The sequence below is a fragment of the Strix uralensis genome, chromosome 3 (assembly GCF_047716275.1).
Source record: "Strix uralensis isolate ZFMK-TIS-50842 chromosome 3, bStrUra1, whole genome shotgun sequence".
NCBI classification, from domain to species: domain Eukaryota; kingdom Metazoa; phylum Chordata; class Aves; order Strigiformes; family Strigidae; genus Strix; species Strix uralensis.
The window spans coordinates 119,444,416-119,513,558 of NC_133974.1; positions in this window are offsets into that span (position 1 = coordinate 119,444,416).

Genomic DNA, 69,143 nt, shown 5'->3' on the forward strand with positions numbered 1-69,143 from the left:
AACAAGTGTTACTGTTTTCTGCACAAAAGCGATTCTGCCAAGCAATGTGAACACTTCTGCTTCCCAGGCACAGAGAAGGTGCTAGCAGGGAATTCTCTGCCTGCCTTTCCCCAGTGCTCTGCAAGCTCTCCAGGACAACATAAAATCTGGGGCTCTGTGCTTTCTTTCGTTCTGAACAAGTGTTAGTGTTTTCTGTACAAAAGCGATTCTGCGAAGCAATGTGAACACTTCTGCTTCTCAGGCACAGAGAAGGTGCTAGCAGGGAATTCTCTGCCTGCCTTTCCCCAGTGCTCTGCAAGCTCTCCAGGACAACATAAAATCTGGGGCTCTGTGCTTTCTTTCCTTCTGAACAAGTGTTACTGTTTTCTGCACAAAAGCGATTCTGCCAAGCAATGTGAACACTTCTGCTTCCCAGGCACAGAGAAGGTGCTAGCAGGGAATTCTCTGCCTGCCTTTCCCCAGTGCTCTGCAAGCTCTCCAGGACAACATAAAATCTGGGGCTCTGTGCTTTCTTTCGTTCTGAACAAGTGTTACTGTTTTCTGCACAAAAGCGATTCTGCCAAGCAATGTGAACACTTCTGCTTCCCAGGCACAGAGAAGGTGCTAGCAGGGAATTCTCTGCCTGCCTTTCCCCAGTGCTCTGCAAGCTCTCCAGGACAACATAAAATCTGGGGCTCTGTGCTTTCTTTCGTTCTGAACAAGTGTTACTGTTTTCTGCACAAAAGCGATTCTGCCAAGCAATGTGAACACTTCTGCTTCCCAGGCACAGAGAAGGTGCTAGCAGGGAATTCTCTGCCTGCCTTTCCCCAGTGCTCTGCAAGCTCTCCAGGACAACATAAAATCTGGGGCTCTGTGCTTTCTTTCGTTCTGAATAAGTGTTAGTGTTTTCTGTACAAAAGCGATTTTGCGAAGCAATGTGAACACTTCTGCTTCCCAGGCACAAAGAAGGTGCTAGCAGGGAATTCTCTGCCTGCCTTTCCCCAGTGCTCTGCAAGCTCTCCAGGACAACATAAAATCTGGGGCTCTGTGCTTTCTTTCCTTCTGAACAAGTGTTACTGTTTTCTGCACAAAAGCGATTCTGCCAAGCAATGTGAACACTTCTGCTTCCCAGGCACCGAGAAGGTGCTAGCAGGGAATTCTCTGCCTGCCCTTCCCCATTGCCTGCAAGCTCTCCAGGACAACATAAAATCTGGGGCTCTGTGCTTTCTTTCGTTCTGAACAAGTGTTAGTGTTGTCTGCACAAAAGCGATTCTGCGAAGCAATGTGAACACTTCTGCTTCCCAGGCACAGAGAAGGTGCTAGCAGGGAATTCTCTGCCTGCCTTTCCCCAGTGCTCTGCAAGCTCTCCAGGACAACATAAAATCTGGGGCTCTGTGCTTTCTTTCGTTCTGAAGAAGTGTTACTGTTTTCTGCACAAAAGCGATTCTGTGAAGCAATGTGAACACTTCTGCTTCCCAGGCACAGAGAAGGTGCTAGCAGGGAATTCTCTGCCTGCCTTTCCCCAGTGCTCTGCAAGCTCTCCAGGACAACATAAAATCTGGGGCTCTGTGCTTTCTTTCGTTCTGAACAAGTGTTAGTGTTTTCTGCACAAAAGCGATTCTGCCAAGCAATGTGAACAGGCACAGAGAAGGTGCTAGCAGGGAATTCTCTGCCTGCCTTTCCCCAGTGCTCTGCAAGCTCTCCAGGACAACAGCAAATCTGGGGCTCTGTGCTTTCTTTCCTTCTGAACAAGTGTTACTGTTTTCTGCACAAAAGCGATTCTGCCAAGCAATGTGAACACTTCTGCTTCCCAGGCACAGAGAAGGTGCTAGCAGGGAATTCTCTGCCTGCCTTTCCCCAGTGCTCTGCAAGCTCTCCAGGACAACATAAAATCTGGGGCTCTGTGCTTTCTTTCGTTCTGAACAAGTGTTAGTGTTTTCTGTACAAAAGCGATTCTGCGAAGCAATGTGAACACTTCTGCTTCTCAGGCACAGAGAAGGTGCTAGCAGGGAATTCTCTGCCTGCCTTTCCCCAGTGCTCTGCAAGCTCTCCAGGACAACATAAAATCTGGGGCTCTGTGCTTTCTTTCCTTCTGAACAAGTGTTACTGTTTTCTGCACAAAAGCGATTCTGCCAAGCAATGTGAACACTTCTGCTTCCCAGGCACAGAGAAGGTGCTAGCAGGGAATTCTCTGCCTGCCTTTCCCCAGTGCTCTGCAAGCTCTCCAGGACAACATAAAATCTGGGGCTCTGTGCTTTCTTTCCTTCTGAACAAGTGTTACTGTTTTCTGCACAAAAGCGATTCTGCCAAGCAATGTGAACACTTCTGCTTCCCAGGCACAGAGAAGGTGCTAGCAGGGAATTCTCTGCCTGCCTTTCCCCAGTGCTCTGCAAGCTCTCCAGGACAACATAAAATCTGGGGCTCTGTGCTTTCTTTCGTTCTGAACAAGTGTTACTGTTTTCTGCACAAAAGCGATTCTGCCAAGCAATGTGAACACTTCTGCTTCCCAGGCACAGAGAAGGTGCTAGCAGGGAATTCTCTGCCTGGCTTTCCCCAGTGCTCTGCAAGCTTTCCAGGACAACATAAAATCTGGGGCTCTGTGCTTTCTTTCGTTCTGAATAAGTGTTAGTGTTTTCTGTACAAAAGCGATTCTGCGAAGCAATGTGAACACTTCTGCTTCCCAGGCACAGAGAAGGTGCTAGCAGGGAATTCTCTGCCTGCCTTTCCCCAGTGCTCTGCAAGCTCTCCAGGACAACATAAAATGTGGGGCTCTGTGCTTTCTTTCGTTCTGAACAAGTGTTACTGTTTTCTGCACAAAAGCGATTCTGCCAAGCAATGTGAACACTTCTGCTTCCCAGGCACAGAGAAGGTGCTAGCAGGGAATTCTCTGCCTGCCTTTCCCCAGTGCTCTGCAAGCTCTCCAGGACAACATAAAATCTGGGGCTCTGTGCTTTCTTTCGTTCTGAACAAGTGTTACTGTTTTCTGCACAAAAGCGATTCTGCGAAGCAATGTGAACACTTCTGCTTCCCAGGCACAGAGAAGGTGCTAGCAGGGAATTCTCTGCCTGCCTTTCCCCAGTGCTCTGCAAGCTCTCCAGGACAACATAAAATGTGGGGCTCTGTGCTTTCTTTTGTTCTGAAGAAGTGTTACTGTTTTCTGCACAAAAGCGATTCTGCGAAGCAATGTGAACACTTCTGCTTCCCAGGCACAGAGAAGGTGCTAGCAGGGAATTCTCTGCCTGCCCTTCCCCATTGCTCTGCAAGCTCTCCAGGACAACATAAAATCTGGGGCTCTGTGCTTTCTTTCGTTCTGAACAAGTGTTAGTGTTGTCTGCACAAAAGCGATTCTGCGAAGCAATGTGAACACTTCTGCTTCCCAGGCACAGAGAAGGTGCTAGCAGGGAATTCTCTGCCTGCCTTTCCCCAGTGCTCTGCAAGCTCTCCAGGACAACATAAAATCTGGGGCTCTGTGCTTTCTTTCGCTCTGAACAAGTGTTACTGTTTTCTGCACAAAAGCGATTCTGCCAAGCAATGTGAACACTTCTGCTTCCCAGGCACAGAGAAGGTGCTAGCAGGGAATTCTCTGCCTGCCGTTCCCCAGTGCTCTGCAAGCTTTCCTGGACAACATAAAATCTGGGGCTCTGTGCTTTCTTTCGTTCTGAACAAGTGTTAGTGTTTTCTGCACAAAAGCGATTCTGCCAAGCAATGTGAACAGGCACAGAGAAGGTGCTAGCAGGGAATTCTCTGCCTGCCTTTCCCCAGTGCTCTGAAAGCTCTCCAGGACAACATAAAATCTGGGGCTCTGTGCTTTCTTTCGTTCTGAACAAGTGTTAGTGTTTTCTGCACAAAAGCGATTCTGCCAAGCAATGTGAACACTTCTGCTTCCCAGGCACAGAGAAGGTGCTAGCAGGGAATTCTCTGCCTGCCGTTCCCCAGTGCTCTGCACACTTTCCTGGACAACATAAAATGTGGGGCTCTGTGCTTTCTTTCGTTCTGAACAAGTGTTACTGTTTTCTGCACAAAAGCGATTCTGCCAAGCAATGTGAACAGGCACCGAGAAGGTGCTAGCAGGGAATTCTCTGCCTGCCTTTCCCCAGTGCTCTGCAAGCTCTCCAGGACAACATAAAATGTGGGGCTCTGTGCTTTCTTTCGTTCTGAACAAGTGTTACTGTTTTCTGCACAAAAGCGATTCTGCCAAGCAATGTGAACACTTCTGCTTCCCAGGCACAGAGAAGGTGCTAGCAGGGAATTCTCTGCCTGCCTTTCCCCAGTGCTCTGCAAGCTCTCCAGGACAACATAAAATCTGGGGCTCTGTGCTTTCTTTCCTTCTGAACAAGTGTTACTGTTTTCTGCACAAAAGCGATTCTGCGAAGCAATGTGAACACTTCTGCTTCCCAGGCACAGAGAAGGTGCTAGCAGGGAATTCTCTGCCTGCCTTTCCCCAGTGCTCTGCAAGCTCTCCAGGACAACATAAAATGTGGGGCTCTGTGCTTTCTTTCGTTCTGAACAAGTGTTACTGTTTTCTGCACAAAAGCGATTCTGCGAAGCAATGTGAACACTTCTGCTTCCCAGGCACAGAGAAGGTGCTAGCAGGGAATTCTCTGCCTGCCTTTCCCCAGTGCTCTGCAAGCTCTCCAGGACAACATAAAATGTGGGGCTCTGTGCTTTCTTTTGTTCTGAAGAAGTGTTACTGTTTTCTGCACAAAAGCGATTCTGCGAAGCAATGTGAACACTTCTGCTTCCCAGGCACAGAGAAGGTGCTAGCAGGGAATTCTCTGCCTGCCCTTCCCCATTGCTCTGCAAGCTCTCCAGGACAACATAAAATCTGGGGCTCTGTGCTTTCTTTCGTTCTGAACAAGTGTTAGTGTTGTCTGCACAAAAGCGATTCTGCGAAGCAATGTGAACACTTCTGCTTCCCAGGCACAGAGAAGGTGCTAGCAGGGAATTCTCTGCCTGCCTTTCCCCAGTGCTCTGCAAGCTCTCCAGGACAACATAAAATCTGGGGCTCTGTGCTTTCTTTCGCTCTGAACAAGTGTTACTGTTTTCTGCACAAAAGCGATTCTGCCAAGCAATGTGAACACTTCTGCTTCCCAGGCACAGAGAAGGTGCTAGCAGGGAATTCTCTGCCTGCCGTTCCCCAGTGCTCTGCAAGCTTTCCTGGACAACATAAAATCTGGGGCTCTGTGCTTTCTTTCGTTCTGAACAAGTGTTAGTGTTTTCTGCACAAAAGCGATTCTGCCAAGCAATGTGAACAGGCACAGAGAAGGTGCTAGCAGGGAATTCTCTGCCTGCCTTTCCCCAGTGCTCTGAAAGCTCTCCAGGACAACATAAAATCTGGGGCTCTGTGCTTTCTTTCGTTCTGAACAAGTGTTAGTGTTTTCTGCACAAAAGCGATTCTGCCAAGCAATGTGAACACTTCTGCTTCCCAGGCACAGAGAAGGTGCTAGCAGGGAATTCTCTGCCTGCCGTTCCCCAGTGCTCTGCACACTTTCCTGGACAACATAAAATGTGGGGCTCTGTGCTTTCTTTCGTTCTGAACAAGTGTTACTGTTTTCTGCACAAAAGCGATTCTGCCAAGCAATGTGAACAGGCACCGAGAAGGTGCTAGCAGGGAATTCTCTGCCTGCCTTTCCCCAGTGCTCTGCAAGCTCTCCAGGACAACATAAAATGTGGGGCTCTGTGCTTTCTTTCGTTCTGAACAAGTGTTACTGTTTTCTGCACAAAAGCGATTCTGCCAAGCAATGTGAACACTTCTGCTTCCCAGGCACAGAGAAGGTGCTAGCAGGGAATTCTCTGCCTGCCTTTCCCCAGTGCTCTGCAAGCTCTCCAGGACAACATAAAATCTGGGGCTCTGTGCTTTCTTTCCTTCTGAACAAGTGTTACTGTTTTCTGCACAAAAGCGATTCTGCGAAGCAATGTGAACACTTCTGCTTCCCAGGCACAGAGAAGGTGCTAGCAGGGAATTCTCTGCCTGCCTTTCCCCAGTGCTCTGCAAGCTCTCCAGGACAACATAAAATGTGGGGCTCTGTGCTTTCTTTCGTTCTGAACAAGTGTTACTGTTTTCTGCACAAAAGCGATTCTGCCAAGCAATGTGAACACTTCTGCTTCCCAGGCACAGAGAAGGTGCTAGCAGGGAATTCTCTGCCTGCCTTTCCCCAGTGCACTGCAAGCTCTCCAGGACAACATAAAATCTGGGGCTCTGTGCTTTCTTTCCTTCTGAACAAGTGTTACTGTTTTCTGCACAAAAGCGATTCTGCCAAGCAATGTGAACAGGCACAGAGAAGGTGCTAGCAGGGAATTCTCTGCCTGCCTTTCCCCAGTGCTCTGCAAGCTCTCCAGGACAACAGCAAATCTGGGGCTCTGTGCTTTCTTTCCTTCTGAACAAGTGTTACTGTTTTCTGCACAAAAGCGATTCTGCCAAGCAATGTGAACACTTCTGCTTCCCAGGCACAGAGAAGGTGCTAGCAGGGAATTCTCTGCCTGCCTTTCCCCAGTGCTCTGCAAGCTCTCCAGGACAACATAAAATCTGGGGCTCTGTGCTTTCTTTCGTTCTGAACAAGTGTTAGTGTTTTCTGTACAAAAGCGATTCTGCGAAGCAATGTGAACACTTCTGCTTCTCAGGCACAGAGAAGGTGCTAGCAGGGAATTCTCTGCCTGCCTTTCCCCAGTGCTCTGCAAGCTCTCCAGGACAACATAAAATCTGGGGCTCTGTGCTTTCTTTCCTTCTGAACAAGTGTTACTGTTTTCTGCACAAAAGCGATTCTGCCAAGCAATGTGAACACTTCTGCTTCCCAGGCACAGAGAAGGTGCTAGCAGGGAATTCTCTGCCTGCCTTTCCCCAGTGCTCTGCAAGCTCTCCAGGACAACATAAAATCTGGGGCTCTGTGCTTTCTTTTGTTCTGAAGAAGTGTTACTGTTTTCTGTACAAAAGCGATTCTGCGAAGCAATGTGAACACTTCTGCTTCCCAGGCACAGAGAAGGTGCTAGCAGGGAATTCTCTGCCTGCCTTTCCCCAGTGCTCTGCAAGCTCTCCAGGACAACATAAAATCTGGGGCTCTGTGCTTTCTTTCGTTCTGAACAAGTGTTAGTGTTTTCTGCACAAAAGCGATTCTGCCAAGCAATGTCAACACTTCTCATTCCCGCGCAGAGAGAAGGTGCTAGCAGGGAATTCTCTCCTTGCCATTCCCCAGTGCTCTGCAATCTCTCCAGGACAACATAAAATCTGGGGCTCTGTGCTTTCTTTCGTTCTGAACAAGTGTTAGTGTTTTCTGCACAAAAGCGATTCTGCGAAGCAATGTGAACACTTCTGCTTCCCAGGCACAGAGAAGGTGCTAGCAGGGAATTCTCTGCCTGCCTTTCCCCAGTGCTCTGCAAGCTCTCCAGGACAACATAAAATCTGGGGCTCTGTGCTTTCTTTCGTTCTGAACAAGTGTTACTGTTTTCTGCACAAAAGCGATTCTGCGAAGCAATGTGAACACTTCTTCTTCCCAGGCACAGAGAAGGTGCTAGCAGGGAATTCTCTGCCTGCCTTTCCCCAGTGCTCTGCAAGCTCTCCAGGACAACAGCAAATCTGGGGCTCTGTGCTTTCTTTCGTTCTGAACAAGTGTTAGTGTTTTCTGCACAAAAGCGATTCTGCGAAGCAATGTGAACACTTCTTCTTCCCAGGCACCGAGAAGGTGCTAGCAGGGAATTCTCTGCCTGCCTTTCCCCAGTGCTCTGCAAGCTCTCCAGGACAACATAAAATCTGGGGCTCTGTGCTTTCTTTCGTTCTGAACAAGTGTTAGTGTTTTCTGCACAAAAGCGATTCTGCGAGGAAATGTGAACACTTTGCCTTCCTGCGCACAGAGAAGGTGCTAGCAGGGAATTCTCTGCCTGCTTTCCCCAGTGCTCTGCAAGCTCTCCAGGGTAACAGCAAATCTGGGGCTCTGTGCTTTCTTTCGTCCTGAATAAGTGTTAGTGTTTTCTGCACAAAAGCGATTCTGCGAAGCAATGTGAACACTTCTTCTTCCCAGGCACCGAGAAGGTGCTAGCAGGGAATTCTCTGCCTGCCTTTCCCCAGTGCTCTGCAAGCTCTCCAGGACAACAGCAAATCTGGGGCTCTGTGCTTTCTTTCGTTCTGAAAAAGTGTTAGTGTTTTCTGCACAAAAGCGATTCTGCGAAGCAATGTGAACACTTCTTCTTCCCAGGCACAGAGAAGTTGCTAGCAGGGAATTCTCTGCCTGCCTTTCCCCAGTGCTCTGCAATCTCTCCAGGACAACATAAAATCTGGGGCTCTGTGCTTTCTTTCGTTCTGAACAAGTGTTAGTGTTTTCTGCACAAAAGCGATTCTGCGAAGCAATGTGAACACTTCTGCTTCCCAGGCACAGAGAAGGTGCTAGCAGGGAATTCTCTGCCTGCCTTTCCCCAGTGCTCTGCAAGCTCTCCAGGACAACATAAAATCTGGGGCTCTGTGCTTTCTTTCGTTCTGAACAAGTGTTACTGTTTTCTGCACAAAAGCGATTCTGCGAAGCAATGTGAACACTTCTTCTTCCCAGGCACAGAGAAGGTGCTAGCAGGGAATTCTCTGCCTGCCTTTCCCCAGTGCTCTGCAAGCTCTCCAGGACAACAGCAAATCTGGGGCTCTGTGCTTTCTTTCGTTCTGAACAAGTGTTAGTGTTTTCTGCACAAAAGCGATTCTGCGAAGCAATGTGAACACTTCTTCTTCCCAGGCACCGAGAAGGTGCTAGCAGGGAATTCTCTGCCTGCCTTTCCCCAGTGCTCTGCAAGCTCTCCAGGACAACATAAAATCTGGGGCTCTGTGCTTTCTTTCGTTCTGAACAAGTGTTAGTGTTTTCTGCACAAAAGCGATTCTGCGAGGAAATGTGAACACTTTGCCTTCCTGCGCACAGAGAAGGTGCTAGCAGGGAATTCTCTGCCTGCTTTCCCCAGTGCTCTGCAAGCTCTCCAGGGTAACAGCAAATCTGGGGCTCTGTGCTTTCTTTCGTCCTGAATAAGTGTTAGTGTTTTCTGCACAAAAGCGATTCTGCGAAGCAATGTGAACACTTCTGCTTCCCAGGCACAGAGAAGGTGCTAGCAGGGAATTCTCTGCCTGCCTTTCCCCAGTGCTCTGCAAGCTCTCCAGGACAACAGCAAATCTGGGGCTCTGTGCTTTCTTTCGTTCTGAAAAAGTGTTAGTGTTTTCTGCACAAAAGCGATTCTGCGAAGCAATGTGAACACTTCTTCTTCCCAGGCACAGAGAAGGTGCTAGCAGGGAATTCTCTGCCTGCCTTTCCCCAGTGCTCTGCAATCTCTCCAGGACAACATAAAATCTGGGGCTCTGTGCTTTCTTTCGTTCTGAACAAGTGTTAGTGTTTTCTGCACAAAAGCGATTCTGCGAAGCAATGTGAACACTTCTGCTTCCCAGGCACAGAGAAGGTGCTAGCAGGGAATTCTCTGCCTGCCTTTCCCCAGTGCTCTGCAAGCTCTCCAGGGTAACAGCAAATCTGGGGCTCTGTGCTTTCTTTCGTCCTGAACAAGCTTTTGTGTTCTCTGAAGCGACGCAAATGCGATTCTGCGAAGCAATGTGAACACTTCTCATTCCCGCGCAGAGAGAAGGTGCTAGCAGGGAATTCTCTGCCTGCCTTTCCCCAGTGCTCTGCAAGCTCTCCAGGACAACAGCAAATCTGGGGCTCTGTGCTTTCTTTCGTTCTGAACAAGTGTTAGTGTTTTCTGCACAAAAGCGATTCTGCGAAGCAATGTGAACACTTCTGCTTCCCAGGCACAGAGAAGGTGCTAGCAGGGAATTCTCTGCCTGCCTTTCCCCAGTGCTCTGCAAGCTCTCCAGGACAACATAAAATCTGGGGCTCTGTGCTTTCTTTCGTTCTGAACAAGTGTTAGTGTTTTCTGCACAAAAGCGATTCTGCGAGGAAATGTGAACACTTTGCCTTCCCGCGCACAGAGAAGGTGCTAGCAGGGAATTCTCTGCCTGCCTTTCCCCAGTGCTCTGCAAGCTCTCCAGGGTAACAGCAAATCTGGGGCTCTGTTCTTTCTTTCGTCCTGAACAAGCTTTTGTGTTCTCTGAAGCGACGCAAATGCGATTCTGCGAAGCAATGTGAACACTTCTCATTCCCGCGCAGAGAGAAGGTGCTAGCAGGGAATTCTCTGCATGCCTTTCCCCAGTGCTCTGCAAGCTCTCCAGGACAACATAAAATCTGGGGCTCTGTGCTTTCTTTCGTTCTGAACAAGTGTTAGTGTTTTCTGCACAAAAGCGATTCTGCGAAGCAATGTGAACACTTCTTCTTCCCAGGCACCGAGAAGGTGCTAGCAGGGAATTCTCTGCCTGCCTTTCCCCAGTGCTCTGCAAGCTCTCCAGGACAACATAAAATCTGGGGCTCTGTGCTTTCTTTCGTTCTGAACAAGTGTTAGTGTTTTCTGCACAAAAGCGATTCTGCGAAGCAATGTGAACACTTCTGCTTCCCAGGCACAGAGAAGGTGCTAGCAGGGAATTCTCTGCCTGCCTTTCCCCAGTGCTCTGCAAGCTCTCCAGGACAACATAAAATCTGGGGCTCTGTGCTTTCTTTCCTTCTGAACAAGTGTTACTGTTTTCTGCACAAAAGCGATTCTGCCAAGCAATGTGAACACTTCTGCTTCCCAGGCACAGAGAAGGTGCTAGCAGGGAATTCTCTGCCTGCCTTTCCCCAGTGCTCTGCAAGCTCTCCAGGACAACAGCAAATCTGGGGCTCTGTGCTTTCTTTCGTTCTGAACAAGTGTTAGTGTTTTCTGCACAAAAGCGATTCTGCGAAGCAATGTCAACACTTCTCATTCCCGCGCAGAGAGAAGGTGCTAGCAGGGAATTCTCTCCTTGCCATTCCCCAGTGCTCTGCAATCTCTCCAGGACAACATAAAATCTGGGGCTCTGTGCTTTCTTTCGTTCTGAACAAGTGTTAGTGTTTTCTGCACAAAAGCGATTCTGCGAAGCAATGTGAACACTTCTGCTTCCCAGGCACAGAGAAGGTGCTAGCAGGGAATTCTCTGCCTGCCTTTCCCCAGTGCTCTGCAAGCTCTCCAGGACAACATAAAATCTGGGGCTCTGTGCTTTCTTTCGTTCTGAACAAGTGTTAGTGTTTTCTGCACAAAAGCGATTCTGCGAAGCAATGTGAACACTTCTTCTTCCCAGGCACAGAGAAGGTGCTAGCAGGGAATTCTCTGCCTGCCTTTCCCCAGTGCTCTGCAAGCTCTCCAGGACAACAGCAAATCTGGGGCTCTGTGCTTTCTTTCGTTCTGAACAAGTGTTAGTGTTTTCTGCACAAAAGCGATTCTGCGAAGCAATGTGAACACTTCTTCTTCCCAGGCACAGAGAAGGTGCTAGCAGGGAATTCTCTGCCTGCCTTTCCCCAGTGCTCTGCAAGCTCTCCAGGACAACATAAAATCTGGGGCTCTGTGCTTTCTTTCGTTCTGAACAAGTGTTAGTGTTTTCTGCACAAAAGCGATTCTGCGAGGAAATGTGAACACTTTGCCTTCCCGCGCACAGAGAAGGTGCTAGCAGGGAATTCTCTGCCTGCCTTTCCCCAGTGCTCTGCAAGCTCTCCAGGGTAACAGCAAATCTGGGGCTCTGTGCTTTCTTTCGTCCTGAACAAGCTTTTGTGTTCTCTGAAGCGACGCAAATGCGATTCTGCGAAGCAATGTGAACACTTCTCATTCCCGCGCAGAGAGAAGGTGCTAGCAGGGAATTCTCTGCATGCCTTTCCCTAGTGCTCTGCAAGCTCTCCAGGACAACATAAAATCTGGGGCTCTGTGCTTTCTTTCGTTCTGAACAAGTGTTAGTGTTTTCTGCACAAAAGCGATTCTGCGAAGCAATGTGAACACTTCTTCTTCCCAGGCACCGAGAAGGTGCTAGCAGGGAATTCTCTGCCTGCCTTTCCCCAGTGCTCTGCAAGCTCTCCAGGACAACATAAAATCTGGGGCTCTGTGCTTTCTTTCGTTCTGAACAAGTGTTAGTGTTTTCTGCACAAAAGCGATTCTGCGAGGAAATGTGAACACTTTGCCTTCCCGCGCACAGAGAAGGTGCTAGCAGGGAATTCTCTGCCTGCTTTCCCCAGTGCTCTGCAAGCTCTCCAGGGTAACAGCAAATCTGCGTCTCTGTGCTTTCTTTCGTCCTGAACAAGTGTTAGTGTTTTCTGCACAAAAGCGATTCTGCGAAGCAATGTGAACACTTCTCATTCCCGTGCAGAGAGAAGGTGCTAGCAGGGAATTTTCTGCCTGCCTTTCCCCAGTGCTCTGCAAGCTCTCCAGGACAACATAAAATCTGGGTCTCTGTGCTTTCTTTCGTTCTGAACAAGTGTTAGTGTTTTCTGCACAAAAGCGATTCTGCGAAGCAATGTGAACACTTCTGCTTCCCAGGCACAGAGAAGGTGCTAGCAGGGAATTCTCTGCCTGCCTTTCCCCAGTGCTCTGCAAGCTCTCCAGGACAACATAAAATCTGGGGCTCTGTGCTTTCTTTCGTTCTGAACAAGTGTTAGTGTTTTCTGCACAAAAGCGATTCTGCGAAGCAATGTGAACACTTCTGCTTCCCAGGCACAGAGAAGGTGCTAGCAGGGAATTCTCTGCCTGCCTTTCCCCAGTGCTCTGCAAGCTCTCCAGGACAACAGCAAATCTGGGGCTCTGTGCTTTCTTTCGTTCTGAAAAAGTGTTAGTGTTTTCTGCACAAAAGCGATTCTGCGAAGCAATGTGAACACTTCTTCTTCCCAGGCACAGAGAAGGTGCTAGCAGGGAATTCTCTGCCTGCCTTTCCCCAGTGCTCTGCAAGCTCTCCAGGACAACATAAAATCTGGGGCTCTGTGCTTTCTTTCGTTCTGAACAAGTGTTAGTGTTTTCTGCACAAAAGCGATTCTGCGAGGAAATGTGAACACTTTGCCTTCCCGCGCACAGAGAAGGTGCTAGCAGGGAATTCTCTGCCTGCCTTTCCCCAGTGCTCTGCAAGCTCTCCAGGGTAACAGCAAATCTGGGGCTCTGTGCTTTCTTTCGTCCTGAACAAGCTTTTGTGTTCTCTGAAGCGACGCAAATGCGATTCTGCGAAGCAATGTGAACACTTCTCATTCCCGCGCAGAGAGAAGGTGCTAGCAGGGAATTCTCTGCATGCCTTTCCCCAGTGCTCTGCAAGCTCTCCAGGACAACATAAAATCTGGGGCTCTGTGCTTTCTTTCGTTCTGAACAAGTGTTAGTGTTTTCTGCACAAAAGCGATTCTGCGAAGCAATGTGAACACTTCTTCTTCCCAGGCACCGAGAAGGTGCTAGCAGGGAATTCTCTGCCTGCCTTTCCCCAGTGCTCTGCAAGCTCTCCAGGACAACATAAAATCTGGGGCTCTGTGCTTTCTTTCGTTCTGAACAAGTGTTAGTGTTTTCTGCACAAAAGCGATTCTGCGAAGCAATGTGAACACTTCTGCTTCCCAGGCACAGAGAAGGTGCTAGCAGGGAATTCTCTGCCTGCCTTTCCCCAGTGCTCTGCAAGCTCTCCAGGACAACAGCAAATCTGGGGCTCTGTGCTTTCTTTCCTTCTGAACAAGTGTTACTGTTTTCTGCACAAAAGCGATTCTGCGAAGCAATGTCAACACTTCTCATTCCCGCGCAGAGAGAAGGTGCTAGCAGGGAATTCTCTCCTTGCCTTTCCCCAGTGCTCTGCAAGCTCTCCAGGACAACAGCAAATCTGGGGCTCTGTGCTTTCTTTCGTTCTGAACAAGTGTTAGTGTTTTCTGCACAAAAGCGATTCTCGAAGCAATGTGAACACTTCTTCTTCCCAGGCACCGAGAAGGTGCTAGCAGGGAATTCTCTGCCTGCCTTTCCCCAGTGCTCTGCAAGCTCTCCAGGGTAACAGCAAATCTGGGGCTCTGTGCTTTCTTTCGTCCTGAACAAGCTTTTGTGTTCTCTGCAGCGACGCAAATGCGATTCTGCGAAAAAATGTGAACACTTCTCATTCCCGCGCAGAGAGAAGGTGCTAGCAGGGAATTCTCTGCATGCCTTTCCCCAGTGCTCTGCAAGCTCTCCAGGACAACATAAAATCTGGGGCTCTGTGCTTTCTTTCGTTCTGAACAAGTGTTAGTGTTTTCTGCACAAAAGCGATTCTGCGAAGCAATGTGAACACTTCTCATTCCCGCGCAGAGAGAAGGTGCTAGCAGGGAATTCTCTGCCTGCCTTTCCCCAGTGCTCTGCAAGCTCTCCAGGACAACATAAAATCTGGGTCTCTGTGCTTTCTTTCGTTCTGAACAAGTGTTAGTGTTTTCTGCACAAAAGCGATTCTGCGAAGCAATGTGAACACTTCTGCTTCCCAGGCACAGAGAAGGTGCTAGCAGGGAATTCTCTGCCTGCCTTTCCCCAGTGCTCTGCAAGCTCTCCAGCACAACAGCAAATCTGGGGCTCTATGCTTTCTTTCGTTCTGAACAAGTGTTAGTGTTTTCTGCACAAAAGCGATTCTGCGAAGCAATGTGAACACTTCTTCTTCCCAGGCACAGAGAAGGTGCTAGCAGGGAATTCTCTGCCTGCCTTTCCCCAGTGCTCTGCAAGCTCTCCAGGACAACATAAAATCTGGGGCTCTGTGCTTTCTTTCGTTCTGAACAAGTGTTAGTGTTTTCTGCACAAAAGCGATTCTGCGAGGAAATGTGAACACTTTGCCTTCCCGCGCACACAGAAGGTGCTAGCAGGGAATTCTCTGCCTGCCTTTCCCCAGTGCTCTGCAAGCTCTCCAGGGTAACAGCAAATCTGGGGCTCTGTGCTTTCTTTCGTCCTGAACAAGCTTTTGTGTTCTCTGAAGCGACGCAAATGCGATTCTGCGAAGCAATGTGAACACTTCTCATTCCCGCGCAGAGAGAAGGTGCTAGCAGGGAATTCTCTGCCTGCCTTTCCCCAGTGCTCTGCAAGCTCTCCAGGACAACAGCAAATCTGGGGCTCTGTGCTTTCTTTCGTTCTGAACAAGTGTTAGTGTTTTCTGCACAAAAGCGATTCTGCGAAGCAATGTGAACACTTCTGCTTCCCAGGCACCGAGAAGGTGCTAGCAGGGAATTCTCTGCCTGCCTTTCCCCAGTGCTCTGCAAGCTCTCCAGGACAACAGCAAATCTGGGGCTCTGTGCTTTCTTTCCTTCTGAACAAGTGTTAGTGTTTTCTGCACAAAAGCGATTCTGCGAAGCAATGTGAACACTTCTGCTTCCCAGGCACAGAGAAGGTGCTAGCAGGGAATTCTCTGCCTGCCTTTCCCCAGTGCTCTGCAAGCTCTCCAGGACAACATAAAATCTGGGGCTCTGTGCTTTCTTTCGTTCTGAACAAGTGTTAGTGTTTTCTGCACAAAAGCGATTCTGCGAGGAAATGTGAACACTTTGCCTTCCCGCGCACAGAGAAGGTGCTAGCAGGGAATTCTCTGCCTGCCTTTCCCCAGTGCTCTGCAAGCTCTCCAGGGTAACAGCAAATCTGGGGCTCTGTGCTTTCTTTCGTCCTGAACAAGCTTTTGTGTTCTCTGAAGCGACGCAAATGCGATTCTGCGAAGCAATGTGAACACTTCTCATTCCCGCGCAGAGAGAAGGTGCTAGCAGGGAATTCTCTGCATGCCTTTCCCCAGTGCTCTGCAAGCTCTCCAGGACAACATAAAATCTGGGGCTCTGTGCTTTCTTTCGTTCTGAACAAGTGTTAGTGTTTTCTGCACAAAAGCGATTCTGCGAAGCAATGTGAACACTTCTTCTTCCCAGGCACCGAGAAGGTGCTAGCAGGGAATTCTCTGCCTGCCTTTCCCCAGTGCTCTGCAAGCTCTCCAGGACAACATAAAATCTGGGGCTCTGTGCTTTCTTTCGTTCTGAACAAGTGTTAGTGTTTTCTGCACAAAAGCGATTCTGCGAAGCAATGTGAACACTTCTGCTTCCCGCGCACAGAGAAGGTGCTAGCAGGGAATTCTCTGCCTGCCTTTCCCCAGTGCTCTGCAAGCTCTCCAGGACAACAGCAAATCTGGGGCTCTGTGCTTTCTTTCCTTCTGAACAAGTGTTACTGTTTTCTGCACAAAAGCGATTCTGCGAAGCAATGTCAACACTTCTCATTCCCGCGCAGAGAGAAGGTGCTAGCAGGGAATTCTCTCCTTGCCATTCCCCAGTGCTCTGCAATATCTCCAGGACAACAGCAAATCTGGGGCTCTGTGCTTTCTTTCGTTCTGAACAAGTGTTAGTGTTTTCTGCACAAAAGCGATTCTCGAAGCAATGTGAACACTTCTTCTTCCCAGGCACCGAGAAGGTGCTAGCAGGGAATTCTCTGCCTGCCTTTCCCCAGTGCTCTGCAAGCTCTCCAGGACAACATAAAATCTGGGTCTCTGTGCTTTCTTTCGTTCTGAACAAGTGTTAGTGTTTTCTGCACAAAAGCGATTCTGCGAAGCAATGTGAACACTTCTGCTTCCCAGGCACAGAGAAGGTGCTAGCAGGGAATTCTCTGCCTGCCTTTCCCCAGTGCTCTGCAAGCTCTCCAGCACAACAGCAAATCTGGGGCTCTATGCTTTCTTTCGTTCTGAACAAGTGTTAGTGTTTTCTGCACAAAAGCGATTCTGCGAAGCAATGTGAACACTTCTTCTTCCCAGGCACAGAGAAGGTGCTAGCAGGGAATTCTCTGCCTGCCTTTCCCCAGTGCTCTGCAAGCTCTCCAGGACAACATAAAATCTGGGGCTCTGTGCTTTCTTTCGTTCTGAACAAGTGTTAGTGTTTTCTGCACAAAAGCGATTCTGCGAGGAAATGTGAACACTTTGCCTTCCCGCGCACAGAGAAGGTGCTAGCAGGGAATTCTCTGCCTGCCTTTCCCCAGTGCTCTGCAAGCTCTCCAGGGTAACAGCAAATCTGGGGCTCTGTGCTTTCTTTCGTCCTGAACAAGCTTTTGTGTTCTCTGAAGCGACGCAAATGCGATTCTGCGAAGCAATGTGAACACTTCTCATTCCCGCGCAGAGAGAAGGTGCTAGCAGGGAATTCTCTGCATGCCTTTCCCCAGTGCTCTGCAAGCTCTCCAGGACAACATAAAATCTGGGGCTCTGTGCTTTCTTTCGTTCTGAACAAGTGTAAGTGTTTTCTGCACAAAAGCGATTCTGCGAAGCAATGTGAACACTTCTTCTTCCCAGGCACAGAGAAGGTGCTAGCAGGGAATTCTCTGCCTGCCTTTCCCCAGTGCTCTGCAAGCTCTCCAGGACAACATAAAATCTGGGTCTCTGTGCTTTCTTTCGTTCTGAACAAGTGTTAGTGTTTTCTGCACAAAAGCGATTCTGCGAGGAAATGTGAACACTTTGCCTTCCCGCGCACACAGAAGGTGCTAGCAGGGAATTCTCTGCCTGCCTTTCCCCAGTGCTCTGCAAGCTCTCCAGGGTAACAGCAAATCTGGGGCTCTGTGCTTTCTTTCGTCCTGAACAAGCTTTTGTGTTCTCTGAAGCGACGCAAATGCGATTCTGCGAAGCAATGTGAACACTTCTCATTCCCGCGCAGAGAGAAGGTGCTAGCAGGGAATTCTCTGCCTGCCTTTCCCCAGTGCTCTGCAAGCTCTCCAGGACAACATAAAATCTGGGGCTCTGTGCTTTCTTTCGTTCTGAACAAGTGTTAGTGTTTTCTGCACAAAAGCGATTCTGCGAAGCAATGTGAACACTTCTGCTTCCCAGGCACCGAGAAGGTGCTAGCAGGGAATTCTCTGCCTGCCTTTCCCCAGTGCTCTGCAAGCTCTCCAGGACAACATAAAATCTGGGGCTCTGTGCTTTCTTTCGTTCTGAACAAGTGTTAGTGTTTTCTGCACAAAAGCGATTCTGCGAAGCAATGTGAACACTTCTTCTTCCCAGGCACCGAGAAGGTGCTAGCAGGGAATTCTCTGCCTGCCTTTCCCCAGTGCTCTGCAAGCTCTCCAGGACAACATAAAATCTGGGGCTCTGTGCTTTCTTTCGTTCTGAACAAGTGTTAGTGTTTTCTGCACAAAAGCGATTCTGCGAAGCAATGTGAACACTTCTGCTTCCCGCGCACAGAGAAGGTGCTAGCAGGGAATTCTCTGCCTGCCTTTCCCCAGTGCTCTGCAAGCTCTCCAGGACAACAGCAAATCTGGGGCTCTGTGCTTTCTTTCCTTCTGAACAAGTGTTACTGTTTTCTGCACAAAAGCGATTCTGCGAAGCAATGTCAACACTTCTCATTCCCGCGCAGAGAGAAGGTGCTAGCAGGGAATTCTCTCCTTGCCATTCCCCAGTGCTCTGCAATATCTCCAGGACAACAGCAAATCTGGGGCTCTGTGCTTTCTTTCGTTCTGAACAAGTGTTAGTGTTTTCTGCACAAAAGCGATTCTCGAAGCAATGTGAACACTTCTTCTTCCCAGGCACCGAGAAGGTGCTAGCAGGGAATTCTCTGCCTGCCTTTCCCCAGTGCTCTGCAAGCTCTCCAGGACAACATAAAATCTGGGTCTCTGTGCTTTCTTTCGTTCTGAACAAGTGTTAGTGTTTTCTGCACAAAAGCGATTCTGCGAAGCAATGTGAACACTTCTGCTTCCCAGGCACAGAGAAGGTGCTAGCAGGGAATTCTCTGCCTGCCTTTCCCCAGTGCTCTGCAAGCTCTCCAGCACAACAGCAAATCTGGGGCTCTATGCTTTCTTTCGTTCTGAACAAGTGTTAGTGTTTTCTGCACAAAAGCGATTCTGCGAAGCAATGTGAACACTTCTTCTTCCCAGGCACAGAGAAGGTGCTAGCAGGGAATTCTCTGCCTGCCTTTCCCCAGTGCTCTGCAAGCTCTCCAGGACAACATAAAATCTGGGGCTCTGTGCTTTCTTTCGTTCTGAACAAGTGTTAGTGTTTTCTGCACAAAAGCGATTCTGCGAGGAAATGTGAACACTTTGCCTTCCCGCGCACAGAGAAGGTGCTAGCAGGGAATTCTCTGCCTGCCTTTCCCCAGTGCTCTGCAAGCTCTCCAGGGTAACAGCAAATCTGGGGCTCTGTGCTTTCTTTCGTCCTGAACAAGCTTTTGTGTTCTCTGAAGCGACGCAAATGCGATTCTGCGAAGCAATGTGAACACTTCTCATTCCCGCGCAGAGAGAAGGTGCTAGCAGGGAATTCTCTGCATGCCTTTCCCCAGTGCTCTGCAAGCTCTCCAGGACAACATAAAATCTGGGGCTCTGTGCTTTCTTTCGTTCTGAACAAGTGTAAGTGTTTTCTGCACAAAAGCGATTCTGCGAAGCAATGTGAACACTTCTTCTTCCCAGGCACAGAGAAGGTGCTAGCAGGGAATTCTCTGCCTGCCTTTCCCCAGTGCTCTGCAAGCTCTCCAGGACAACATAAAATCTGGGTCTCTGTGCTTTCTTTCGTTCTGAACAAGTGTTAGTGTTTTCTGCACAAAAGCGATTCTGCGAGGAAATGTGAACACTTTGCCTTCCCGCGCACACAGAAGGTGCTAGCAGGGAATTCTCTGCCTGCCTTTCCCCAGTGCTCTGCAAGCTCTCCAGGGTAACAGCAAATCTGGGGCTCTGTGCTTTCTTTCGTCCTGAACAAGCTTTTGTGTTCTCTGAAGCGACGCAAATGCGATTCTGCGAAGCAATGTGAACACTTCTCATTCCCGCGCAGAGAGAAGGTGCTAGCAGGGAATTCTCTGCCTGCCTTTCCCCAGTGCTCTGCAAGCTCTCCAGGACAACATAAAATCTGGGGCTCTGTGCTTTCTTTCGTTCTGAACAAGTGTTAGTGTTTTCTGCACAAAAGCGATTCTGCGAAGCAATGTGAACACTTCTGCTTCCCAGGCACCGAGAAGGTGCTAGCAGGGAATTCTCTGCCTGCCTTTCCCCAGTGCTCTGCAAGCTCTCCAGGACAACAGCAAATCTGGGGCTCTGTGCTTTCTTTCGTTCTGAACAAGTGTTAGTGTTTTCTGCACAAAAGCGATTCTGCGAAGCAATGTGAACACTTCTTCTTCCCAGGCACAGAGAAGGTGCTAGAAGGGAATTCTCTGCCTGCCTTTCCCCAGTGCTCTGCAAGCTCTCCAGGACAACATAAAATCTGGGGCTCTGTGCTTTCTTTCGTTCTGAACAAGTGTTAGTGTTTTCTGCACAAAAGCGATTCTGCGAGGAAATGTGAACACTTTGCCTTCCCGCGCACAGAGAAGGTGCTAGCAGGGAATTCTCTGCCTGCCTTTCCCCAGTGCTCTGCAAGCTCTCCAGGGTAACAGCAAATCTGGGGCTCTGTGCTTTCTTTCGTCCTGAACAAGCTTTTGTGTTCTCTGAAGCGACGCAAATGCGATTCTGCGAAGCAATGTGAACACTTCTCATTCCCGCGCAGAGAGAAGGTGCTAGCAGGGAATTCTCTGCCTGCCTTTCCCCAGTGCTCTGCAAGCTCTCCAGGACAACATAAAATCTGGGGCTCTGTGCTTTCTTTCGTTCTGAACAAGTGTTAGTGTTTTCTGCACAAAAGCGATTCTGCGAAGCAATGTGAACACTTCTGCTTCCCAGGCACAGAGAAGGTGCTAGCAGGGAATTCTCTGCCTGCCTTTCCCCAGTGCTCTGCAAGCTCTCCAGCACAACAGCAAATCTGGGGCTCTGTGCTTTCTTTCGTTCTGAACAAGTGTTAGTGTTTTCTGCACAAAAGCGATTCTGCGAAGCAATGTGAACACTTCTTCTTCCCAGGCACAGAGAAGGTGCTAGCAGGGAATTCTCTGCCTGCCTTTCCCCAGTGCTCTGCAAGCTCTCCAGGACAACATAAAATCTGGGGCTCTGTGCTTTCTTTCGTTCTGAACAAGTGTTAGTGTTTTCTGCACAAAAGCGATTCTGCGAGGAAATGTGAACACTTTGCCTTCCCGCGCACAGAGAAGGTGCTAGCAGGGAATTCTCTGCCTGCCTTTCCCCAGTGCTCTGCAAGCTCTCCAGGGTAACAGCAAATCTGGGGCTCTGTGCTTTCTTTCGTCCTGAACAAGCTTTTGTGTTCTCTGAAGCGACGCAAATGCGATTCTGCGAAGCAATGTGAACACTTCTCATTCCCGCGCAGAGAGAAGGTGCTAGCAGGGAATTCTCTGCCTGCCTTTCCCCAGTGCTCTGCAAGCTCTCCAGGACAACATAAAATCTGGGTCTCTGTGCTTTCTTTCGTTCTGAACAAGTGTTAGTGTTTTCTGCACAAAAGCGATTCTGCGAAGCAATGTGAACACTTCTTCTTCCCAGGCACCGAGAAGGTGCTAGCAGGGAATTCTCTGCCTGCCTTTCCCCAGTGCTCTGCAAGCTCTCCAGGACAACATAAAATCTGGGGCTCTGTGCTTTCTTTCGTTCTGAACAAGTGTTAGTGTTTTCTGCACAAAAGCGATTCTGCGAAGCAATGTGAACACTTCTGCTTCCCAGGCACAGAGAAGGTGCTAGCAGGGAATTCTCTGCCTGCCTTTCCCCAGTGCTCTGCAAGCTCTCCAGGACAACAGCAAATCTGGGGCTCTGTGCTTTCTTTCCTTCTGAACAAGTGTTACTGTTTTCTGCACAAAAGCGATTCTGCGAAGCAATGTCAACACTTCTCATTCCCGCGCAGAGAGAAGGTGCTAGCAGGGAATTCTCTCCTTGCCATTCCCCAGTGCTCTGCAATATCTCCAGGACAACAGCAAATCTGGGGCTCTGTGCTTTCTTTCGTTCTGAACAAGTGTTAGTGTTTTCTGCACAAAAGCGATTCTCGAAGCAATGTGAACACTTCTTCTTCCCAGGCACCGAGAAGGTGCTAGCAGGGAATTCTCTGCCTGCCTTTCCCCAGTGCTCTGCAAGCTCTCCAGGACAACATAAAATCTGGGTCTCTGTGCTTTCTTTCGTTCTGAACAAGTGTTAGTGTTTTCTGCACAAAAGCGATTCTGCGAAGCAATGTGAACACTTCTGCTTCCCAGGCACAGAGAAGGTGCTAGCAGGGAATTCTCTGCCTGCCTTTCCCCAGTGCTCTGCAAGCTCTCCAGCACAACATAAAATCTGGGGCTCTATGCTTTCTTTCGTTCTGAACAAGTGTTAGTGTTTTCTGCACAAAAGCGATTCTGCGAAGCAATGTGAACACTTCTTCTTCCCAGGCACAGAGAAGGTGCTAGCAGGGAATTCTCTGCCTGCCTTTCCCCAGTGCTCTGCAAGCTCTCCAGGACAACATAAAATCTGGGGCTCTGTGCTTTCTTTCGTTCTGAACAAGTGTTAGTGTTTTCTGCACAAAAGCGATTCTGCGAGGAAATGTGAACACTTTGCCTTCCCGCGCACAGAGAAGGTGCTAGCAGGGAATTCTCTGCCTGCCTTTCCCCAGTGCTCTGCAAGCTCTCCAGGGTAACAGCAAATCTGGGGCTCTGTGCTTTCTTTCGTCCTGAACAAGCTTTTGTGTTCTCTGAAGCGACGCAAATGCGATTCTGCGAAGCAATGTGAACACTTCTCATTCCCGCGCAGAGAGAAGGTGCTAGCAGGGAATTCTCTGCATGCCTTTCCCCAGTGCTCTGCAAGCTCTCCAGGACAACATAAAATCTGGGGCTCTGTGCTTTCTTTCGTTCTGAACAAGTGTAAGTGTTTTCTGCACAAAAGCGATTCTGCGAAGCAATGTGAACACTTCTTCTTCCCAGGCACAGAGAAGGTGCTAGCAGGGAATTCTCTGCCTGCCTTTCCCCAGTGCTCTGCAAGCTCTCCAGGACAACATAAAATCTGGGGCTCTGTGCTTTCTTTCGTTCTGAACAAGTGTTAGTGTTTTCTGCACAAAAGCGATTCTGCGAGGAAATGTGAACACTTTGCCTTCCCGCGCACACAGAAGGTGCTAGCAGGGAATTCTCTGCCTGCCTTTCCCCAGTGCTCTGCAAGCTCTCCAGGACAACATAAAATCTGGGGCTCTGTGCTTTCTTTCGTCCTGAACAAGCTTTTGTGTTCTCTGCAGCGACGCAAATGCGATTCTGCGAAGCAATGTGAACACTTCTCATTCCCGCGCAGAGAGAAGGTGCTAGCAGGGAATTCTCTGCCTGCCTTTCCCCAGTGCTCTGCAAGCTCTCCAGGACAACAGCAAATCTGGGGCTCTGTGCTTTCTTTCGTTCTGAACAAGTGTTAGTGTTTTCTGCACAAAAGCGATTCTGCGAAGCAATGTGAACACTTCTGCTTCCCAGGCACCGAGAAGGTGCTAGCAGGGAATTCTCTGCCTGCCTTTCCCCAGTGCTCTGCAAGCTCTCCAGGACAACAGCAAATCTGGGGCTCTGTGCTTTCTTTCGTTCTGAACAAGTGTTAGTGTTTTCTGCACAAAAGCGATTCTGCGAGGAAATGTGAACACTTTGCCTTCCCGCGCACACAGAAGGTGCTAGCAGGGAATTCTCTGCCTGCCTTTCCCCAGTGCTCTGCAAGCTCTCCAGGGTAACAGCAAATCTGGGGCTCTGTGCTTTCTTTCGTCCTGAACAAGCTTTTGTGTTCTCTGCAGCGACGCAAATGCGATTCTGCGAAGCAATGTGAACACTTCTCATTCCCGCGCAGAGAGAAGGTGCTAGCAGGGAATTCTCTGCCTGCCTTTCCCCAGTGCTCTGCAAGCTCTCCAGGACAACAGCAAATCTGGGGCTCTGTGCTTTCTTTCGTTCTGAACAAGTGTTAGTGTTTTCTGCACAAAAGCGATTCTGCGAAGCAATGTGAACACTTCTGCTTCCCAGGCACCGAGAAGGTGCTAGCAGGGAATTCTCTGCCTGCCTTTCCCCAGTGCTCTGCAAGCTCTCCAGGACAACAGCAAATCTGGGGCTCTGTGCTTTCTTTCGTTCTGAACAAGTGTTAGTGTTTTCTGCACAAAAGCGATTCTGCGAAGCAATGTGAACACTTCTTCTTCCCAGGCACAGAGAAGGTGCTAGAAGGGAATTCTCTGCCTGCCTTTCCCCAGTGCTCTGCAAGCTCTCCAGGACAACATAAAATCTGGGGCTCTGTGCTTTCTTTCGTTCTGAACAAGTGTTAGTGTTTTCTGCACAAAAGCGATTCTGCGAGGAAATGTGAACACTTTGCCTTCCCGCGCACAGAGAAGGTGCTAGCAGGGAATTCTCTGCCTGCCTTTCCCCAGTGCTCTGCAAGCTCTCCAGGGTAACAGCAAATCTGGGGCTCTGTGCTTTCTTTCGTCCTGAACAAGCTTTTGTGTTCTCTGAAGCGACGCAAATGCGATTCTGCGAAGCAATGTGAACACTTCTCATTCCCGCGCAGAGAGAAGGTGCTAGCAGGGAATTCTCTGCATGCCTTTCCCCAGTGCTCTGCAAGCTCTCCAGGACAACATAAAATCTGGGGCTCTGTGCTTTCTTTCGTTCTGAACAAGTGTTAGTGTTTTCTGCACAAAAGCGATTCTGCGAAGCAATGTGAACACTTCTTCTTCCCAGGCACCGAGAAGGTGCTAGCAGGGAATTCTCTGCCTGCCTTTCCCCAGTGCTCTGCAAGCTCTCCAGGACAACATAAAATCTGGGGCTCTGTGCTTTCTTTCGTTCTGAACAAGTGTTAGTGTTTTCTGCACAAAAGCGATTCTGCGAAGCAATGTGAACACTTCTTCTTCCCAGGCACCGAGAAGGTGCTAGCAGGGAATTCTCTGCCTGCCTTTCCCCAGTGCTCTGCAAGCTCTCCAGGACAACATAAAATCTGGGTCTCTGTGCTTTCTTTCGTTCTGAACAAGTGTTAGTGTTTTCTGCACAAAAGCGATTCTGCGAAGCAATGTGAACACTTCTGCTTCCCAGGCACAGAGAAGGTGCTAGCAGGGAATTCTCTGCCTGCCTTTCCCCAGTGCTCTGCAAGCTCTCCAGCACAACAGCAAATCTGGGGCTCTATGCTTTCTTTCGTTCTGAACAAGTGTTAGTGTTTTCTGCACAAAAGCGATTCTGCGAAGCAATGTGAACACTTCTTCTTCCCAGGCACAGAGAAGGTGCTAGCAGGGAATTCTCTGCCTGCCTTTCCCCAGTGCTCTGCAAGCTCTCCAGGACAACATAAAATCTGGGGCTCTGTGCTTTCTTTCGTTCTGAACAAGTGTTAGTGTTTTCTGCACAAAAGCGATTCTGCGAGGAAATGTGAACACTTTGCCTTCCCGCGCACAGAGAAGGTGCTAGCAGGGAATTCTCTGCCTGCCTTTCCCCAGTGCTCTGCAAGCTCTCCAGGGTAACAGCAAATCTGGGGCTCTGTGCTTTCTTTCGTCCTGAACAAGCTTTTGTGTTCTCTGAAGCGACGCAAATGCGATTCTGCGAAGCAATGTGAACACTTCTCATTCCCGCGCAGAGAGAAGGTGCTAGCAGGGAATTCTCTGCCTGCCTTTCCCCAGTGCTCTGCAAGCTCTCCAGGACAACATAAAATCTGGGTCTCTGTGCTTTCTTTCGTTCTGAACAAGTGTTAGTGTTTTCTGCACAAAAGCGATTCTGCGAAGCAATGTGAACACTTCTTCTTCCCAGGCACCGAGAAGGTGCTAGCAGGGAATTCTCTGCCTGCCTTTCCCCAGTGCTCTGCAAGCTCTCCAGGACAACATAAAATCTGGGGCTCTGTGCTTTCTTTCGTTCTGAACAAGTGTTAGTGTTTTCTGCACAAAAGCGATTCTGCGAAGCAATGTGAACACTTCTGCTTCCCAGGCACAGAGAAGGTGCTAGCAGGGAATTCTCTGCCTGCCTTTCCCCAGTGCTCTGCAAGCTCTCCAGGACAACAGCAAATCTGGGGCTCTGTGCTTTCTTTCCTTCTGAACAAGTGTTACTGTTTTCTGCACAAAAGCGATTCTGCGAAGCAATGTCAACACTTCTCATTCCCGCGCAGAGAGAAGGTGCTAGCAGGGAATTCTCTCCTTGCCATTCCCCAGTGCTCTGCAATATCTCCAGGACAACAGCAAATCTGGGGCTCTGTGCTTTCTTTCGTTCTGAACAAGTGTTAGTGTTTTCTGCACAAAAGCGATTCTCGAAGCAATGTGAACACTTCTTCTTCCCAGGCACCGAGAAGGTGCTAGCAGGGAATTCTCTGCCTGCCTTTCCCCAGTGCTCTGCAAGCTCTCCAGGACAACATAAAATCTGGGGCTCTGTGCTTTCTTTCCTTCTGAACAAGTGTTACTGTTTTCTGCACAAAAGCGATTCTGCGAAGCAATGTGAACACTTCTGCTTCCCAGGCACAGAGAAGGTGCTAGCAGGGAATTCTCTGCCTGCCTTTCCCCAGTGCTCTGCAAGCTCTCCAGCACAACAGCAAATCTGGGGCTCTATGCTTTCTTTCGTTCTGAACAAGTGTTAGTGTTTTCTGCACAAAAGCGATTCTGCGAAGCAATGTGAACACTTCTTCTTCCCAGGCACAGAGAAGGTGCTAGCAGGGAATTCTCTGCCTGCCTTTCCCCAGTGCTCTGCAAGCTCTCCAGGACAACATAAAATCTGGGGCTCTGTGCTTTCTTTCGTTCTGAACAAGTGTTAGTGTTTTCTGCACAAAAGCGATTCTGCGAGGAAATGTGAACACTTTGCCTTCCCGCGCACAGAGAAGGTGCTAGCAGGGAATTCTCTGCCTGCCTTTCCCCAGTGCTCTGCAAGCTCTCCAGGGTAACAGCAAATCTGGGGCTCTGTGCTTTCTTTCGTCCTGAACAAGCTTTTGTGTTCTCTGAAGCGACGCAAATGCGATTCTGCGAAGCAATGTGAACACTTCTCATTCCCGCGCAGAGAGAAGGTGCTAGCAGGGAATTCTCTGCATGCCTTTCCCCAGTGCTCTGCAAGCTCTCCAGGACAACATAAAATCTGGGGCTCTGTGCTTTCTTTCGTTCTGAACAAGTGTAAGTGTTTTCTGCACAAAAGCGATTCTGCGAAGCAATGTGAACACTTCTTCTTCCCAGGCACAGAGAAGGTGCTAGCAGGGAATTCTCTGCCTGCCTTTCCCCAGTGCTCTGCAAGCTCTCCAGGACAACATAAAATCTGGGGCTCTGTGCTTTCTTTCGTTCTGAACAAGTGTTAGTGTTTTCTGCACAAAAGCGATTCTGCGAGGAAATGTGAACACTTTGCCTTCCCGCGCACACAGAAGGTGCTAGCAGGGAATTCTCTGCCTGCCTTTCCCCAGTGCTCTGCAAGCTCTCCAGGACAACATAAAATCTGGGGCTCTGTGCTTTCTTTCGTCCTGAACAAGCTTTTGTGTTCTCTGCAGCGACGCAAATGCGATTCTGCGAAGCAATGTGAACACTTCTCATTCCCGCGCAGAGAGAAGGTGCTAGCAGGGAATTCTCTGCCTGCCTTTCCCCAGTGCTCTGCAAGCTCTCCAGGACAACAGCAAATCTGGGGCTCTGTGCTTTCTTTCGTTCTGAACAAGTGTTAGTGTTTTCTGCACAAAAGCGATTCTGCGAAGCAATGTGAACACTTCTGCTTCCCAGGCACCGAGAAGGTGCTAGCAGGGAATTCTCTGCCTGCCTTTCCCCAGTGCTCTGCAAGCTCTCCAGGACAACAGCAAATCTGGGGCTCTGTGCTTTCTTTCGTTCTGAACAAGTGTTAGTGTTTTCTGCACAAAAGCGATTCTGCGAGGAAATGTGAACACTTTGCCTTCCCGCGCACACAGAAGGTGCTAGCAGGGAATTCTCTGCCTGCCTTTCCCCAGTGCTCTGCAAGCTCTCCAGGGTAACAGCAAATCTGGGGCTCTGTGCTTTCTTTCGTCCTGAACAAGCTTTTGTGTTCTCTGCAGCGACGCAAATGCGATTCTGCGAAGCAATGTGAACACTTCTCATTCCCGCGCAGAGAGAAGGTGCTAGCAGGGAATTCTCTGCCTGCCTTTCCCCAGTGCTCTGCAAGCTCTCCAGGACAACAGCAAATCTGGGGCTCTGTGCTTTCTTTCGTTCTGAACAAGTGTTAGTGTTTTCTGCACAAAAGCGATTCTGCGAAGCAATGTGAACACTTCTGCTTCCCAGGCACCGAGAAGGTGCTAGCAGGGAATTCTCTGCCTGCCTTTCCCCAGTGCTCTGCAAGCTCTCCAGGACAACAGCAAATCTGGGGCTCTGTGCTTTCTTTCGTTCTGAACAAGTGTTAGTGTTTTCTGCACAAAAGCGATTCTGCGAAGCAATGTGAACACTTCTTCTTCCCAGGCACAGAGAAGGTGCTAGAAGGGAATTCTCTGCCTGCCTTTCCCCAGTGCTCTGCAAGCTCTCCAGGACAACATAAAATCTGGGGCTCTGTGCTTTCTTTCGTTCTGAACAAGTGTTAGTGTTTTCTGCACAAAAGCGATTCTGCGAGGAAATGTGAACACTTTGCCTTCCCGCGCACAGAGAAGGTGCTAGCAGGGAATTCTCTGCCTGCCTTTCCCCAGTGCTCTGCAAGCTCTCCAGGGTAACAGCAAATCTGGGGCTCTGTGCTTTCTTTCGTCCTGAACAAGCTTTTGTGTTCTCTGAAGCGACGCAAATGCGATTCTGCGAAGCAATGTGAACACTTCTCATTCCCGCGCAGAGAGAAGGTGCTAGCAGGGAATTCTCTGCATGCCTTTCCCCAGTGCTCTGCAAGCTCTCCAGGACAACATAAAATCTGGGGCTCTGTGCTTTCTTTCGTTCTGAACAAGTGTTAGTGTTTTCTGCACAAAAGCGATTCTGCGAAGCAATGTGAACACTTCTTCTTCCCAGGCACCGAGAAGGTGCTAGCAGGGAATTCTCTGCCTGCCTTTCCCCAGTGCTCTGCAAGCTCTCCAGGACAACATAAAATCTGGGGCTCTGTGCTTTCTTTCGTTCTGAACAAGTGTTAGTGTTTTCTGCACAAAAGCGATTCTGCGAAGCAATGTGAACACTTCTTCTTCCCAGGCACCGAGAAGGTGCTAGCAGGGAATTCTCTGCCTGCCTTTCCCCAGTGCTCTGCAAGCTCTCCAGGACAACATAAAATCTGGGTCTCTGTGCTTTCTTTCGTTCTGAACAAGTGTTAGTGTTTTCTGCACAAAAGCGATTCTGCGAAGCAATGTGAACACTTCTGCTTCCCAGGCACAGAGAAGGTGCTAGCAGGGAATTCTCTGCCTGCCTTTCCCCAGTGCTCTGCAAGCTCTCCAGCACAACAGCAAATCTGGGGCTCTATGCTTTCTTTCGTTCTGAACAAGTGTTAGTGTTTTCTGCACAAAAGCGATTCTGCGAAGCAATGTGAACACTTCTTCTTCCCAGGCACAGAGAAGGTGCTAGCAGGGAATTCTCTGCCTGCCTTTCCCCAGTGCTCTGCAAGCTCTCCAGGACAACATAAAATCTGGGGCTCTGTGCTTTCTTTCGTTCTGAACAAGTGTTAGTGTTTTCTGCACAAAAGCGATTCTGCGAGGAAATGTGAACACTTTGCCTTCCCGCGCACAGAGAAGGTGCTAGCAGGGAATTCTCTGCCTGCCTTTCCCCAGTGCTCTGCAAGCTCTCCAGGGTAACAGCAAATCTGGGGCTCTGTGCTTTCTTTCGTCCTGAACAAGCTTTTGTGTTCTCTGAAGCGACGCAAATGCGATTCTGCGAAGCAATGTGAACACTTCTCATTCCCGCGCAGAGAGAAGGTGCTAGCAGGGAATTCTCTGCCTGCCTTTCCCCAGTGCTCTGCAAGCTCTCCAGGACAACAGCAAATCTGGGGCTCTGTGCTTTCTTTCGTTCTGAACAAGTGTTAGTGTTTTCTGCACAAAAGCGATTCTGCGAAGCAATGTGAACACTTCTGCTTCCCAGGCACCGAGAAGGTGCTAGCAGGGAATTCTCTGCCTGCCTTTCCCCAGTGCTCTGCAAGCTCTCCAGGACAACAGCAAATCTGGGGCTCTGTGCTTTCTTTCGTTCTGAACAAGTGTTAGTGTTTTCTGCACAAAAGCGATTCTGCCAAGCAATGTGAACACTTCTTCTTCCCAGGCACAGAGAAGGTGCTAGAAGGGAATTCTCTGCCTGCCTTTCCCCAGTGCTCTGCAAGCTCTCCAGGACAACATAAAATCTGGGGCTCTGTGCTTTCTTTCGTTCTGAACAAGTGTTAGTGTTTTCTGCACAAAAGCGATTCTGCGAGGAAATGTGAACACTTTGCCTTCCCGCGCACAGAGAAGGTGCTAGCAGGGAATTCTCTGCCTGCCTTTCCCCAGTGCTCTGCAAGCTCTCCAGGGTAACAGCAAATCTGGGGCTCTGTGCTTTCTTTCGTCCTGAACAAGCTTTTGTGTTCTCTGAAGCGACGCAAATGCGATTCTGCGAAGCAATGTGAACACTTCTCATTCCCGCGCAGAGAGAAGGTGCTAGCAGGGAATTCTCTGCATGCCTTTCCCCAGTGCTCTGCAAGCTCTCCAGGACAACATAAAATCTGGGGCTCTGTGCTTTCTTTCGTTCTGAACAAGTGTTAGTGTTTTCTGCACAAAAGCGATTCTGCGAAGCAATGTGAACACTTCTTCTTCCCAGGCACCGAGAAGGTGCTAGCAGGGAATTCTCTGCCTGCCTTTCCCCAGTGCTCTGCAAGCTCTCCAGGACAACATAAAATCTGGGGCTCTGTGCTTTCTTTCGTTCTGAACAAGTGTTAGTGTTTTCTGCACAAAAGCGATTCTGCGAAGCAATGTGAACACTTCTGCTTCCCAGGCACAGAGAAGGTGCTAGCAGGGAATTCTCTGCCTGCCTTTCCCCAGTGCTCTGCAAGCTCTCCAGGACAACAGCAAATCTGGGGCTCTGTGCTTTCTTTCGTTCTGAACAAGTGTTACTGTTTTCTGCACAAAAGCGATTCTGCCAAGCAATGTGAACACTTCTGCTTCCCAGGCACAGAGAAGGTGCTAGCAGGGAATTCTCTGCCTGCCTTTCCCCAGTGCTCTGCAAGCTCTCCAGGACAACAGCAAATCTGGGGCTCTGTGCTTTCTTTCGTTCTGAACAAGTGTTAGTGTTTTCTGCACAAAAGCGATTCTGCGAGGCAATGTCAACACTTCTCATTCCCAGGCACAGAGAAGGTGCTAGCAGGGAATTCTCTCCTTGCCATTCCCCAGTGCTCTGCAATCTCTCCAGCACAACAGCAAATCTGGGGCTCTATGCTTTCTTTCGTTCTGAACAAGTGTTAGTGTTTTCTGCACAAAAGCGATTCTGCGAAGCAATGTGAACACTTCTTCTTCCCAGGCACAGAGAAGGTGCTAGCAGGGAATTCTCTGCCTGCCTTTCCCCAGTGCTCTGCAAGCTCTCCAGGACAACATAAAATCTGGGGCTCTGTGCTTTCTTTCGTTCTGAACAAGTGTTAGTGTTTTCTGCACAAAAGCGATTCTGCGAGGAAATGTGAACACTTTGCCTTCCCGCGCACAGAGAAGGTGCTAGCAGGGAATTCTCTGCCTGCCTTTCCCCAGTGCTCTGCAAGCTCTCCAGGGTAACAGCAAATCTGGGGCTCTGTGCTTTCTTTCGTCCTGAACAAGCTTTTGTGTTCTCTGAAGCGACGCAAATGCGATTCTGCGAAGCAATGTGAACACTTCTCATTCCCGCGCAGAGAGAAGGTGCTAGCAGGGAATTCTCTGCATGCCTTTCCCCAGTGCTCTGCAAGCTCTCCAGGACAACATAAAATCTGGGGCTCTGTGCTTTCTTTCGTTCTGAACAAGTGTTAGTGTTTTCTGCACAAAAGCGATTCTGCGAAGCAATGTGAACACTTCTCATTCCCGCGCAGAGAGAAGGTGCTAGCAGGGAATTCTCTGCCTGCCTTTCCCCAGTGCTCTGCAAGCTCTCCAGGACAACAGCAAATCTGGGGCTCTGTGCTTTCTTTCGTTCTGAACAAGTGTTAGTGTTTTCTGCACAAAAGCGATTCTGCGAGGAAATGTGAACACTTTGCCTTCCCGCGCACACAGAAGGTGCTAGCAGGGAATTCTCTGCCTGCCTTTTCCCCAGTGCTCTGCAAGCTCTCCAGGGTAACAGCAAATCTGGGGCTCTGTGCTTTCTTTCGTCCTGAACAAGCTTTTGTGTTCTCTGAAGCGACGCAAATGCGATTCTGCGAAGCAATGTGAACACTTCTCATTCCCGCGCAGAGAGAAGGTGCTAGCAGGGAATTCTCTGCCTGCCTTTCCCCAGTGCTCTGCAAGCTCTCCAGGACAACAGCAAATCTGGGGCTCTGTGCTTTCTTTCGTTCTGAACAAGTGTTAGTGTTTTCTGCACAAAAGCGATTCTGCGAAGCAATGTGAACACTTCTGCTTCCCAGGCACCGAGAAGGTGCTAGCAGGGAATTCTCTGCCTGCCTTTCCCCAGTGCTCTGCAAGCTCTCCAGGACAACAGCAAATCTGGGGCTCTGTGCTTTCTTTCGTTCTGAACAAGTGTTAGTGTTTTCTGCACAAAAGCGATTCTGCGAAGCAATGTGAACACTTCTTCTTCCCAGGCACAGAGAAGGTGCTAGAAGGGAATTCTCTGCCTGCCTTTCCCCAGTGCTCTGCAAGCTCTCCAGGACAACATAAAATCTGGGGCTCTGTGCTTTCTTTCGTTCTGAACAAGTGTTAGTGTTTTCTGCACAAAAGCGATTCTGCGAGGAAATGTGAACACTTTGCCTTCCCGCGCACAGAGAAGGTGCTAGCAGGGAATTCTCTGCCTGCCTTTCCCCAGTGCTCTGCAAGCTCTCCAGGGTAACAGCAAATCTGGGGCTCTGTGCTTTCTTTCGTCCTGAACAAGCTTTTGTGTTCTCTGAAGCGACGCAAATGCGATTCTGCGAAGCAATGTGAACACTTCTCATTCCCGCGCAGAGAGAAGGTGCTAGCAGGGAATTCTCTGCATGCCTTTCCCCAGTGCTCTGCAAGCTCTCCAGGACAACATAAAATCTGGGGCTCTGTGCTTTCTTTCGTTCTGAACAAGTGTTAGTGTTTTCTGCACAAAAGCGATTCTGCGAAGCAATGTGAACACTTCTTCTTCCCAGGCACCGAGAAGGTGCTAGCAGGGAATTCTCTGCCTGCCTTTCCCCAGTGCTCTGCAAGCTCTCCAGGACAACATAAAATCTGGGGCTCTGTGCTTTCTTTCGTTCTGAACAAGTGTTAGTGTTTTCTGCACAAAAGCGATTCTGCGAAGCAATGTGAACACTTCTTCTTCCCAGGCACCGAGAAGGTGCTAGCAGGGAATTCTCTGCCTGCTTTCCCCAGTGCTCTGCAAGCTCTCCAGGGTAACAGCAAATCTGGGGCTCTGTGCTTTCTTTCGTCCTGAACAAGTGTTAGTGTTTTCTGCACAAAAGCGATTCTGCGAAGCAATGTGAACACTTCTCATTCCCGCGCAGAGAGAAGGTGCTAGCAGTTAATTCTCTGCATGCCTTTCCCCAGTGCTCTGCAAGCTCTCCAGGACAACATAAAATCTGGGGCTCTGTGCTTTCTTTCGTTCTGAACAAGTGTAAGTGTTTTCTGCACAAAAGCGATTCTGCGAAGCAATGTGAACACTTCTTCTTCCCAGGCACCGAGAAGGTGCTAGCAGGGAATTCTCTGCCTGCCTTTCCCCAGTGCTCTGCAAGCTCTCCAGGACAACATAAAATCTGGGGCTCTGTGCTTTCTTTCGTTCTGAACAAGTGTTAGTGTTTTCTGCACAAAAGCGATTCTGCGAAGCAATGTGAACACTTCTGCTTCCCAGGCACAGAGAAGGTGCTAGCAGGGAATTCTCTGCCTGCCTTTCCCCAGTGCTCTGCAAGCTCTCCAGGACAACAGCAAATCTGGGGCTCTGTGCTTTCTTTCGTTCTGAACAAGTGTTACTGTTTTCTGCACAAAAGCGATTCTGCGAAGCAATGTGAACACTTCTGCTTCCCAGGCACCGAGAAGGTGCTAGCAGGGAATTCTCTGCCTGCCTTTCCCCAGTGCTCTGCAAGCTCTCCAGGACAACAGCAAATCTGGGGCTCTGTGCTTTCTTTCGTTCTGAACAAGTGTTAGTGTTTTCTGCACAAAAGCGATTCTGCGAAGCAATGTGAACACTTCTTCTTCCCAGGCACAGAGAAGGTGCTAGAAGGGAATTCTCTGCCTGCCTTTCCCCAGTGCTCTGCAAGCTCTCCAGGACAACATAAAATCTGGGGCTCTGTGCTTTCTTTCGTTCTGAACAAGTGTTAGTGTTTTCTGCACAAAAGCGATTCTGCGAGGAAATGTGAACACTTTGCCTTCCCGCGCACAGAGAAGGTGCTAGCAGGGAATTCTCTGCCTGCCTTTCCCCAGTGCTCTGCAAGCTCTCCAGGGTAACAGCAAATCTGGGGCTCTGTGCTTTCTTTCGTCCTGAACAAGCTTTTGTGTTCTCTGAAGCGACGCAAATGCGATTCTGCGAAGCAATGTGAACACTTCTCATTCCCGCGCAGAGAGAAGGTGCTAGCAGGGAATTCTCTGCATGCCTTTCCCCAGTGCTCTGCAAGCTCTCCAGGACAACATAAAATCTGGGGCTCTGTGCTTTCTTTCGTTCTGAACAAGTGTTAGTGTTTTCTGCACAAAAGCGATTCTGCGAAGCAATGTGAACACTTCTTCTTCCCAGGCACCGAGAAGGTGCTAGCAGGGAATTCTCTGCCTGCCTTTCCCCAGTGCTCTGCAAGCTCTCCAGGACAACATAAAATCTGGGGCTCTGTGCTTTCTTTCGTTCTGAACAAGTGTTAGTGTTTTCTGCACAAAAGCGATTCTGCGAAGCAATGTGAACACTTCTGCTTCCCAGGCACAGAGAAGGTGCTAGCAGGGAATTCTCTGCCTGCCTTTCCCCAGTGCTCTGCAAGCGCTCCAGGACAACAGCAAATCTGGGGCTCTGTGCTTTCTTTCGTTCTGAACAAGTGTTACTGTTTTCTGCACAAAAGCGATTCTGCCAAGCAATGTGAACACTTCTGCTTCCCAGGCACAGAGAAGGTGCTAGCAGGGAATTCTCTGCCTGCCTTTCCCCAGTGCTCTGCAAGCTCTCCAGGACAACAGCAAATCTGGGGCTCTGTGCTTTCTTTCGTTCTGAACAAGTGTTAGTGTTTTCTGCACAAAAGCGATTCTGCGAGGCAATGTCAACACTTCTCATTCCCAGGCACAGAGAAGGTGCTAGCAGGGAATTCTCTCCTTGCCATTCCCCAGTGCTCTGCAATCTCTCCAGCACAACAGCAAATCTGGGGCTCTATGCTTTCTTTCGTTCTGAACAAGTGTTAGTGTTTTCTGCACAAAAGCGATTCTGCGAAGCAATGTGAACACTTCTTCTTCCCAGGCACAGAGAAGGTGCTAGCAGGGAATTCTCTGCCTGCCTTTCCCCAGTGCTCTGCAAGCTCTCCAGGACAACATAAAATCTGGGGCTCTGTGCTTTCTTTCGTTCTGAACAAGTGTTAGTGTTTTCTGCACAAAAGCGATTCTGCGAGGAAATGTGAACACTTTGCCTTCCCGCGCACAGAGAAGGTGCTAGCAGGGAATTCTCTGCCTGCCTTTCCCCAGTGCTCTGCAAGCTCTCCAGGGTAACAGCAAATCTGGGGCTCTGTGCTTTCTTTCGTCCTGAACAAGCTTTTGTGTTCTCTGAAGCGACGCAAATGCGATTCTGCGAAGCAATGTGAACACTTCTCATTCCCGCGCAGAGAGAAGGTGCTAGCAGGGAATTCTCTGCATGCCTTTCCCCAGTGCTCTGCAAGCTCTCCAGGACAACATAAAATCTGGGGCTCTGTGCTTTCTTTCGTTCTGAACAAGTGTTAGTGTTTTCTGCACAAAAGCGATTCTGCGAAGCAATGTGAACACTTCTCATTCCCGCGCAGAGAGAAGGTGCTAGCAGGGAATTCTCTGCCTGCCTTTCCCCAGTGCTCTGCAAGCTCTCCAGGACAACAGCAAATCTGGGGCTCTGTGCTTTCTTTCGTTCTGAACAAGTGTTAGTGTTTTCTGCACAAAAGCGATTCTGCGAGGAAATGTGAACACTTTGCCTTCCCGCGCACACAGAAGGTGCTAGCAGGGAATTCTCTGCCTGCCTTTTCCCCAGTGCTCTGCAAGCTCTCCAGGGTAACAGCAAATCTGGGGCTCTGTGCTTTCTTTCGTCCTGAACAAGCTTTTGTGTTCTCTGAAGCGACGCAAATGCGATTCTGCGAAGCAATGTGAACACTTCTCATTCCCGCGCAGAGAGAAGGTGCTAGCAGGGAATTCTCTGCCTGCCTTTCCCCAGTGCTCTGCAAGCTCTCCAGGACAACAGCAAATCTGGGGCTCTGTGCTTTCTTTCGTTCTGAACAAGTGTTAGTGTTTTCTGCACAAAAGCGATTCTGCGAAGCAATGTGAACACTTCTGCTTCCCAGGCACCGAGAAGGTGCTAGCAGGGAATTCTCTGCCTGCCTTTCCCCAGTGCTCTGCAAGCTCTCCAGGACAACAGCAAATCTGGGGCTCTGTGCTTTCTTTCGTTCTGAACAAGTGTTAGTGTTTTCTGCACAAAAGCGATTCTGCGAAGCAATGTGAACACTTCTTCTTCCCAGGCACAGAGAAGGTGCTAGAAGGGAATTCTCTGCCTGCCTTTCCCCAGTGCTCTGCAAGCTCTCCAGGACAACATAAAATCTGGGGCTCTGTGCTTTCTTTCGTTCTGAACAAGTGTTAGTGTTTTCTGCACAAAAGCGATTCTGCGAGGAAATGTGAACACTTTGCCTTCCCGCGCACAGAGAAGGTGCTAGCAGGGAATTCTCTGCCTGCCTTTCCCCAGTGCTCTGCAAGCTCTCCAGGGTAACAGCAAATCTGGGGCTCTGTGCTTTCTTTCGTCCTGAACAAGCTTTTGTGTTCTCTGAAGCGACGCAAATGCGATTCTGCGAAGCAATGTGAACACTTCTCATTCCCGCGCAGAGAGAAGGTGCTAGCAGGGAATTCTCTGCATGCCTTTCCCCAGTGCTCTGCAAGCTCTCCAGGACAACATAAAATCTGGGGCTCTGTGCTTTCTTTCGTTCTGAACAAGTGTTAGTGTTTTCTGCACAAAAGCGATTCTGCGAAGCAATGTGAACACTTCTTCTTCCCAGGCACCGAGAAGGTGCTAGCAGGGAATTCTCTGCCTGCCTTTCCCCAGTGCTCTGCAAGCTCTCCAGGACAACATAAAATCTGGGGCTCTGTGCTTTCTTTCGTTCTGAACAAGTGTTAGTGTTTTCTGCACAAAAGCGATTCTGCGAAGCAATGTGAACACTTCTTCTTCCCAGGCACCGAGAAGGTGCTAGCAGGGAATTCTCTGCCTGCTTTCCCCAGTGCTCTGCAAGCTCTCCAGGGTAACAGCAAATCTGGGGCTCTGTGCTTTCTTTCGTCCTGAACAAGTGTTAGTGTTTTCTGCACAAAAGCGATTCTGCGAAGCAATGTGAACACTTCTCATTCCCGCGCAGAGAGAAGGTGCTAGCAGTTAATTCTCTGCATGCCTTTCCCCAGTGCTCTGCAAGCTCTCCAGGACAACATAAAATCTGGGGCTCTGTGCTTTCTTTCGTTCTGAACAAGTGTAAGTGTTTTCTGCACAAAAGCGATTCTGCGAAGCAATGTGAACACTTCTTCTTCCCAGGCACCGAGAAGGTGCTAGCAGGGAATTCTCTGCCTGCCTTTCCCCAGTGCTCTGCAAGCTCTCCAGGACAACATAAAATCTGGGGCTCTGTGCTTTCTTTCGTTCTGAACAAGTGTTAGTGTTTTCTGCACAAAAGCGATTCTGCGAAGCAATGTGAACACTTCTGCTTCCCAGGCACAGAGAAGGTGCTAGCAGGGAATTCTCTGCCTGCCTTTCCCCAGTGCTCTGCAAGCTCTCCAGGACAACAGCAAATCTGGGGCTCTGTGCTTTCTTTCGTTCTGAACAAGTGTTAGTGTTTTCTGCACAAAAGCGATTCTGCGAAGCAATGTGAACACTTCTGCTTCCCAGGCACCGAGAAGGTGCTAGCAGGGAATTCTCTGCCTGCCTTTCCCCAGTGCTCTGCAAGCTCTCCAGGACAACAGCAAATCTGGGGCTCTGTGCTTTCTTTCGTTCTGAACAAGTGTTAGTGTTTTCTGCACAAAAGCGATTCTGCGAAGCAATGTGAACACTTCTTCTTCCCAGGCACAGAGAAGGTGCTAGAAGGGAATTCTCTGCCTGCCTTTCCCCAGTGCTCTGCAAGCTCTCCAGGACAACATAAAATCTGGGGCTCTGTGCTTTCTTTCGTTCTGAACAAGTGTTAGTGTTTTCTGCACAAAAGCGATTCTGCGAGGAAATGTGAACACTTCTTCTTCCCAGGCACAGAGAAGGTGCTAGCAGGGAATTCTCTGCCTGCCTTTCCCCAGTGCTCTGCAAGCTCTCCAGGACAACATAAAATCTGGGGCTCTGTGCTTTCTTTCGTTCTGAACAAGTGTTAGTGTTTTCTGCACAAAAGCGATTCTGCGAGGAAATGTGAACACTTTGCCTTCCCGCGCACAGAGAAGGTGCTAGCAGGGAATTCTCTGCCTGCCTTTCCCCAGTGCTCTGCAAGCTCTCCAGGGTAACAGCAAATCTGGGGCTCTGTGCTTTCTTTCGTCCTGAACAAGCTTTTGTGTTCTCTGAAGCGACGCAAATGCGATTCTGCGAAGCAATGTGAACACTTCTCATTCCCGCGCAGAGAGAAGGTGCTAGCAGGGAATTCTCTGCATGCCTTTCCCCAGTGCTCTGCAAGCTCTCCAGGACAACATAAAATCTGGGGCTCTGTGCTTTCTTTCGTTCTGAACAAGTGTTAGTGTTTTCTGCACAAAAGCGATTCTGCGAAGCAATGTGAACACTTCTTCTTCCCAGGCACAGAGAAGGTGCTAGCAGGGAATTCTCTGCCTGCCTTTCCCCAGTGCTCTGCAAGCTCTCCAGGACAACATAAAATCTGGGGCTCTGTGCTTTCTTTCGTTCTGAACAAGTGTTAGTGTTTTCTGCACAAAAGCGATTCTGCGAGGAAATGTGAACACTTTGCCTTCCCGCGCACACAGAAGGTGCTAGCAGGGAATTCTCTGCCTGCCTTTTCCCCAGTGCTCTGCAAGCTCTCCAGGGTAACAGCAAATCTGGGGCTCTGTGCTTTCTTTCGTCCTGAACAAGCTTTTGTGTTCTCTGAAGCGACGCAAATGCGATTCTGCGAAGCAATGTGAACACTTCTCATTCCCGCGCAGAGAGAAGGTGCTAGCAGGGAATTCTCTGCCTGCCTTTCCCCAGTGCTCTGCAAGCTCTCCAGGACAACAGCAAATCTGGGGCTCTGTGCTTTCTTTCGTTCTGAACAAGTGTTACTGTTTTCTGCACAAAAGCGATTCTGCGAAGCAATGTGAACACTTCTGCTTCCCAGGCACCGAGAAGGTGCTAGCAGGGAATTCTCTGCCTGCCTTTCCCCAGTGCTCTGCAAGCTCTCCAGGACAACAGCAAATCTGGGGCTCTGTGCTTTCTTTCGTTCTGAACAAGTGTTAGTGTTTTCTGCACAAAAGCGATTCTGCCAAGCAATGTGAACACTTCTTCTTCCCAGGCACAGAGAAGGTGCTAGAAGGGAATTCTCTGCCTGCCTTTCCCCAGTGCTCTGCAAGCTCTCCAGGACAACATAAAATCTGGGGCTCTGTGCTTTCTTTCGTTCTGAACAAGTGTTAGTGTTTTCTGCACAAAAGCGATTCTGCGAGGAAATGTGAACACTTTGCCTTCCCGCGCACAGAGAAGGTGCTAGCAGGGAATTCTCTGCCTGCCTTTCCCCAGTGCTCTGCAAGCTCTCCAGGGTAACAGCAAATCTGGGGCTCTGTGCTTTCTTTCGTCCTGAACAAGCTTTTGTGTTCTCTGAAGCGACGCAAATGCGATTCTGCGAAGCAATGTGAACACTTCTCATTCCCGCGCAGAGAGAAGGTGCTAGCAGGGAATTCTCTGCATGCCTTTCCCCAGTGCTCTGCAAGCTCTCCAGGACAACATAAAATCTGGGGCTCTGTGCTTTCTTTCGTTCTGAACAAGTGTTAGTGTTTTCTGCACAAAAGCGATTCTGCGAAGCAATGTGAACACTTCTTCTTCCCAGGCACCGAGAAGGTGCTAGCAGGGAATTCTCTGCCTGCCTTTCCCCAGTGCTCTGCAAGCTCTCCAGGACAACATAAAATCTGGGGCTCTGTGCTTTCTTTCGTTCTGAACAAGTGTTAGTGTTTTCTGCACAAAAGCGATTCTGCGAAGCAATGTGAACACTTCTTCTTCCCAGGCACCGAGAAGGTGCTAGCAGGGAATTCTCTGCCTGCTTTCCCCAGTGCTCTGCAAGCTCTCCAGGGTAACAGCAAATCTGGGGCTCTGTGCTTTCTTTCGTTCTGAACAAGTGTTAGTGTTTTCTGCACAAAAGCGATTCTGCGAAGCAATGTGAACACTTCTCATTCCCGCGCAGAGAGAAGGTGCTAGCAGTTAATTCTCTGCATGCCTTTCCCCAGTGCTCTGCAAGCTCTCCAGGACAACATAAAATCTGGGGCTCTGTGCTTTCTTTCGTTCTGAACAAGTGTAAGTGTTTTCTGCACAAAAGCGATTCTGCGAAGCAATGTGAACACTTCTTCTTCCCAGGCACCGAGAAGGTGCTAGCAGGGAATTCTCTGCCTGCCTTTCCCCAGTGCTCTGCAAGCTCTCCAGGACAACATAAAATCTGGGGCTCTGTGCTTTCTTTCGTTCTGAACAAGTGTTAGTGTTTTCTGCACAAAAGCGATTCTGCGAAGCAATGTGAACACTTCTGCTTCCCAGGCACAGAGAAGGTGCTAGCAGGGAATTCTCTGCCTGCCTTTCCCCAGTGCTCTGCAAGCTCTCCAGGACAACAGCAAATCTGGGGCTCTGTGCTTTCTTTCGTTCTGAACAAGTGTTACTGTTTTCTGCACAAAAGCGATTCTGCCAAGCAATGTGAACACTTCTGCTTCCCAGGCACAGAGAAGGTGCTAGCAGGGAATTCTCTGCCTGCCTTTCCCCAGTGCTCTGCAAGCTCTCCAGGACAACAGCAAATCTGGGGCTCTGTGCTTTCTTTCGTTCTGAACAAGTGTTAGTGTTTTCTGCACAAAAGCGATTCTGCGAAGCAATGTCAACACTTCTCATTCCCGCGCAGAGAGAAGGTGCTAGCAGGGAATTCTCTCCTTGCCATTCCCCAGTGCTCTGCAATCTCTCCAGGACAACATAAAATCTGGGTCTCTGTGCTTTCTTTCGTTCTGAACAAGTGTTAGTGTTTTCTGCACAAAAGCGATTCTGCGAAGCAATGTGAACACTTCTTCTTCCCAGGCACAGAGAAGGTGCTAGCAGGGAATTCTCTGCCTGCCTTTCCCCAGTGCTCTGCAAGCTCTCCAGGACAACATAAAATCTGGGGCTCTGTGCTTTCTTTCGTTCTGAACAAGTGTTAGTGTTTTCTGCACAAAAGCGATTCTGCGAAGCAATGTCAACACTTCTCATTCCCGCGCAGAGAGAAGGTGCTAGCAGGGAATTCTCTGCCTGCCTTTCCCCAGTGCTCTGCAAGCTCTCCAGGGTAACAGCAAATCTGGGGCTCTGTGCTTTCTTTCGTCCTGAACAAGCTTTTGTGTTCTCTGAAGCGACGCAAATGCGATTCTGCGAAGCAATGTGAACACTTCTCATTCCCGCGCAGAGAGAAGGTGCTAGCAGGGAATTCTCTGCCTGCCTTTCCCCAGTGCTCTGCAAGCTCTCCAGGACAACAGCAAATCTGGGGCTCTGTGCTTTCTTTCGTTCTGAACAAGTGTTAGTGTTTTCTGCACAAAAGCGATTCTGCGAAGCAATGTGAACACTTCTGCTTCCCGCGCACAGAGAAGGTGCTAGCAGGGAATTCTCTGCCTGCCTTTCCCCAGTGCTCTGCAAGCTCTCCAGGACAACAGCAAATCTGGGGCTCTGTGCTTTCTTTCGTTCTGAACAAGTGTTAGTGTTTTCTGCACAAAAGCGATTCTGCGAAGCAATGTGAACACTTCTTCTTCCCAGGCACAGAGAAGGTGCTAGCAGGGAATTCTCTGCCTGCCTTTCCCCAGTGCTCTGCAAGCTCTCCAGGACAACATAAAATCTGGGGCTCTGTGCTTTCTTTCGTTCTGAACAAGTGTTAGTGTTTTCTGCACAAAAGCGATTCTGCGAGGAAATGTGAACACTTTGCCTTCCCGCGCACAGAGAAGGTGCTAGCAGGGAATTCTCTGCCTGCCTTTCCCCAGTGCTCTGCAAGCTCTCCAGGGTAACAGCAAATCTGGGGCTCTGTGCTTTCTTTCGTCCTGAACAAGCTTTTGTGTTCTCTGAAGCGACGCAAATGCGATTCTGCGAAGCAATGTGAACACTTCTCATTCCCGCGCAGAGAGAAGGTGCTAGCAGGGAATTCTCTGCCTGCCTTTCCCCAGTGCTCTGCAAGCTCTCCAGGACAACAGCAAATCTGGGGCTCTGTGCTTTCTTTCGTTCTGAACAAGTGTTAGTGTTTTCTGCACAAAAGCGATTCTGCGAAGCAATGTGAACACTTCTGCTTCCCAGGCACCGAGAAGGTGCTAGCAGGGAATTCTCTGCCTGCCTTTCCCCAGTGCTCTGCAAGCTCTCCAGGACAACAGCAAATCTGGGGCTCTGTGCTTTCTTTCGTTCTGAACAAGTGTTAGTGTTTTCTGCACAAAAGCGATTCTGCGAAGCAATGTGAACACTTCTTCTTCCCAGGCACAGAGAAGGTGCTAGCAGGGAATTCTCTGCCTGCCTTTCCCCAGTGCTCTGCAAGCTCTCCAGGACAACATAAAATCTGGGGCTCTGTGCTTTCTTTCGTTCTGAACAAGTGTTAGTGTTTTCTGCACAAAAGCGATTCTGCGAGGAAATGTGAACACTTTGCCTTCCCGCGCACAGAGAAGGTGCTAGCAGGGAATTCTCTGCCTGCCTTTCCCCAGTGCTCTGCAAGCTCTCCAGGGTAACAGCAAATCTGGGGCTCTGTGCTTTCTTTCGTCCTGAACAAGCTTTTGTGTTCTCTGAAGCGACGCAAATGCGATTCTGCGAAGCAATGTGAACACTTCTCATTCCCGCGCAGAGAGAAGGTGCTAGCAGGGAATTCTCTGCATGCCTTTCCCCAGTGCTCTGCAAGCTCTCCCGGACAACATAAAATCTGGGGCTCTGTGCTTTCTTTCGTTCTGAACAAGTGTTAGTGTTTTCTGCACAAAAGCGATTCTGCGAAGCAATGTGAACACTTCTTCTTCCCAGGCACCGAGAAGGTGCTAGCAGGGAATTCTCTGCCTGCCTTTCCCCAGTGCTCTGCAAGCTCTCCAGCACAACAGCAAATCTGGGGCTCTGTGCTTTCTTTCGTTCTGAACAAGTGTTAGTGTTTTCTGCACAAAAGCGATTCTGCGAGGAAATGTGAACACTTTGCCTTCCCGCGCACAGAGAAGGTGCTAGCAGGGAATTCTCTGCCTGCCTTTCCCCAGTGCTCTGCAAGCTCTCCAGGGTAACAGCAAATCTGGGGCTCTGTGCTTTCTTTCGTCCTGAACAAGCTTTTGTGTTCTCTGAAGCGACGCAAATGCGATTCTGCGAAGCAATGTGAACACTTCTCATTCCCGCGCAGAGAGAAGGTGCTAGCAGGGAATTCTCTGCATGCCTTTCCCCAGTGCTCTGCAAGCTCTCCAGGACAACATAAAATCTGGGGCTCTGTGCTTTCTTTCGTTCTGAACAAGTGTTAGTGTTTTCTGCACAAAAGCGATTCTGCGAAGCAATGTGAACACTTCTTCTTCCCAGGCACAGAGAAGGTGCTAGCAGGGAATTCTCTGCCTGCCTTTCCCCAGTGCTCTGCAAGCTCTCCAGGACAACATAAAATCTGGGGCTCTGTGCTTTCTTTCGTTCTGAACAAGTGTTAGTGTTTTCTGCACAAAAGCGATTCTGCGAGGAAATGTGAACACTTTGCCTTCCCGCGCACACAGAAGGTGCTAGCAGGGAATTCTCTGCCTGCCTTTTCCCCAGTGCTCTGCAAGCTCTCCAGGGTAACAGCAAATCTGGGGCTCTGTGCTTTCTTTCGTCCTGAACAAGCTTTTGTGTTCTCTGAAGCGACGCAAATGCGATTCTGCGAAGCAATGTGAACACTTCTCATTCCCGCGCAGAGAGAAGGTGCTAGCAGGGAATTCTCTGCCTGCCTTTCCCCAGTGCTCTGCAAGCTCTCCAGGACAACAGCAAATCTGGGGCTCTGTGCTTTCTTTCGTTCTGAACAAGTGTTACTGTTTTCTGCACAAAAGCGATTCTGCGAAGCAATGTGAACACTTCTGCTTCCCAGGCACCGAGAAGGTGCTAGCAGGGAATTCTCTGCCTGCCTTTCCCCAGTGCTCTGCAAGCTCTCCAGGACAACAGCAAATCTGGGGCTCTGTGCTTTCTTTCGTTCTGAACAAGTGTTAGTGTTTTCTGCACAAAAGCGATTCTGCCAAGCAATGTGAACACTTCTTCTTCCCAGGCACAGAGAAGGTGCTAGAAGGGAATTCTCTGCCTGCCTTTCCCCAGTGCTCTGCAAGCTCTCCAGGACAACATAAAATCTGGGGCTCTGTGCTTTCTTTCGTTCTGAACAAGTGTTAGTGTTTTCTGCACAAAAGCGATTCTGCGAGGAAATGTGAACACTTTGCCTTCCCGCGCACAGAGAAGGTGCTAGCAGGGAATTCTCTGCCTGCCTTTCCCCAGTGCTCTGCAAGCTCTCCAGGGTAACAGCAAATCTGGGGCTCTGTGCTTTCTTTCGTCCTGAACAAGCTTTTGTGTTCTCTGAAGCGACGCAAATGCGATTCTGCGAAGCAATGTGAACACTTCTCATTCCCGCGCAGAGAGAAGGTGCTAGCAGGGAATTCTCTGCATGCCTTTCCCCAGTGCTCTGCAAGCTCTCCAGGACAACATAAAATCTGGGGCTCTGTGCTTTCTTTCGTTCTGAACAAGTGTTAGTGTTTTCTGCACAAAAGCGATTCTGCGAAGCAATGTGAACACTTCTTCTTCCCAGGCACCGAGAAGGTGCTAGCAGGGAATTCTCTGCCTGCCTTTCCCCAGTGCTCTGCAAGCTCTCCAGGACAACATAAAATCTGGGGCTCTGTGCTTTCTTTCGTTCTGAACAAGTGTTAGTGTTTTCTGCACAAAAGCGATTCTGCGAAGCAATGTGAACACTTCTTCTTCCCAGGCACCGAGAAGGTGCTAGCAGGGAATTCTCTGCCTGCTTTCCCCAGTGCTCTGCAAGCTCTCCAGGGTAACAGCAAATCTGGGGCTCTGTGCTTTCTTTCGTTCTGAACAAGTGTTAGTGTTTTCTGCACAAAAGCGATTCTGCGAAGCAATGTGAACACTTCTCATTCCCGCGCAGAGAGAAGGTGCTAGCAGTTAATTCTCTGCATGCCTTTCCCCAGTGCTCTGCAAGCTCTCCAGGACAACATAAAATCTGGGGCTCTGTGCTTTCTTTCGTTCTGAACAAGTGTAAGTGTTTTCTGCACAAAAGCGATTCTGCGAAGCAATGTGAACACTTCTTCTTCCCAGGCACCGAGAAGGTGCTAGCAGGGAATTCTCTGCCTGCCTTTCCCCAGTGCTCTGCAAGCTCTCCAGGACAACATAAAATCTGGGGCTCTGTGCTTTCTTTCGTTCTGAACAAGTGTTAGTGTTTTCTGCACAAAAGCGATTCTGCGAAGCAATGTGAACACTTCTGCTTCCCAGGCACAGAGAAGGTGCTAGCAGGGAATTCTCTGCCTGCCTTTCCCCAGTGCTCTGCAAGCTCTCCAGGACAACAGCAAATCTGGGGCTCTGTGCTTTCTTTCGTTCTGAACAAGTGTTACTGTTTTCTGCACAAAAGCGATTCTGCCAAGCAATGTGAACACTTCTGCTTCCCAGGCACAGAGAAGGTGCTAGCAGGGAATTCTCTGCCTGCCTTTCCCCAGTGCTCTGCAAGCTCTCCAGGACAACAGCAAATCTGGGGCTCTGTGCTTTCTTTCGTTCTGAACAAGTGTTAGTGTTTTCTGCACAAAAGCGATTCTGCGAAGCAATGTCAACACTTCTCATTCCCGCGCAGAGAGAAGGTGCTAGCAGGGAATTCTCTCCTTGCCATTCCCCAGTGCTCTGCAATCTCTCCAGGACAACATAAAATCTGGGTCTCTGTGCTTTCTTTCGTTCTGAACAAGTGTTAGTGTTTTCTGCACAAAAGCGATTCTGCGAAGCAATGTGAACACTTCTTCTTCCCAGGCACAGAGAAGGTGCTAGCAGGGAATTCTCTGCCTGCCTTTCCCCAGTGCTCTGCAAGCTCTCCAGGACAACATAAAATCTGGGGCTCTGTGCTTTCTTTCGTTCTGAACAAGTGTTAGTGTTTTCTGCACAAAAGCGATTCTGCGAAGCAATGTCAACACTTCTCATTCCCGCGCAGAGAGAAGGTGCTAGCAGGGAATTCTCTGCCTGCCTTTCCCCAGTGCTCTGCAAGCTCTCCAGGGTAACAGCAAATCTGGGGCTCTGTGCTTTCTTTCGTCCTGAACAAGCTTTTGTGTTCTCTGAAGCGACGCAAATGCGATTCTGCGAAGCAATGTGAACACTTCTCATTCCCGCGCAGAGAGAAGGTGCTAGCAGGGAATTCTCTGCCTGCCTTTCCCCAGTGCTCTGCAAGCTCTCCAGGACAACAGCAAATCTGGGGCTCTGTGCTTTCTTTCGTTCTGAACAAGTGTTAGTGTTTTCTGCACAAAAGCGATTCTGCGAAGCAATGTGAACACTTCTGCTTCCCGCGCACAGAGAAGGTGCTAGCAGGGAATTCTCTGCCTGCCTTTCCCCAGTGCTCTGCAAGCTCTCCAGGACAACAGCAAATCTGGGGCTCTGTGCTTTCTTTCGTTCTGAACAAGTGTTAGTGTTTTCTGCACAAAAGCGATTCTGCGAAGCAATGTGAACACTTCTTCTTCCCAGGCACAGAGAAGGTGCTAGCAGGGAATTCTCTGCCTGCCTTTCCCCAGTGCTCTGCAAGCTCTCCAGGACAACATAAAATCTGGGGCTCTGTGCTTTCTTTCGTTCTGAACAAGTGTTAGTGTTTTCTGCACAAAAGCGATTCTGCGAGGAAATGTGAACACTTTGCCTTCCCGCGCACAGAGAAGGTGCTAGCAGGGAATTCTCTGCCTGCCTTTCCCCAGTGCTCTGCAAGCTCTCCAGGGTAACAGCAAATCTGGGGCTCTGTGCTTTCTTTCGTCCTGAACAAGCTTTTGTGTTCTCTGAAGCGACGCAAATGCGATTCTGCGAAGCAATGTGAACACTTCTCATTCCCGCGCAGAGAGAAGGTGCTAGCAGGGAATTCTCTGCCTGCCTTTCCCCAGTGCTCTGCAAGCTCTCCAGGACAACAGCAAATCTGGGGCTCTGTGCTTTCTTTCGTTCTGAACAAGTGTTAGTGTTTTCTGCACAAAAGCGATTCTGCGAAGCAATGTGAACACTTCTGCTTCCCAGGCACCGAGAAGGTGCTAGCAGGGAATTCTCTGCCTGCCTTTCCCCAGTGCTCTGCAAGCTCTCCAGGACAACAGCAAATCTGGGGCTCTGTGCTTTCTTTCGTTCTGAACAAGTGTTAGTGTTTTCTGCACAAAAGCGATTCTGCGAAGCAATGTGAACACTTCTTCTTCCCAGGCACAGAGAAGGTGCTAGCAGGGAATTCTCTGCCTGCCTTTCCCCAGTGCTCTGCAAGCTCTCCAGGGTAACAGCAAATCTGGGGCTCTGTGCTTTCTTTCGTCCTGAACAAGCTTTTGTGTTCTCTGAAGCGACGCAAATGCGATTCTGCGAAGCAATGTGAACACTTCTCATTCCCGCGCAGAGAGAAGGTGCTAGCAGGGAATTCTCTGCATGCCTTTCCCCAGTGCTCTGCAAGCTCTCCAGGACAACATAAAATCTGGGGCTCTGTGCTTTCTTTCGTTCTGAACAAGTGTTAGTGTTTTCTGCACAAAAGCGATTCTGCGAGGAAATGTGAACACTTTGCCTTCCCGCGCACAGAGAAGGTGCTAGCAGGGAATTCTCTGCCTGCTTTCCCCAGTGCTCTGCAAGCTCTCCAGGGTAACAGCAAATCTGGGGCTCTGTGCTTTCTTTCGTCCTGAACAAGTGTTAGTGTTTTCTGCACAAAAGCGATTCTGCGAAGCAATGTGAACACTTCTCATTCCCGCGCAGAGAGAAGGTGCTAGCAGTTAATTCTCTGCATGCCTTTCCCCAGTGCTCTGCAAGCTCTCCAGGACAACATAAAATCTGGGGCTCTGTGCTTTCTTTCGTTCTGAACAAGTGTAAGTGTTTTCTGCACAAAAGCGATTCTGCGAAGCAATGTGAACACTTCTTCTTCCCAGGCACCGAGAAGGTGCTAGCAGGGAATTCTCTGCCTGCCTTTCCCCAGTGCTCTGCAAGCTCTCCAGGACAACATAAAATCTGGGGCTCTGTGCTTTCTTTCGTTCTGAACAAGTGTTAGTGTTTTCTGCACAAAAGCGATTCTGCGAAGCAATGTGAACACTTCTGCTTCCCAGGCACAGAGAAGGTGCTAGCAGGGAATTCTCTGCCTGCCTTTCCCCAGTGCTCTGCAAGCTCTCCAGGACAACAGCAAATCTGGGGCTCTGTGCTTTCTTTCGTTCTGAACAAGTGTTACTGTTTTCTGCACAAAAGCGATTCTGCCAAGCAATGTGAACACTTCTGCTTCCCAGGCACAGAGAAGGTGCTAGCAGGGAATTCTCTGCCTGCCTTTCCCCAGTGCTCTGCAAGCTCTCCAGGACAACAGCAAATCTGGGGCTCTGTGCTTTCTTTCGTTCTGAACAAGTGTTAGTGTTTTCTGCACAAAAGCGATTCTGCGAAGCAATGTCAACACTTCTCATTCCCGCGCAGAGAGAAGGTGCTAGCAGGGAATTCTCTCCTTGCCATTCCCCAGTGCTCTGCAATCTCTCCAGGACAACATAAAATCTGGGTCTCTGTGCTTTCTTTCGTTCTGAACAAGTGTTAGTGTTTTCTGCACAAAAGCGATTCTGCGAAGCAATGTGAACACTTCTTCTTCCCAGGCACAGAGAAGGTGCTAGCAGGGAATTCTCTGCCTGCCTTTCCCCAGTGCTCTGCAAGCTCTCCAGGACAACATAAAATCTGGGGCTCTGTGCTTTCTTTCGTTCTGAACAAGTGTTAGTGTTTTCTGCACAAAAGCGATTCTGCGAAGCAATGTCAACACTTCTCATTCCCGCGCAGAGAGAAGGTGCTAGCAGGGAATTCTCTGCCTGCCTTTCCCCAGTGCTCTGCAAGCTCTCCAGGGTAACAGCAAATCTGGGGCTCTGTGCTTTCTTTCGTCCTGAACAAGCTTTTGTGTTCTCTGAAGCGACGCAAATGCGATTCTGCGAAGCAATGTGAACACTTCTCATTCCCGCGCAGAGAGAAGGTGCTAGCAGGGAATTCTCTGCATGCCTTTCCCCAGTGCTCTGCAAGCTCTCCAGGACAACATAAAATCTGGGGCTCTGTGCTTTCTTTCGTTCTGAACAAGTGTTAGTGTTTTCTGCACAAAAGCGATTCTGCGAAGCAATGTGAACACTTCTTCTTCCCAGGCACAGAGAAGGTGCTAGCAGGGAATTCTCTGCCTGCCTTTCCCCAGTGCTCTGCAAGCTCTCCAGGACAACATAAAATCTGGGGCTCTGTGCTTTCTTTCGTTCTGAACAAGTGTTAGTGTTTTCTGCACAAAAGCGATTCTGCGAGGAAATGTGAACACTTTGCCTTCCCGCGCACACAGAAGGTGCTAGCAGGGAATTCTCTGCCTGCCTTTCCCCAGTGCTCTGCAAGCTCTCCAGGGTAACAGCAAATCTGGGGCTCTGTGCTTTCTTTCGTCCTGAACAAGCTTTTGTGTTCTCTGAAGCGACGCAAATGCGATTCTGCGAAGCAATGTGAACACTTCTCATTCCCGCGCAGAGAGAAGGTGCTAGCAGGGAATTCTCTGCATGCCTTTCCCCAGTGCTCTGCAAGCTCTCCAGGACAACATAAAATCTGGGGCTCTGTGCTTTCTTTCGTTCTGAACAAGTGTTAGTGTTTTCTGCACAAAAGCGATTCTGCGAAGCAATGTGAACACTTCTGCTTCCCAGGCACAGAGAAGGTGCTAGCAGGGAATTCTCTGCCTGCCTTTCCCCAGTGCTCTGCAAGCTCTCCAGGACAACATAAAATCTGGGGCTCTGTGCTTTCTTTCGTTCTGAACAAGTGTTAGTGTTTTCTGCACAAAAGCGATTCTGCGAAGCAATGTGAACACTTCTCATTCCCGCGCAGAGAGAAGGTGCTAGCAGGGAATTCTCTGCCTGCCTTTCCCCAGTGCTCTGCAAGCTCTCCAGGACAACAGCAAATCTGGGGCTCTGTGCTTTCTTTCGTTCTGAACAAGTGTTAGTGTTTTCTGCACAAAAGCGATTCTGCGAAGCAATGTGAACACTTCTGCTTCCCAGGCACAGAGAAGGTGCTAGCAGGGAATTCTCTGCCTGCCTTTCCCCAGTGCTCTGCAAGCTCTCCAGGACAACATAAAATCTGGGGCTCTGTGCTTTCTTTCGTTCTGAACAAGTGTTAGTGTTTTCTGCACAAAAGCGATTCTGCGAAGCAATGTGAACACTTCTGCTTCCCAGGCACCGAGAAGGTGCTAGCAGGGAATTCTCTGCCTGCCTTTCCCCAGTGCTCTGCAAGCTCTCCAGGACAACAGCAAATCTGGGGCTCTGTGCTTTCTTTCGTTCTGAACAAGTGTTAGTGTTTTCTGCACAAAAGCGATTCTGCGAAGCAATGTGAACACTTCTGCTTCCCAGGCACCGAGAAGGTGCTAGCAGGGAATTCTCTGCCTGCCTTTCCCCAGTGCTCTGCAAGCTCTCCAGGACAACAGCAAATCTGGGGCTCTGTGCTTTCTTTCGTTCTGAACAAGTGTTAGTGTTTTCTGCACAAAAGCGATTCTGCGAAGCAATGTGAACACTTCTTCTTCCCAGGCACAGAGAAGGTGCTAGCAGGGAATTCTCTGCCTGCCTTTCCCCAGTGCTCTGCAAGCTCTCCAGGACAACATAAAATCTGGGGCTCTGTGCTTTCTTTCGTTCTGAACAAGTGTTAGTGTTTTCTGCACAAAAGCGATTCTGCGAGGAAATGTGAACACTTTGCCTTCCCGCGCACAGAGAAGGTGCTAGCAGGGAATTCTCTGCCTGCCTTTCCCCAGTGCTCTGCAAGCTCTCCAGGGTAACAGCAAATCTGGGGCTCTGTGCTTTCTTTCGTCCTGAACAAGCTTTTGTGTTCTCTGAAGCGACGCAAATGCGATTCTGCGAAGCAATGTGAACACTTCTCATTCCCGCGCAGAGAGAAGGTGCTAGCAGGGAATTCTCTGCATGCCTTTCCCCAGTGCTCTGCAAGCTCTCCCGGACAACATAAAATCTGGGGCTCTGTGCTTTCTTTCGTTCTGAACAAGTGTTAGTGTTTTCTGCACAAAAGCGATTCTGCGAAGCAATGTGAACACTTCTTCTTCCCAGGCACCGAGAAGGTGCTAGCAGGGAATTCTCTGCCTGCCTTTCCCCAGTGCTCTGCAAGCTCTCCAGCACAACAGCAAATCTGGGGCTCTGTGCTTTCTTTCGTTCTGAACAAGTGTTAGTGTTTTCTGCACAAAAGCGATTCTGCGAGGAAATGTGAACACTTTGCCTTCCCGCGCACAGAGAAGGTGCTAGCAGGGAATTCTCTGCCTGCTTTCCCCAGTGCTCTGCAAGCTCTCCAGGGTAACAGCAAATCTGGGGCTCTGTGCTTTCTTTCGTCCTGAACAAGTGTTAGTGTTTTCTGCACAAAAGCGATTCTGCGAAGCAATGTGAACACTTCTCATTCCCGCGCAGAGAGAAGGTGCTAGCAGTTAATTCTCTGCATGCCTTTCCCCAGTGCTCTGCAAGCTCTCCAGGACAACATAAAATCTGGGGCTCTGTGCTTTCTTTCGTTCTGAACAAGTGTAAGTGTTTTCTGCACAAAAGCGATTCTGCGAAGCAATGTGAACACTTCTTCTTCCCAGGCACCGAGAAGGTGCTAGCAGGGAATTCTCTGCCTGCCTTTCCCCAGTGCTCTGCAAGCTCTCCAGGACAACATAAAATCTGGGGCTCTGTGCTTTCTTTCGTTCTGAACAAGTGTTAGTGTTTTCTGCACAAAAGCGATTCTGCGAAGCAATGTGAACACTTCTGCTTCCCAGGCACAGAGAAGGTGCTAGCAGGGAATTCTCTGCCTGCCTTTCCCCAGTGCTCTGCAAGCTCTCCAGGACAACATAAAATCTGGGGCTCTGTGCTTTCTTTCCTTCTGAACAAGTGTTACTGTTTTCTGCACAAAAGCGATTCTGCCAAGCAATGTGAACACTTCTGCTTCCCAGGCACAGAGAAGGTGCTAGCAGGGAATTCTCTGCCTGCCTTTCCCCAGTGCTCTGCAAGCTCTCCAGGACAACAGCAAATCTGGGGCTCTGTGCTTTCTTTCGTTCTGAACAAGTGTTAGTGTTTTCTGCACAAAAGCGATTCTGTGAAGCAATGTCAACACTTCTCATTCCCGCGCAGAGAGAAGGTGCTAGCAGGGAATTCTCTCCTTGCCATTCCCCAGTGCTCTGCAATCTCTCCAGGACAACATAAAATCTGGGTCTCTGTGCTTTCTTTCATTCTGAACAAGTGTTAGTGTTTTCTGCACAAAAGCGATTCTGCGAAGCAATGTGAACACTTCTGCTTCCCAGGCACAGAGAAGGTGCTAGCAGGGAATTCTCTGCCTGCCTTTCCCCAGTGCTCTGCAAGCTCTCCAGGACAACATAAAATCTGGGGCTCTGTGCTTTCTTTCGTTCTGAACAAGTGTTAGTGTTTTCTGCACAAAAGCGATTCTGCGAAGCAATGTGAACACTTCTTCTTCCCAGGCACAGAGAAGGTGCTAGCAGGGAATTCTCTGCCTGCCTTTCCCCAGTGCTCTGCAAGCTCTCCAGGACAACAGCAAATCTGGGGCTCTGTGCTTTCTTTCGTTCTGAACAAGTGTTAGTGTTTTCTGCACAAAAGCGATTCTGCGAAGCAATGTGAACACTTCTTCTTCCCAGGCACCGAGAAGGTGCTAGCAGGGAATTCTCTGCCTGCCTTTCCCCAGTGCTCTGCAAGCTCTCCAGGACAACATAAAATCTGGGGCTCTGTGCTTTCTTTCGTTCTGAACAAGTGTTAGTGTTTTCTGCACAAAAGCGATTCTGCGAGGAAATGTGAACACTTTGCCTTCCCGCGCACAGAGAAGGTGCTAGCAGGGAATTCTCTGCCTGCTTTCCCCAGTGCTCTGCAAGCTCTCCAGGGTAACAGCAAATCTGGGGCTCTGTGCTTTCTTTCGTCCTGAACAAGCTTTTGTGTTCTCTGCAGCGACGCAAATGCGATTCTGCGAAAAAATGTGAACACTTCTCATTCCCGCGCAGAGAGAAGGTGCTAGCAGGGAATTCTCTGCATGCCTTTCCCCAGTGCTCTGCAAGCTCTCCAGGACAACATAAAATCTGGGGCTCTGTGCTTTCTTTCGTTCTGAACAAGTGTTAGTGTTTTCTGCACAAAAGCGATTCTGCGAAGCAATGTGAACACTTCTCATTCCCGCGCAGAGAGAAGGTGCTAGCAGGGAATTCTCTGCCTGCCTTTCCCCAGTGCTCTGCAAGCTCTCCAGGACAACATAAAATCTGGGTCTCTGTGCTTTCTTTCGTTCTGAACAAGTGTTAGTGTTTTCTGCACAAAAGCGATTCTGCGAAGCAATGTGAACACTTCTCATTCCCGCGCAGAGAGAAGGTGCTAGCAGGGAATTCTCTGCCTGCCTTTCCCCAGTGCTCTGCAAGCTCTCCAGGACAACATAGAATCTGGGGCTCTGTGCTTTCTTTCGTTCTGAACAAGTGTTAGTGTTTTCTGCACAAAAGCGATTCTGCGAAGCAATGTGAACACTTCTGCTTCCCAGGAACAGAGAAGGTGCTAGCAGGGAATTCTCTGCCTGCCTTTCCCCAGTGCTCTGCAAGCTCTCCAGGACAACATAAAATCTGGGGCTCTGTGCTTTCTTTCGTTCTGAACAAGTGTTAGTGTTTTCTGCACAAAAGCGATTCTGCGAAGCAATGTGAACACTTCTGCTTCCCAGGCACAGAGAAGGTGCTAGCAGGGAATTCTCTGCCTGCCTTTCCCCAGTGCTCTGCAAGCTCTCCAGGACAACAGCAAATCTGGGGCTCTGTGCTTTCTTTCGTTCTGAACAAGTGTTAGTGTTTTCTGCACAAAAGCGATTCTGCGAAGCAATGTGAACACTTCTGCTTCCAAGGCACAGAGAAGGTGCTAGCAGGGAATTCTCTGCCTGCCTTTCCCCAGTGCTCTGCAAGCTCTCCAGGACAACATAAAATCTGGGGCTCTGTGCTTTCTTTCGTTCTGAACAAGTGTTAGTGTTTTCTGCACAAAAGCGATTCTGCGAGGAAATGTGAACACTTTGCCTTCCCGCGCACAGAGAAGGTGCTAGCAGGGAATTCTCTGCCTGCCTTTCCCCAGTGCTCTGCAAGCTCTCCAGGGTAACAGCAAATCTGGGGCTCTGTGCTTTCTTTCGTCCTGAACAAGCTTTTGTGTTCTCTGAAGCGACGCAAATGCGATTCTGCGAAGCAATGTGAACACTTCTCATTCCCGCGCAGAGAGAAGGTGCTAGCAGGGAATTCTCTGCATGCCTTTCCCCAGTGCTCTGCAAGCTCTCCAGGACAACATAAAATCTGGGGCTCTGTGCTTTCTTTCGTTCTGAACAAGTGTTAGTGTTTTCTGCACAAAAGCGATTCTGCGAAGCAATGTGAACACTTCTTCTTCCCAGGCACCGAGAAGGTGCTAGCAGGGAATTCTCTGCCTGCCTTTCCCCAGTGCTCTGCAAGCTCTCCAGGACAACATAAAATCTGGGGCTCTGTGCTTTCTTTCGTTCTGAACAAGTGTTAGTGTTTTCTGCACAAAAGCGATTCTGCGAGGAAATGTGAACACTTTGCCTTCCCGCGCACAGAGAAGGTGCTAGCAGGGAATTCTCTGCCTGCTTTCCCCAGTGCTCTGCAAGCTCTCCAGGACAACATAAAATCTGGGTCTCTGTGCTTTCTTTCGTTCTGAACAAGTGTTAGTGTTTTCTGCACAAAAGCGATTCTGCGAAGCAATGTGAACACTTCTCATTCCCGCGCAGAGAGAAGGTGCTAGCAGGGAATTCTCTGCCTGCCTTTCCCCAGTGCTCTGCAAGCTCTCCAGGACAACATAGAATCTGGGGCTCTGTGCTTTCTTTCGTTCTGAACAAGTGTTAGTGTTTTCTGCACAAAAGCGATTCTGCGAAGCAATGTGAACACTTCTGCTTCCCAGGAACAGAGAAGGTGCTAGCAGGGAATTCTCTGCCTGCCTTTCCCCAGTGCTCTGCAAGCTCTCCAGGACAACATAAAATCTGGGGCTCTGTGCTTTCTTTCGTTCTGAACAAGTGTTAGTGTTTTCTGCACAAAAGCGATTCTGCGAAGCAATGTGAACACTTCTGCTTCCCAGGCACAGAGAAGGTGCTAGCAGGGAATTCTCTGCCTGCCTTTCCCCAGTGCTCTGCAAGCTCTCCAGGACAACAGCAAATCTGGGGCTCTGTGCTTTCTTTCGTTCTGAACAAGTGTTAGTGTTTTCTGCACAAAAGCGATTCTGCGAAGCAATGTGAACACTTCTGCTTCCAAGGCACAGAGAAGGTGCTAGCAGGGAATTCTCTGCCTGCCTTTCCCCAGTGCTCTGCAAGCTCTCCAGGACAACATAAAATCTGGGGCTCTGTGCTTTCTTTCGTTCTGAACAAGTGTTAGTGTTTTCTGCACAAAAGCGATTCTGCGAGGAAATGTGAACACTTTGCCTTCCCGCGCACAGAGAAGGTGCTAGCAGGGAATTCTCTGCCTGCCTTTCCCCAGTGCTCTGCAAGCTCTCCAGGGTAACAGCAAATCTGGGGCTCTGTGCTTTCTTTCGTCCTGAACAAGCTTTTGTGTTCTCTGAAGCGACGCAAATGCGATTCTGCGAAGCAATGTGAACACTTCTCATTCCCGCGCAGAGAGAAGGTGCTAGCAGGGAATTCTCTGCATGCCTTTCCCTAGTGCTCTGCAAGCTCTCCAGGACAACATAAAATCTGGGGCTCTGTGCTTTCTTTCGTTCTGAACAAGTGTTAGTGTTTTCTGCACAAAAGCGATTCTGCGAAGCAATGTGAACACTTCTTCTTCCCAGGCACCGAGAAGGTGCTAGCAGGGAATTCTCTGCCTGCCTTTCCCCAGTGCTCTGCAAGCTCTCCAGGACAACATAAAATCTGGGGCTCTGTGCTTTCTTTCCTTCTGAACAAGTGTTACTGTTTTCTGCACAAAAGCGATTCTGCCAAGCAATGTGAACACTTCTGCTTCCCAGGCACAGAGAAGGTGCTAGCAGGGAATTCTCTGCCTGCCTTTCCCCAGTGCTCTGCAAGCTCTCCAGGACAACAGCAAATCTGGGGCTCTGTGCTTTCTTTCGTTCTGAACAAGTGTTAGTGTTTTCTGCACAAAAGCGATTCTGCGAAGCAATGTCAACACTTCTCATTCCCGTGCAGAGAGAAGGTGCTAGCAGGGAATTCTCTGCCTGCCTTTCCCCAGTGCTCTGCAAGCTCTCCAGGACAACATAAAATCTGGGGCTCTGTGCTTTCTTTCGTTCTGAACAAGTGTTAGTGTTTTCTGCACAAAAGCGATTCTGCGAGGAAATGTGAACACTTTGCCTTCCCGCGCACAGAGAAGGTGCTAGCAGGGAATTCTCTGCCTGCTTTCCCCAGTGCTCTGCAAGCTCTCCAGGGTAACAGCAAATCTGGGGCTCTGTGCTTTCTTTCGTCCTGAACAAGTGTTAGTGTTTTCTGCACAAAAGCGATTCTGCGAAGCAATGTGAACACTTCTCATTCCCGTGCAGAGAGAAGGTGCTAGCAGGGAATTCTCTGCCTGCCTTTCCCCAGTGCTCTGCAAGCTCTCCAGGACAACATAAAATCTGGGGCTCTGTGCTTTCTTTCGTTCTGAACAAGTGTTAGTGTTTTCTGCACAAAAGCGATTCTGCGAAGCAATGTGAACACTTCTGCTTCCCAGGCACAGAGAAGGTGCTAGCAGGGAATTCTCTGCCTGCCTTTCCCCAGTGCTCTGCAAGCTCTCCAGGACAACATAAAATCTGGGGCTCTGTGCTTTCTTTCGTTCTGAACAAGTGTTAGTGTTTTCTGCACAAAAGCGATTCTGCGAGGAAATGTGAACACTTTGCCTTCCCGCGCACAGAGAAGGTGCTAGCAGGGAATTCTCTGCCTGCCTTTCCCCAGTGCTCTGCAAGCTCTCCAGGGTAACAGCAAATCTGGGGCTCTGTGCTTTCTTTCGTCCTGAACAAGCTTTTGTGTTCTCTGCAGCGACGCAAATGCGATTCTGCGAAAAAATGTGAACACTTCTCATTCCCGCGCAGAGAGAAGGTGCTAGCAGGGAATTCTCTGCATGCCTTTCCCCAGTGCTCTGCAAGCTCTCCAGGACAACATAAAATCTGGGGCTCTGTGCTTTCTTTCGTTCTGAACAAGTGTTAGTGTTTTCTGCACAAAAGCGATTCTGCGAAGCAATGTGAACACTTCTCATTCCCGCGCAGAGAGAAGGTGCTAGCAGGGAATTCTCTGCCTGCCTTTCCCCAGTGCTCTGCAAGCTCTCCAGGACAACATAAAATCTGGGTCTCTGTGCTTTCTTTCGTTCTGAACAAGTGTTAGTGTTTTCTGCACAAAAGCGATTCTGCGAAGCAATGTGAACACTTCTCATTCCCGCGCAGAGAGAAGGTGCTAGCAGGGAATTCTCTGCCTGCCTTTCCCCAGTGCTCTGCAAGCTCTCCAGGACAACATAGAATCTGGGGCTCTGTGCTTTCTTTCGTTCTGAACAAGTGTTAGTGTTTTCTGCACAAAAGCGATTCTGCGAAGCAATGTGAACACTTCTGCTTCCCAGGAACAGAGAAGGTGCTAGCAGGGAATTCTCTGCCTGCCTTTCCCCAGTGCTCTGCAAGCTCTCCAGGACAACATAAAATCTGGGGCTCTGTGCTTTCTTTCGTTCTGAACAAGTGTTAGTGTTTTCTGCACAAAAGCGATTCTGCGAAGCAATGTGAACACTTCTGCTTCCAAGGCACAGAGAAGGTGCTAGCAGGGAATTCTCTGCCTGCCTTTCCCCAGTGCTCTGCAAGCTCTCCAGGACAACATAAAATCTGGGGCTCTGTGCTTTCTTTCGTTCTGAACAAGTGTTAGTGTTTTCTGCACAAAAGCGATTCTGCGAGGAAATGTGAACACTTTGCCTTCCCGCGCACAGAGAAGGTGCTAGCAGGGAATTCTCTGCCTGCCTTTCCCCAGTGCTCTGCAAGCTCTCCAGGGTAACAGCAAATCTGGGGCTCTGTGCTTTCTTTCGTCCTGAACAAGCTTTTGTGTTCTCTGAAGCGACGCAAATGCGATTCTGCGAAGCAATGTGAACACTTCTCATTCCCGCGCAGAGAGAAGGTGCTAGCAGGGAATTCTCTGCATGCCTTTCCCTAGTGCTCTGCAAGCTCTCCAGGACAACATAAAATCTGGGGCTCTGTGCTTTCTTTCGTTCTGAACAAGTGTTAGTGTTTTCTGCACAAAAGCGATTCTGCGAAGCAATGTGAACACTTCTTCTTCCCAGGCACCGAGAAGGTGCTAGCAGGGAATTCTCTGCCTGCCTTTCCCCAGTGCTCTGCAAGCTCTCCAGGACAACATAAAATCTGGGGCTCTGTGCTTTCTTTCGTTCTGAACAAGTGTTAGTGTTTTCTGCACAAAAGCGATTCTGCGAGGAAATGTGAACACTTTGCCTTCCCGCGCACAGAGAAGGTGCTAGCAGGGAATTCTCTGCCTGCTTTCCCCAGTGCTCTGCAAGCTCTCCAGGGTAACAGCAAATCTGGGGCTCTGTGCTTTCTTTCGTCCTGAACAAGTGTTAGTGTTTTCTGCACAAAAGCGATTCTGCGAAGCAATGTGAACACTTCTCATTCCCGTGCAGAGAGAAGGTGCTAGCAGGGAATTTTCTGCCTGCCTTTCCCCAGTGCTCTGCAAGCTCTCCAGGACAACATAAAATCTGGGTCTCTGTGCTTTCTTTCGTTCTGAACAAGTGTTAGTGTTTTCTGCACAAAAGCGATTCTGCGAAGCAATGTGAACACTTCTGCTTCCCAGGCACAGAGAAGGTGCTAGCAGGGAATTCTCTGCCTGCCTTTCCCCAGTGCTCTGCAAGCTCTCCAGGACAACATAAAATCTGGGGCTCTGTGCTTTCTTTCGTTCTGAACAAGTGTTAGTGTTTTCTGCACAAAAGCGATTCTGCGAAGCAATGTGAACACTTCTGCTTCCCAGGCACAGAGAAGGTGCTAGCAGGGAATTCTCTGCCTGCCTTTCCCCAGTGCTCTGCAAGCTCTCCAGGACAACAGCAAATCTGGGGCTCTGTGCTTTCTTTCGTTCTGAACAAGTGTTAGTGTTTTCTGCACAAAAGCGATTCTGCGAAGCAATGTGAACACTTCTTCTTCCCAGGCACCGAGAAGGTGCTAGCAGGGAATTCTCTGCCTGCCTTTCCCCAGTGCTCTGCAAGCTCTCCAGGACAACATAAAATCTGGGGCTCTGTGCTTTCTTTCGTTCTGAACAAGTGTTAGTGTTTTCTGCACAAAAGCGATTCTGCGAGGAAATGTGAACACTTTGCCTTCCCGCGCACAGAGAAGGTGCTAGCAGGGAATTCTCTGCCTGCCTTTCCCCAGTGCTCTGCAAGCTCTCCAGGGTAACAGCAAATCTGGGGCTCTGTGCTTTCTTTCGTCCTGAACAAGCTTTTGTGTTCTCTGAAGCGACGCAAATGCGATTCTGCGAAGCAATGTGAACACTTCTCATTCCCGCGCAGAGAGAAGGTGCTAGCAGGGAATTCTCTGCCTGCCTTTCCCCAGTGCTCTGCAAGCTCTCCAGGACAACATAAAATCTGGGGCTCTGTGCTTTCTTTCGTTCTGAACAAGTGTTAGTGTTTTCTGCACAAAAGCGATTCTGCAAGGAAATGTGAACACTTTGCCTTCCCGCGCACAGAGAAGGTGCTAGCAGGGAATTCTCTGCCTGCTTTCCCCAGTGCTCTGCAAGCTCTCCAGGGTAACAGCAAATCTGGGGCTCTGTGCTTTCTTTCGTCCTGAACAAGTGTTAGTGTTTTCTGCACAAAAGCGATTCTGCGAAGCAATGTGAACACTTCTCATTCCCGTGCAGAGAGAAGGTGCTAGCAGGGAATTCTCTGCCTGCCTTTCCCCAGTGCTCTGCAAGCTCTCCAGGACAACATAAAATCTGGGGCTCTGTGCTTTCTTTCGTTCTGAACAAGTGTTAGTGTTTTCTGCACAAAAGCGATTCTGCGAAGCAATGTGAACACTTCTGCTTCCCAGGCACAGAGAAGGTGCTAGCAGGGAATTCTCTGCCTGCCTTTCCCCAGTGCTCTGCAAGCTCTCCAGGACAACAGCAAATCTGGGGCTCTGTGCTTTCTTTCGTTCTGAACAAGTGTTAGTGTTTTCTGCACAAAAGCGATTCTGCGAAGCAATGTGAACACTTCTGCTTCCCAGGCACAGAGAAGGTGCTAGCAGGGAATTCTCTGCCTGCCTTTCCCCAGTGCTCTGCAAGCTCTCCAGGACAACATAAAATCTGGGGCTCTGTGCTTTCTTTCGTTCTGAACAAGTGTTAGTGTTTTCTGCACAAAAGCGATTCTGCGAGGAAATGTGAACACTTTGCCTTCCCGCGCACAGAGAAGGTGCTAGCAGGGAATTCTCTGCCTGCCTTTCCCCAGTGCTCTGCAAGCTCTCCAGGGTAACAGCAAATCTGGGGCTCTGTGCTTTCTTTCGTCCTGAACAAGCTTTTGTGTTCTCTGCAGCGACGCAAATGCGATTCTGCGAAAAAATGTGAACACTTCTCATTCCCGCGCAGAGAGAAGGTGCTAGCAGGGAATTCTCTGCATGCCTTTCCCCAGTGCTCTGCAAGCTCTCCAGGACAACATAAAATCTGGGGCTCTGTGCTTTCTTTCGTTCTGAACAAGTGTTAGTGTTTTCTGCACAAAAGCGATTCTGCGAAGCAATGTGAACACTTCTCATTCCCGCGCAGAGAGAAGGTGCTAGCAGGGAATTCTCTGCCTGCCTTTCCCCAGTGCTCTGCAAGCTCTCCAGGACAACATAAAATCTGGGTCTCTGTGCTTTCTTTCGTTCTGAACAAGTGTTAGTGTTTTCTGCACAAAAGCGATTCTGCGAAGCAATGTGAACACTTCTCATTCCCGCGCAGAGAGAAGGTGCTAGCAGGGAATTCTCTGCCTGCCTTTCCCCAGTGCTCTGCAAGCTCTCCAGGACAACATAGAATCTGGGGCTCTGTGCTTTCTTTCGTTCTGAACAAGTGTTAGTGTTTTCTGCACAAAAGCGATTCTGCGAAGCAATGTGAACACTTCTGCTTCCCAGGAACAGAGAAGGTGCTAGCAGGGAATTCTCTGCCTGCCTTTCCCCAGTGCTCTGCAAGCTCTCCAGGACAACATAAAATCTGGGGCTCTGTGCTTTCTTTCGTTCTGAACAAGTGTTAGTGTTTTCTGCACAAAAGCGATTCTGCGAAGCAATGTGAACACTTCTGCTTCCCAGGCACAGAGAAGGTGCTAGCAGGGAATTCTCTGCCTGCCTTTCCCCAGTGCTCTGCAAGCTCTCCAGGACAACATAAAATCTGGGGCTCTGTGCTTTCTTTCGTTCTGAACAAGTGTTAGTGTTTTCTGCACAAAAGCGATTCTGCGAAGCAATGTGAACACTTCTTCTTCCCAGGCACAGAGAAGGTGCTAGCAGGGAATTCTCTGCCTGCCTTTCCCCAGTGCTCTGCAAGCTCTCCAGGACAACATAAAATCTGGGGCTCTGTGCTTTCTTTCGTTCTGAGCAAGTGTTAGTGTTTTCTGCACAAAAGCGATTCTGCGAGGAAATGTGAACACTTTGCCTTCCCGCGCACAGAGAAGGTGCTAGCAGGGAATTCTCTGCCTGCCTTTCCCCAGTGCTCTGCAAGCTCTCCAGGGTAACAGCAAATCTGGGGCTCTGTGCTTTCTTTCGTCCTGAACAAGCTTTTGTGTTCTCTGAAGCGACGCAAATGCGATTCTGCGAAGCAATGTGAACACTTCTCATTCCCGCGCAGAGAGAAGGTGCTAGCAGGGAATTCTCTGCATGCCTTTCCCCAGTGCTCTGCAAGCTCTCCAGGACAACATAAAATCTGGGGCTCTGTGCTTTCTTTCGTTCTGAACAAGTGTTAGTGTTTTCTGCACAAAAGCGATTCTGCGAAGCAATGTGAACACTTCTTCTTCCCAGGCACCGAGAAGGTGCTAGCAGGGAATTCTCTGCCTGCCTTTCCCCAGTGCTCTGCAAGCTCTCCAGGACAACATAGAATCTGGGGCTCTGTGCTTTCTTTCGTTCTGAACAAGTGTTAGTGTTTTCTGCACAAAAGCGATTCTGCGAAGCAATGTGAACACTTCTGCTTCCCAGGCACAGAGAAGGTGCTAGCAGGGAATTCTCTGCCTGCCTTTCCCCAGTGCTCTGCAAGCTCTCCAGGACAACAGCAAATCTGGGGCTCTGTGCTTTCTTTCCTTCTGAACAAGTGTTACTGTTTTCTGCACAAAAGCGATTCTGCGAAGCAATGTCAACACTTCTCATTCCCGCGCAGAGAGAAGGTGCTAGCAGGGAATTCTCTCCTTGCCATTCCCCAGTGCTCTGCAATATCTCCAGGACAACAGCAAATCTGGGGCTCTGTGCTTTCTTTCGTTCTGAACAAGTGTTAGTGTTTTCTGCACAAAAGCGATTCTGCGAGGAAATGTGAACACTTTGCCTTCCCGCGCACAGAGAAGGTGCTAGCAGGGAATTCTCTGCCTGCCTTTCCCCAGTGCTCTGCAAGCTCTCCAGGGTAACAGCAAATCTGGGGCTCTGTGCTTTCTTTCGTCCTGAACAAGCTTTTGTGTTCTCTGAAGCGACGCAAATGCGATTCTGCGAAGCAATGTGAACACTTCTCATTCCCGCGCAGAGAGAAGGTGCTAGCAGGGAATTCTCTGCCTGCCTTTCCCCAGTGCTCTGCAAGCTCTCCAGGACAACATAAAATCTGGGGCTCTGTGCTTTCTTTCGTTCTGAACAAGTGTTAGTGTTTTCTGCACAAAAGCGATTCTGCAAGGAAATGTGAACACTTTGCCTTCCCGCGCACAGAGAAGGTGCTAGCAGGGAATTCTCTGCCTGCTTTCCCCAGTGCTCTGCAAGCTCTCCAGGGTAACAGCAAATCTGGGGCTCTGTGCTTTCTTTCGTCCTGAACAAGTGTTAGTGTTTTCTGCACAAAAGCGATTCTGCGAAGCAATGTGAACACTTCTCATTCCCGTGCAGAGAGAAGGTGCTAGCAGGGAATTCTCTGCCTGCCTTTCCCCAGTGCTCTGCAAGCTCTCCAGGACAACATAAAATCTGGGGCTCTGTGCTTTCTTTCGTTCTGAACAAGTGTTAGTGTTTTCTGCACAAAAGCGATTCTGCGAAGCAATGTGAACACTTCTGCTTCCCAGGCACAGAGAAGGTGCTAGCAGGGAATTCTCTGCCTGCCTTTCCCCAGTGCTCTGCAAGCTCTCCAGGACAACAGCAAATCTGGGGCTCTGTGCTTTCTTTCGTTCTGAACAAGTGTTAGTGTTTTCTGCACAAAAGCGATTCTGCGAAGCAATGTGAACACTTCTGCTTCCCAGGCACAGAGAAGGTGCTAGCAGGGAATTCTCTGCCTGCCTTTCCCCAGTGCTCTGCAAGCTCTCCAGGACAACATAAAATCTGGGGCTCTGTGCTTTCTTTCGTTCTGAACAAGTGTTAGTGTTTTCTGCACAAAAGCGATTCTGCGAGGAAATGTGAACACTTTGCCTTCCCGCGCACAGAGAAGGTGCTAGCAGGGAATTCTCTGCCTGCCTTTCCCCAGTGCTCTGCAAGCTCTCCAGGACAACATAAAATCTGGGTCTCTGTGCTTTCTTTCGTTCTGAACAAGTGTTAGTGTTTTCTGCACAAAAGCGATTCTGCGAAGCAATGTGAACACTTCTCATTCCCGCGCAGAGAGAAGGTGCTAGCAGGGAATTCTCTGCCTGCCTTTCCCCAGTGCTCTGCAAGCTCTCCAGGACAACATAGAATCTGGGGCTCTGTGCTTTCTTTCGTTCTGAACAAGTGTTAGTGTTTTCTGCACAAAAGCGATTCTGCGAAGCAATGTGAACACTTCTGCTTCCCAGGAACAGAGAAGGTGCTAGCAGGGAATTCTCTGCCTGCCTTTCCCCAGTGCTCTGCAAGCTCTCCAGGACAACATAAAATCTGGGGCTCTGTGCTTTCTTTCGTTCTGAACAAGTGTTAGTGTTTTCTGCACAAAAGCGATTCTGCGAAGCAATGTGAACACTTCTGCTTCCCAGGCACAGAGAAGGTGCTAGCAGGGAATTCTCTGCCTGCCTTTCCCCAGTGCTCTGCAAGCTCTCCAGGACAACAGCAAATCTGGGGCTCTGTGCTTTCTTTCGTTCTGAACAAGTGTTAGTGTTTTCTGCACAAAAGCGATTCTGCGAAGCAATGTGAACACTTCTTCTTCCCAGGCACAGAGAAGGTGCTAGCAGGGAATTCTCTGCCTGCCTTTCCCCAGTGCTCTGCAAGCTCTCCAGGACAACATAAAATCTGGGGCTCTGTGCTTTCTTTCGTTCTGAACAAGTGTTAGTGTTTTCTGCACAAAAGCGATTCTGCGAGGAAATGTGAACACTTTGCCTTCCCGCGCACACAGAAGGTGCTAGCAGGGAATTCTCTGCCTGCCTTTCCCCAGTGCTCTGCAAGCTCTCCAGGGTAACAGCAAATCTGGGGCTCTGTGCTTTCTTTCGTCCTGAACAAGCTTTTGTGTTCTCTGAAGCGACGCAAATGCGATTCTGCGAAGCAATGTGAACACTTCTCATTCCCGCGCAGAGAGAAGGTGCTAGCAGGGAATTCTCTGCATGCCTTTCCCCAGTGCTCTGCAAGCTCTCCAGGACAACATAAAATCTGGGGCTCTGTGCTTTCTTTCGTTCTGAACAAGTGTTAGTGTTTTCTGCACAAAAGCGATTCTGCGAAGCAATGTGAACACTTCTGCTTCCCAGGCACAGAGAAGGTGCTAGCAGGGAATTCTCTGCCTGCCTTTCCCCAGTGCTCTGCAAGCTCTCCAGGACAACATAAAATCTGGGGCTCTGTGCTTTCTTTCGTTCTGAACAAGTGTTAGTGTTTTCTGCACAAAAGCGATTCTGCGAAGCAATGTGAACACTTCTCATTCCCGCGCAGAGAGAAGGTGCTAGCAGGGAATTCTCTGCCTGCCTTTCCCCAGTGCTCTGCAAGCTCTCCAGGACAACAGCAAATCTGGGGCTCTGTGCTTTCTTTCGTTCTGAACAAGTGTTAGTGTTTTCTGCACAAAAGCGATTCTGCGAAGCAATGTGAACACTTCTGCTTCCCAGGCACAGAGAAGGTGCTAGCAGGGAATTCTCTGCCTGCCTTTCCCCAGTGCTCTGCAAGCTCTCCAGGACAACATAAAATCTGGGGCTCTGTGCTTTCTTTCGTTCTGAACAAGTGTTAGTGTTTTCTGCACAAAAGCGATTCTGCGAAGCAATGTGAACACTTCTGCTTCCCAGGCACCGAGAAGGTGCTAGCAGGGAATTCTCTGCCTGCCTTTCCCCAGTGCTCTGCAAGCTCTCCAGGACAACAGCAAATCTGGGGCTCTGTGCTTTCTTTCGTTCTGAACAAGTGTTAGTGTTTTCTGCACAAAAGCGATTCTGCGAAGCAATGTGAACACTTCTGCTTCCCAGGCACCGAGAAGGTGCTAGCAGGGAATTCTCTGCCTGCCTTTCCCCAGTGCTCTGCAAGCTCTCCAGGACAACAGCAAATCTGGGGCTCTGTGCTTTCTTTCGTTCTGAACAAGTGTTAGTGTTTTCTGCACAAAAGCGATTCTGCGAAGCAATGTGAACACTTCTTCTTCCCAGGCACAGAGAAGGTGCTAGCAGGGAATTCTCTGCCTGCCTTTCCCCAGTGCTCTGCAAGCTCTCCAGGACAACATAAAATCTGGGGCTCTGTGCTTTCTTTCGTTCTGAACAAGTGTTAGTGTTTTCTGCACAAAAGCGATTCTGCGAGGAAATGTGAACACTTTGCCTTCCCGCGCACAGAGAAGGTGCTAGCAGGGAATTCTCTGCCTGCCTTTCCCCAGTGCTCTGCAAGCTCTCCAGGGTAACAGCAAATCTGGGGCTCTGTGCTTTCTTTCGTCCTGAACAAGCTTTTGTGTTCTCTGAAGCGACGCAAATGCGATTCTGCGAAGCAATGTGAACACTTCTCATTCCCGCGCAGAGAGAAGGTGCTAGCAGGGAATTCTCTGCATGCCTTTCCCCAGTGCTCTGCAAGCTCTCCCGGACAACATAAAATCTGGGGCTCTGTGCTTTCTTTCGTTCTGAACAAGTGTTAGTGTTTTCTGCACAAAAGCGATTCTGCGAAGCAATGTGAACACTTCTTCTTCCCAGGCACCGAGAAGGTGCTAGCAGGGAATTCTCTGCCTGCCTTTCCCCAGTGCTCTGCAAGCTCTCCAGCACAACAGCAAATCTGGGGCTCTGTGCTTTCTTTCGTTCTGAACAAGTGTTAGTGTTTTCTGCACAAAAGCGATTCTGCGAGGAAATGTGAACACTTTGCCTTCCCGCGCACAGAGAAGGTGCTAGCAGGGAATTCTCTGCCTGCTTTCCCCAGTGCTCTGCAAGCTCTCCAGGGTAACAGCAAATCTGGGGCTCTGTGCTTTCTTTCGTCCTGAACAAGTGTTAGTGTTTTCTGCACAAAAGCGATTCTGCGAAGCAATGTGAACACTTCTCATTCCCGCGCAGAGAGAAGGTGCTAGCAGTTAATTCTCTGCATGCCTTTCCCCAGTGCTCTGCAAGCTCTCCAGGACAACATAAAATCTGGGGCTCTGTGCTTTCTTTCGTTCTGAACAAGTGTAAGTGTTTTCTGCACAAAAGCGATTCTGCGAAGCAATGTGAACACTTCTTCTTCCCAGGCACCGAGAAGGTGCTAGCAGGGAATTCTCTGCCTGCCTTTCCCCAGTGCTCTGCAAGCTCTCCAGGACAACATAAAATCTGGGGCTCTGTGCTTTCTTTCGTTCTGAACAAGTGTTAGTGTTTTCTGCACAAAAGCGATTCTGCGAAGCAATGTGAACACTTCTGCTTCCCAGGCACAGAGAAGGTGCTAGCAGGGAATTCTCTGCCTGCCTTTCCCCAGTGCTCTGCAAGCTCTCCAGGACAACATAAAATCTGGGGCTCTGTGCTTTCTTTCCTTCTGAACAAGTGTTACTGTTTTCTGCACAAAAGCGATTCTGCCAAGCAATGTGAACACTTCTGCTTCCCAGGCACAGAGAAGGTGCTAGCAGGGAATTCTCTGCCTGCCTTTCCCCAGTGCTCTGCAAGCTCTCCAGGACAACAGCAAATCTGGGGCTCTGTGCTTTCTTTCGTTCTGAACAAGTGTTAGTGTTTTCTGCACAAAAGCGATTCTGTGAAGCAATGTCAACACTTCTCATTCCCGCGCAGAGAGAAGGTGCTAGCAGGGAATTCTCTCCTTGCCATTCCCCAGTGCTCTGCAATCTCTCCAGGACAACATAAAATCTGGGTCTCTGTGCTTTCTTTCATTCTGAACAAGTGTTAGTGTTTTCTGCACAAAAGCGATTCTGCGAAGCAATGTGAACACTTCTGCTTCCCAGGCACAGAGAAGGTGCTAGCAGGGAATTCTCTGCCTGCCTTTCCCCAGTGCTCTGCAAGCTCTCCAGGACAACATAAAATCTGGGGCTCTGTGCTTTCTTTCGTTCTGAACAAGTGTTAGTGTTTTCTGCACAAAAGCGATTCTGCGAAGCAATGTGAACACTTCTTCTTCCCAGGCACAGAGAAGGTGCTAGCAGGGAATTCTCTGCCTGCCTTTCCCCAGTGCTCTGCAAGCTCTCCAGGACAACAGCAAATCTGGGGCTCTGTGCTTTCTTTCGTTCTGAACAAGTGTTAGTGTTTTCTGCACAAAAGCGATTCTGCGAAGCAATGTGAACACTTCTTCTTCCCAGGCACCGAGAAGGTGCTAGCAGGGAATTCTCTGCCTGCCTTTCCCCAGTGCTCTGCAAGCTCTCCAGGACAACATAAAATCTGGGGCTCTGTGCTTTCTTTCGTTCTGAACAAGTGTTAGTGTTTTCTGCACAAAAGCGATTCTGCGAGGAAATGTGAACACTTTGCCTTCCCGCGCACAGAGAAGGTGCTAGCAGGGAATTCTCTGCCTGCTTTCCCCAGTGCTCTGCAAGCTCTCCAGGGTAACAGCAAATCTGGGGCTCTGTGCTTTCTTTCGTCCTGAACAAGCTTTTGTGTTCTCTGCAGCGACGCAAATGCGATTCTGCGAAAAAATGTGAACACTTCTCATTCCCGCGCAGAGAGAAGGTGCTAGCAGGGAATTCTCTGCATGCCTTTCCCCAGTGCTCTGCAAGCTCTCCAGGACAACATAAAATCTGGGGCTCTGTGCTTTCTTTCGTTCTGAACAAGTGTTAGTGTTTTCTGCACAAAAGCGATTCTGCGAAGCAATGTGAACACTTCTCATTCCCGCGCAGAGAGAAGGTGCTAGCAGGGAATTCTCTGCCTGCCTTTCCCCAGTGCTCTGCAAGCTCTCCAGGACAACATAAAATCTGGGTCTCTGTGCTTTCTTTCGTTCTGAACAAGTGTTAGTGTTTTCTGCACAAAAGCGATTCTGCGAAGCAATGTGAACACTTCTCATTCCCGCGCAGAGAGAAGGTGCTAGCAGGGAATTCTCTGCCTGCCTTTCCCCAGTGCTCTGCAAGCTCTCCAGGACAACATAGAATCTGGGGCTCTGTGCTTTCTTTCGTTCTGAACAAGTGTTAGTGTTTTCTGCACAAAAGCGATTCTGCGAAGCAATGTGAACACTTCTGCTTCCCAGGAACAGAGAAGGTGCTAGCAGGGAATTCTCTGCCTGCCTTTCCCCAGTGCTCTGCAAGCTCTCCAGGACAACATAAAATCTGGGGCTCTGTGCTTTCTTTCGTTCTGAACAAGTGTTAGTGTTTTCTGCACAAAAGCGATTCTGCGAAGCAATGTGAACACTTCTGCTTCCCAGGCACAGAGAAGGTGCTAGCAGGGAATTCTCTGCCTGCCTTTCCCCAGTGCTCTGCAAGCTCTCCAGGACAACAGCAAATCTGGGGCTCTGTGCTTTCTTTCGTTCTGAACAAGTGTTAGTGTTTTCTGCACAAAAGCGATTCTGCGAAGCAATGTGAACACTTCTGCTTCCAAGGCACAGAGAAGGTGCTAGCAGGGAATTCTCTGCCTGCCTTTCCCCAGTGCTCTGCAAGCTCTCCAGGACAACATAAAATCTGGGGCTCTGTGCTTTCTTTCGTTCTGAACAAGTGTTAGTGTTTTCTGCACAAAAGCGATTCTGCGAGGAAATGTGAACACTTTGCCTTCCCGCGCACAGAGAAGGTGCTAGCAGGGAATTCTCTGCCTGCCTTTCCCCAGTGCTCTGCAAGCTCTCCAGGGTAACAGCAAATCTGGGGCTCTGTGCTT